Here is a 72,089-nt window from a genome sequence, read left to right as displayed (position 1 = left end):
ATGATAAGCTTTACTCTGCTCTACCATGACAGCTTATAACATTTCAAATATAACGTGTTTTTTCTAGCTCGGTCGGTATGCTTACTCGAATATCAATACACGTTTTCAACGTTTTAGAAACCCTGTATACATCAGTAGTGATAAGTGACAGATGCTATCAAGGGTATAAACTACTTTGCCCCACTCCCTAATGACAATTGCAAATTAAGCAGTTTTTTTTCAGCATACTGCTTTGTTCTGCTCTCAGTACATAATACTTTGTATGAGTATATTATGTTAAATATATGTGAATCGCAAGACCATGTAACACGATGAATTTCCATTATCAAATGGACAATAAATATGAACCTTATGAACCTTATTAACATTTTCATATTCTAAAATTAATTTTGTTTGTGTGTGGGTGTTCCTATGCTCCGTTAAATAATGTAGCTAGATAGAAACAGTATATCTTCAGGATGGCAAAAAAAAAACTTGCTTCCATTAATAGTACTAAAAGCAAGTGGTGATAACTGTTTACTCTATTGCAAGAACAAAATCTCAGACCTGACGGTTATCAAGTAATATGTATGAAAAGTGAATCCCTCTCACTGCTTGAGAAATAAATATTGTTGAGATGTATTTCCCACGCATTCAACGACCACTATTTTGTTTGTTTCTTTTTCTTTTTTATAACAGCAACTACATGTGAAAGTTCGCCGTGTCAAAATGGTGGAACATGTTTTGAGAGTGGGTTCGGCGCAAATTATATTTGTCAGTGTCCTACCAATTTTACAGGATTAGTCTGTGAGACTGAAAGTAAGTATAGCCAATGAGAACACCAACACCAAACTGGTCATGGAAAAGTTGTTGTTGTTTTTCCAACAATTAGCGACAGTTTTCAAACTGATTAATGATTTATGCTCTCCCTTGTCAAAAACAGTTTCCCCTCCCCTTCCATACTATGTACGCCCTTATTCTATTTACATTTCCTACTGCTTCTAACTGTTATCGGTTAACTGAAAATGCACGCGGATTTTCCATTATCCTTGTCGCTGCCATTGTTAGCATTTTCCCTCAACCCCCTCCCCTCCCCCTCTATTTTATTTATTCTAAATCGATTGTCGACGGTCGCAGCTTTTTAGGGTTGTCAGAAGTCGGCAACCGATCGTACTCCTAGTGTGACTTCGGCTTTAGGGAAGGGATCTTCATGTTCAAAATTCAAACTTTTTTCCAGATCAGCGACTTACCAATCACAAAAGATTACAAAAGGCACATCGGAATATAGTAATCTTCGCTGAGGGTTCCCCTAGCGTCCTCTTTTTTCCTTCTAAAATCGATAAATGAAAATATACATATTTGTACTATTCCCGTCAAAATCCGTTATTTGGGCATTCGATAAATTAAGAAAAAAACCCAATCTCTTATTGATGATTAATTTTTTGTATTGTGATATTTTTATAGAATGCACGCCATCAACTTGTCAAAACGGTGGAACATGTATTGATGACACCACTGGGTTCAATTGTCAATGCCCTGAGGGATATATTGGAGACAGATGCGAAATTCCAGGTTAGCCTGATCAAATTATTTTCTTATATCTGTATCTCAGTGGTAGTTATTGTTGTGCGCACATAATATACATCAAAGATAGTTTTATTCACTTTCTCACTGCGATTATTGAACAAGTATTTGTGTTGACTTGTGGTAATACGCACATATAGGCTACAAACATCGATTATAGGTAAATATTGTATTAAGGAGTAAACTGCATCGACCGTGACTATTACGTAACAAAGAAACTTGAGACATATTGAAGACAGGCTGAGAAAAGGCTTATTAGAAAGACCATATGAAACTGGTGGAAGTTCTTCAGATGATTCACACAACTACGCAATCCATGTAAATGTCCTGCAAGAGATATGCAAATCACATATAATCCGGGTATTTGCTACTTGTTTGCTTTTGGTCAAAGCATTAAAAGATTGTTTAAAATATTATAAAACAATTGTGCTTGAAATTAAATTGCAGTGATTTCCTGGTTGAAATAATTTTCGTATTTTTGCTTTGGCTTCTGATAGCTTATGCATCACATGGTGTATTTAAGGGATGCATGACCGTTCAAACAGAGGGAGAAACCAAATTGTTTTTTCCGATCGTAGCTTCCAGAGCTTTCAACTTTGGTCCCACAACCTGTACAAATTTATTTTGATTTGTTTTATCCCACAGTCCAAGCTTGCAGTTCTTCACCATGTCTGAATGGTGGAACTTGTTCAGGTGATGCCAATGGTTATACATGCCAATGCCCTGTAGGATATAATGGAGTGATCTGCGGAAACACAGGTATTGTATTGAGTCTTAAAAGTGAACTGCATCGACCATGACTATTAAATGACAAAGGAGACAGGCTGAAAAAAGGCTTATTAGAAAGAAGAAAAGTACTTTACTATTACTACTCAAAATCAAAACTTATTAAACATCTTATTGCTTACAAACTCGGCATAAACACTGATGCATGAACCTTCTCCTGACTCTTGTTGTAGTGTCTTTCGATTAAGATTGTAGAGATATTCGTTAATGATTCTGTGCACATCCTATTCATGCTTTGTGATTCTTTCAGACTCTGTAAGTCCCTGTGACAATTCCCCCTGCGGAAATGGATCGACTTGTCTGCAGAGCGGGACTGGGGGTGGTCAATCGTATTTCTGTATTTGTACTCCTGGTGGCATTCCGCAACTAAACTGTGAAGGTCAGATCTAATTACCCACTAACCCTTTTTTTATTCTAAACATGTATATCACTAGCTATGTGAAAACGATACACATATATCTATACATAAACATGTACATTTAAATACATACCGTATATAGGCCTGCGTGTATATATATATATATATATTGGAAATATTATTTTTTCAGTGTGCCTTAAGAAGATCGTTGAGTAATTGTTAACATGAAGTTTATTAAGTACATTGTGAACTATTGGAATTTGTCATGTGGAAGAAAATCACAGAATTTCACTTATTGTCAGTTTGGAGGATGTTTTTAAATACATTTCTATATATTTTGTAGCTTTAAAACACGATCTGTAAAATGTCTTTCTTTTAATCAATGCTCACAGTTCCCACTTGCAATTCTTCACCATATGAAACTGGTGGAGGTTATTCATATGATTCACACGACTACACATGTAAATTTTCTGCAAGATATATGCAGGAACAGACTGTTAAGTCACATATAATCTGGGTATAAGTTATTTGTTTGTATTTGGTCAAAGCATTAAAAGATTGTTCATAGGTATTATAAAACAATTGTGCTTGAAATGGTTGAAATAATTTTCGTCTTTGGCTTCTGATAGCGTGTGCAGCACATGATGTATTTAAGGGATGCATGCCAGTTTAAACAGAGGAAGAAACCATTTTTTCCTGTTGCAATTTCCAGAGCTTTCAACTTTGGTCCCACAACCTGTACAAATTTATTTAGATTTTTGTTTATCCCACAGTCCAAGCTTGCAGTTCTTTACCATGTCAGAATAGTGGAACTTGTTCAAGTGATGCCAATGGCTACACGTGCCAATGCCCTGTAGGATATAATGGAGTGAACTGCCAAATCACAGGTATTGTATTGAGTCTTAAGATATTTGAGAAATTCAAGTTTTAGTAATTTAATTCGCAAGTTTCGAACTGTTTTCTTTCACATCAGAAAATCCCGGATAGCATGTGAAATTAGTGCACAGACATGGGATTTCTTTCTCTTTCGCCATGTCTAAATGAATCCAATGAGGGGTTACTGACTTTCGTGCCATGACGGCACAGTGTTGATCCTCCCTCCCTACACTTCTTCTTATATTGAGCATCTTCCGCTTTTTAACGATCTATAAGATTTCTTTTGAATAATTTCACACACTTCCAACTTGCGATTCGTCACCATGTCAAAATTATGGAAGTTGTTCAGATGATTCAAACAGCTACACATGTAAATGTCCTATAGGATAGGCAGGGACAGACTGTCAAATCACACATGATCCAGATTATAATTATTTTGTTGTTGCTTTTGCTCAAAGCATTTAAAGACTGTTCAAAAGCATTATAAACCAATCATGCTTGAAACTAATTTGCAGTGATATCCTGGTTGAAATAATTATCGTTTTGGATTTGTCTTCTGAGAGTTGGTGCAGCAAATGGTGTATTTAAGGGATGTATGCCAGTTTAAACAGAGGGAGAAACCAAATTGTTTTTCCAATCGTAATTTCCAGAGCTTTCAACTTTGGTCCCACAACCTGTGCACATTTCTTTTGATTTGTTTATTTCACACACTTCCAGCTTGCGATTCGTCACCATGTCAGAATGATGGAACTTGTTCAGGTGATGCCAATGGCTACACATGTCAATGCCCTGCAGGATTTGATGGAGTGAACTGTGAAAACACAGGTATTGTATTGAGTCTTTAAATATTTGAGAAAATTCAAGTTTTAGTAATTCTATTCACAAGTCTCAAACTGTTTTCTTTCACAACAGAAAATTCCGGATATCATGTGAAATTAGTGCACAGTCATGGATTTGTGTATCGTCATGCCCACATGAATCTAATGAGGTGTTACTAACTTGATTGATTGTTTGATCGATTTTATTTATTCATTTTATATAACAATTCTTTGCACAATAAAGAATATAGTTGACAAAGTAAGATCAAAATTATGAAATGAAACAGGAACCTACCGGAAAGCATAGCTTGTTTTTGTAGGTTCCCAAGAATGAATATAATATGAACATTATTATCATAAATCATTTTAAAGTGTCTTAATAATCACATAAAATAGATATAATATAATAACATATTTTCGTAAACCATTTTAAAGTATCTAAATAATCAACAACAAAAAATACAAAAAGAAAAGAATGACGAAACGGGACACAAAGGACAGGAAAATTACATAAAAAGATAAGACAAGACATGACAAAACAAAACTTTTCTGCCATTACGACAGTCCCTCCCTACACTTCTCCTTATATTGAGCATCTTCCACTTGTACGCGATTTGTAAGATTTTGTTTGAATAATTTCACACACTTCTAACTTGCGATTCGTCACCACGTCAGAATGGTGGAAGTTATTCAGATGATTCAAACAGCTACACATGTAAATGTCCTACAGGATATGCAGGAAGATACTGTGAAAATCACCTATTTTCAAGATTATTTTTTAAATGATAATTGTGCTTTTGCTCAAAGCATTTAAAGACTGTTCAAAAACATTATAAATCAATTGTGCTTGAAATTAATTTGCAGTGATATCCTGGTTGAAATAATTATCGTCTTTGGCTTTGGCTTCTAATAGCGTGTGCAGCACGTGGTGTATTTAAGGGATGCATGCCAATTTAAACAGAGGGAGAAACCAAATTGTTTTTCCTGTTGTAATTTCCAGAGCTTTCAACTTTGGTCCCACAACCTGTACACATTTCTTGTGATTTGTTTAAATCCCACAGTCCTAGCTTGCGATTCGTCACCATGTCAGAATGGTGGAACTTGTTCAGGTGATGCCAATAGCTACACATGTCAATGCCCTGCAGGATTTGATGGAGTGAACTGCGAGAACACAGGTATTATATTGAGTCTTAAGATATTTGAGAACATTCAAGTTTTAGTAATTTTATTCGCAAGTCTCGAGCTGTTTTCTCTCACGCCAGAGAATCTTAAATAGCAAGTGAAATGAGTGCACATAGGTTTCTTTTCCTCGCTATGTCCCAATGAATCATCATATATCAAAGTCAGCATTTATCCTCTTACGAGGGGTTACTAACTTTCCTGCCATGACGACACTCCCTCCCTACACTTCTTCTTATATTGAGCATCTTCCGCTTGTACGCAATCTGTATGATTTCTTTTGAATAATTTCACACACTTCCAACTTGCGATTCGAGTATCGAGCTATTCTTTATCACGTCAGAAAATCCCGAATAGCAGGTGAAATGAGTGCCGCAGGCACGGGTTTCTTTTGAAATGTCCAAATGTAAAGGGTGCCTTATCTTTTAAAAATGATATTGTTCTTCTTTGAACGTAAGCACAGTTTTTAGCATGTGTACTCTTTTTATTACAAGGAATAATATTAGATAAAACAAAAGAGAAATCTTTGTCATTGTAAAGTCTAAAGTCAAATGTAAGGTGCGCAGACGTAGCTCCCCCCGCCCCATCATATCTCAAGTATAATTCCCCTCTAGTTCTAACATGCAGTTCTTTACCCTGCGAAAATGGTGGTACGTGTACGGAGGATGCCAATGGTTATACATGCCAGTGTCAATCTTGTCGTAAGTTATGCTAAGCCATTTTAAATAGAGAGTAGATTTTGCCTTAAACCGGAGTTGACTTTGTTCGTACGTGCCATGAGTGCCACGTGAGTGCCACGGTGGTCATCATGTAGATGCTGTTATTTTTCAACAAGTATAATATATTGATAGCATCAGAATGTTAATAACAAAAGTAATAGAAATAAACAGGACGAAGTTAAGTTTGGTCCTTAACTAAGAACTATGTTCATCTTGAAGTCTAACAGTAACTGAGTTATTTCGTCAGTTGATAAAATGTTTCATAAGGAAAAATGTCTCACTAAAAACAAAATCAAATCAACATCAAATATTGCTGTCATGTCTCACTTCTGACTTCTGGTCGGACATAAATCGATTTGTTAAATTTGATTTCTGTCATTGTTTGATTACGAAACCTTCGGTCAAAAAAAAATAGAATCTTATTTTCTCCCCAGACGGTCTATATGTGTAGTGAGTTTAAAAGGTCCAATAAAAGTTCAGGAAAATGATAGCATCAATATAAATGAGCTTCTGAAATTAGACATACCCGGGTATCAATTCAAAATGACTTTCCCAATTTCCCAATTTCCCAATTTTTTTCCCAACTCTGTACTGTAGTATTACCATGCGAATCTAGTCCTTGTCTTAATGGAGCGACTTGCCATAACTTCGCAGACGTGTTGATCGACCTCCCATACTCGTGTATGTGTGCTCCTGGATTCAATGGTCCTAGTTGTGAGAATGGTTAGTTGCAAGGTTTTGGGTTGAACTTCTGGAATATTAACACTCTCAGCTATTTCGCTCTTAACTAACAAAGATATACCCGTCGTGTGTAGTCTTGCATAAGAACATTGGAACGTCATTGAAATTATTCAATTTGATGTATTTAACTTATTTTGAGTCGTGTGATTGTAATAGAGAGACGTTTAAAGAGAATTACATTCTTGCAAGCGTGTCTATATGTCGATGTATGTGGTAAAGGCTACTTCGTAAAAGTCACAATTTAGTTAGTTAATTCACAATCCTCGAGATGTAATCTTTCACGTCGAATCCCAGACAACAATTGTGCAATGAATAAGTGCAAAGATATGATCTTCGGTGAAAATGTTAGCACGCTTAATCTTTGGGGTGTATAATGTAAAGCATGGTCGTTAATATCAGATCAAGGATTTGAGGAATGTGATAGAAAATATTTGCCAGTTGCAAGTCAAAAATGTTTGATGCACAAACGTAGAACCCCCATCATACATACAAGTTTTATTCCCCTCTAGTTCTAGATTGCAGTTCTTCACCCTGCCAAAATGGTGGTACGTGTATGGAGGAAGCTAATGGTTATACATGCCAGTGCCCATCCATGTATACAGGAACAAACTGTGAAGGTACACTAAATAATTTCAAAGTTTTTGTTGTAAGTTATGCTGAGCCATTTTATTGTAATATAGAGCAGATTTTGCCTTAAACCGGAGTTGATTTTGTTCGTACGTGCAATGAAGGTGGAGTGCCATGGTGGTAATCTTGTTAATGCTTTATTCTCGTCAATTATGATACATTGTAAGCATCAGAATGTTGATAACAAAAGTGAATGGAAATAGACAGGACGAAGTTAAATTTAGTCAAAAACTAAGAACTATATTCATCTTGAGTTATTCCTTCAGTTGACAGAATATTTCCTCGGAAATAAGTTCTCACTATTGTTTTCATAAGCACAGATAAAGGGAAAAACAAAATCAAATCAACATTAAATATTGCTGTCTTGTCCCACTTCTGGTTGGACGTAAATCGATTTGGTGAATTCGTTTTCTGTCATTGTTTGATTACAAAAGTTTGGTTTACAAAAATACAATCTTATTTTTCTCCCCGGATGGTTCATATGTGAAGTGAGTTTAAAGGTCCAATAAAAGTTCTGGAAAATGATATAAATGAGCTCTGAAATTAGACATACCCGGGTATTAGTTCGAAGCGTCTTTAACAATTAAGAACATTTTTCCCCACTCTGTACTTTAGTATTACCATGCGAGTCGAGTAGTCCTTGTCTGAATGGAGCGACCTGCCAAAACATCGAAGATGTAATGAACGATCCCCCATACACTTGTATGTGTGCTCCCGGATTCGATGGTCCTATTTGTGACAATGGTTAGTTGCAAGGTTTTGGCAGGAATTTCTGGAATATTAATGGACTATTAATGGCTGTATAACACTAAACCTCTCGTGTAGTCTTGCGTGAGAATATTAACATATTATGGCGGATTTTATTAACCAACTTAATTCAAAGAATGAGATGACCTTTACCAAGAGTCAACAATCATAGTTCGGGATGGTGACGGTGGCAGCTGTACTGGTGACGATGGTGGCTGTGGGGGTATTGGTATTGTTAGTTTTGATTGTAGTGTAGGTAGTGGTTGTGCCTTCGGTGGTGGTGGTGGTGGTGGTATTTGCGGTGACAGTAGAGGTTTTAATTTTCTGCTCATGTTGGCCGTTTACAAGTGGCTCAAGCAATACTCTAGTTTCCCTTGTTATTGAAGACCTACAATGAATGGTAGTTCTGTTATTGCATAAACATGGAACTTCCAGCATATTCGTCTTGAAGTTCTTGTTCTCTAAAGGTGATTCATTGCAGGGACCTCAGTATGGTTAGGCCTCTGTAGGTGTTGTGGTGTGGTGGTTGTGGTGCTGGTATTCGGGTGGTGGTAATTTTTCATCTTGTCTTTTCAATCGGAAAATATAACAGTTTGTTTTATATTGCTTTTATATTAATAACAATAATGAAAAGTAAAGGAGAAGGGACGAAAAAAAGAAGAATATGAAGACGAAGAAGGCGGAGCAGCTGATGGAAGAAAATAGTGTTTGGTGTATTGAGCTTATGTCTGTCATGCTTGACAGTCGTGACACCGCACCAGGCGCGTACGCAGGATTTTTTCAAGGGGGGGGGGGTTAACATTTTTAAATCGAGCTGAAAATTTCGCAACGACTCAGCCGGCCGCTGAATAAGCGGGGGGGGGGGGTGTAAGAGGACACTTTTTTTGGGGGGGGGTCTCGAAATTTGAAAAATTGACATTTTGCTCCGTTGGGGGGGGGGGGGTAAGGTCACATTTTTTATTTTTATTATTTTTTATTATTTTAAAAAAAAATACCAAAGGGAGGTTTAACCCCCCCCCCCCCCCCCCCTCTGCGTACGCGCCTGCACCGCACTATAATTGCATGACTACTTTTTAAGGAAATCAACTTCTGCGAGGTACCCATATACCTCAACCACCTCTAACGTCTTGTCCACTTGATCACAGACATTATGTATTTTAGAATACGTGTCCAGCGCTCCAAAGCTTCTTGCGAATGTTTTTTTTTATGATCAGGCCGAACAAACGAACCTATTTAGTTACTGTCCCTTTAAGCACCGTGTTTTCTTTGAGAATTCCTTTTTCCTAATTTACTTTTGATTTTGATATTTGAAATTTGAGAAGTATCACCGCATTAAATCATTATCTCATTAATTTCACTCTGTTATTGACCATTAAGCAGCAAATACTTGTATACATGTAGAGGGATTGGATATATCTAATGAACTTAACGGGCATGACATCAAATGCTGGCGCTTTGAAGGTGGAGGATAATATTCATTTGTTTCTGTTTCTTTGTTTGCATATAATTATGTATATTTTATTTTGATTTTGATTTTATATAAAGAGAACAATTATACAAATGTACTTTAACTCCTTTTCATGTTCATACAGTAATCTCCCTATCGTTCATGATAAAGCACGATGTGCCTCATATGATTCATTGCATTCTTGCAACCTAGTGGAGATATTGTACAGCTTCCACACCACTGCCTTCGAAGGAAAGTTTGCATGCTTTAGTCATTGTCATCCCTAACTCTTCTTCATTTTCCTGTTAGTTCATGTTTTGAATATCTTATCATCAGATCACAAGGAGGCTCATATGTTGTGTATCATCCCTGTTTATAAATGTCTTTTGCTTCCTGAATAATAATCATCATTCTGAATAATAATCATCTCCCTATCACTCATGATAAAGCACCATGTACCTCAAATGTTTAATAAATGTCTTTTGCTTTCTGAATTAATCATAAACTTTTTACTCGAGAATTTAGAACTTTGAAGACAGGATTATTTTATACAGCAAAAAAGGCTGATGTCTGTCGAATGGAAAATGAGTGTTTCAGTTTGTTGGAGGAGGGGTAGAGACTTTTTTAAAAACATTAGCACAACTCAACTAGCATATCATTGATTGCCACTTCAAAGTGTACACTGAGTAAGATTTATTTTGTCAAAGCTCAACCCAGGGGTAATCATTCCTACCACCCATCACTTGGGACTGGAATGGCCTACCAGACATTGCAGAGGAGGTTACGACTCTCGACACATATAGGAGTCAATAGTCAACAAATAGTAAACTCTTCAATCATTCTTTTTTTCATATCAAAAGAAAGAATCACATTTTATAACAGTACAAGACATGTGCGGTTTACACCTTTATTTTTCATTTTATAATCAAATAGTAAACTCTTCAACCATTCTTTTTTTTTTCATATCAAAAGAAAGAATCACATTTTATAACAATACAAGACATGTGTGGTTTACACCTTTAGTATCATATATGGGATCTCTTTCTCTTTCGCCATGTCCAAATTAATCCAATGAGGGGTTACCTACTTTCGTGCCATGACGGCACAGTGTTGACACTCAACTCCCTACACTTCTTCTTATATTGAGCATCTTCTGCTTTTTCACGATCTGTAAGATTTCTTTTGAATAATTCCACACACTACCAGCTTGCGATTCGTCACCATGTCAGAATGGTGGAAGTTGTTCAGATGATTCAAACAGCTTCACATGTAAATGTCTTATAGGATAGGCAGGGACAGAATGTGAAATCACATATGATCCAGATTATTATTATTATTATTTTGTTGTTGCTTTTGCTCAAAGCATTTAAAGACTATTCAAAAGATGTTAAATCAATCGTGCTTGAAACTATTTGCAGTGATATCCTGGTTGGAATAATTATCGTCTTTGGATTTGGCTTCTGAAAGCTTGTGCAGCACGAGGTGTATTTAAGGGATGCTCGCCAGTTTAACCAGAGGGAGAAAACAAATTGTTTTTCCAATTGTAATTTCCAGAGCTTTCAAATTTGGTCCCACAACCTGTACAAATTTATTTTGATTTGTTTTTATCCAACAGTCCAAGCATGCAGTTCTTCACCATGTCAGAATGGTGGAACTTGTTCAGGTGATGCCAATGGCTACACATGTCAATGCCCTGTAGGATTTGATGGAGTGAACTGCGGAAACAAAGGTATTGTATTGAGATTTTAATATTTGAGAAAATTCAAGTTTTAGTAATTTCATTTTACAAATCTCGAGCTGTTTTCTTTCACCCCAGAAAATCTTAAAAAGCAAGTGAAATGAGTGCTCATGGGTTTCTTTTTCTCGCCATGTCTAAATGAATCATCATCAAAATCAGCATTTTCCCTCTTACGAGGGGTTACTGACTTTGCTGCCATGACGACATTCCTTCCCTACACTTCTTCTCATATTGAGCACCTTCCGCTTTTACGCGATCTGTAAGATTTCTTTTGAATAATTCCACACACTTCCAGCTTGCGATTCGTCACCCTGTCAGAATGATGGAATTTGTTCAGATGATGCAAACGGCTACACATGCCAGTGTCCTATAGGGTATACAGGACTGAAAAGCAAAAACACATATATAGTATTGAGTCTACAAATATATATTTTGAAGGAAAAAAAAAAAATTTTAGTAATTGTATTCACAAATCTCGAACTATTCTCTATCACGCCAGTAAATCCTGATTAGAAGGTGAAGTGAGTGCGTAGAAACTTTTTTTTTCTTCGTTTGCAATGTCCAAATGTAATGGGTACCTTGTCTTGTGAGAATTATATTGTACTTCCTTGAACGTAACCACATTTTTTAGCATTGGTACTTTTTTTATTACAAGAAATAATGTTAGATAAAGCAAAAGAGAAATCTTTGTCAGTTTAAAGTCAAATATAAGGTGCACAAACGTAGCCCCCCCCCCCCCCCCCCCCCCCCGCCTCATCATATCTCAAGTTTGATTCCCCTCTAGTTCTAAGATGCAGTTCTTCGTGTACGTGTATGAAGCCGATTGTATATGGGAACAAACTGTGAAGGTATTCTTAGTAATTTCACAGGTCTTGTTGTAAGTTAAGCTGAGCCATTTAATTGTATTAGAGAGTAGATTTTGCCTTACCCCTGAGTTGTTAAATTCGATTTCTGTCATTGTTTAATTACGAAAGCTTTGGTCAAAAAAAAATATATATTTTCTCCCCAGGCGGCCCATATGTGCAGTGAGTTTAAAAGGTCCAATAAATAAATAAGTTCAGGAAAATGATAGCATCAATATAAATGAGCTTCTGAAAATAGAAATACCCGAGTATCAATTCGAAATGTATTAAAAATTGAGAACATTTTTTTCCTAACTCTGTACTGTAGTATTACCATGCGAATCTAGTCCTTGTCTTAATGGAGCGACTTGCCATAACTTCAAAGACGTGTTGAACGACCTCCCATACGCTTGTATGTGTGCTACTGGATTCAATGGTCCTATTTGTGACAATGGTTAGTTGCAAGGTTTTGGGTTGAACTGCTGGAATATTAATGGTCTCAGCTATTTCGCTCTTAACTAACAAAGATATATCCATCGTGTAAAGTCTTGCATGAGAACATTGGCACGTCATTGAAATTATTCAATTTGATGTATTTAACTTATGTTGAGTCGTGTGATTGTAATAGAGAGACGTTTAAAGAGAATTACATTCTTGCAAGCGTGTCTATGTGTCGATGTATGTGGTAAAGGCTACTTCGTAAAAGTCACATTTTAGTAAGTTAATTAACAAGCCTCGTGATGTAATCTTTCACGTCGAATCCCAGACAGCATGTGCAATGAATAAGTGCACAGACATGAACTTTGGTGAAATTGTTATCACGCTTAATCTTTGGGGTGTATAATGTAAAGCATAGTATTTAATATCAGATCAAGGATTGAAGGAATGTGATAGAAAATATTTGCCAGTTGCAAGTCAAAAATGTTTGATGCACAAACGTAGAACCCCATCATACATACAATTTTTATTCCTCTCTAGTTCTAAATTGCAGTTCTTCACCCTGCCAAAATGGTGGTACGTGTATGGAGGAAGCCAATGGTTATACATGCCAGTGCCCATCCATGTATACAGGAACAAACTGTGAAGGTACTTTGAATAATTTCACAGTTTTTGTTGTAAGTTATGCTGAGCCATTTTATTGTAATAGAGAGCAGATTTTGCCTTAAACTGAAGTTGATTTTGTTAGTACGTGCCATGAAGGTGGAGTGAAACGGTGGTCATCGTATTAATGCTTTATTTTTGTCGATTATGATACATTGTAAGCATCAGAATTTTGATAACAGAAGTAAATGAAATAGACAAGACAAAGTTAAGTTTAGTCAAAAACTAAGAACTATATTCATCTTGAAGTCTAACAGTAACTGATTTATTTCGTCAGTTGACAGAAGGTTTCCTCGTAAATAACTTCTCACTATTATTTTCTTAAGCACAGATAGAGGAAAAACAAAATCAAATCGACATTAAATATTGCTGTCTTGTCTCATTTCTGGTTGGATCTAAATCGATTTGATGAATTCGTTTTCTGTCATTGTTTGATTACAAAAGTCTGGAAAAAAAATACAAAATTTTATTTTTCTCCCAGACGGTCCAAATGTATAGAGAGTTTAAAAGGTCCAATAAAAGTTCAGAAAAATGGTAGCGTCAATATAAATGAGCTCTGAAAGTAGACCTACCCGGGTATTAATTGGAAGCGTCTTAACAATTAAGAATGTTTTTCCCCAACTCTATGCTGTAGTATTACCATGCGAGTCGAGTAGCCCTTGTTCTAATGGAGCGACCTGCCAAAACAGCGAAGACGTAATGAACGATCTGCCATACACTTGTATGTGTGTTCCCGGATTCGATGGTCCTAGTTGTGAGAATGGTTAGTTGCAAGGTTTGGGCTGGAATTTCTAGAATATTAATGGACTCAGCTGTATAACACTAAACCCCTTGTGTAGTCATGCGCGAAAATATTAGCAGATTATGGCGGATTTTATTAAAGTAGATATTCATTGATTTTAAAAACTAACTTTATTTTCATTATTGCAAAGTTGAAACTTTGATTCGACAAGGTTATCAAAATTCAATGCTTGGAAACATTCGAAGTAATGATTATTATAAATTACAAAACGCTTAAATACAGCCCCGGCATAGAACCTGAAGAGCTCTCCGAATGCTGCTGAGATGTGTGAGATCACAGTATGGACATGACTTGCACAAGCGGACGATGTCCCATGACATCTCATACATTTTCAGTGCCTGTGTTTTCATATTCTCTTGAGTTCTTTCTCTTACTTCACTACCGTCAAGCTAAATGTATAATATATTGCCTCACTCTTAACCCCGCGCATGGTTTTATTTTGATGACAAATGCAGCGATACAAATATAAAGGAATCTGTCGCTTGTAAACACAATAATACCCCATTGTATATTCAGCTGCACACACCAAAGGGAACAAATGCCGTCCGTAATATCATTCCGGGGGGTTTACAATTTGAAAGTCTGGTTTCTTTGATTGTTAATTAACCCCTATCCTGTGTATTTACAAGCAAAAGATTTTAGTTATCAGAATCGGGTCATAACCCCTTTTGAATGGTTTGACATGCCATTACATTTATATACACTAAACTCATTATAATTTGAGAAATAATAGCTTTGCAATTATGTTCATTCTCTATTGGATATCGTCTGCTTGGGCAGTGTTGGTCCATATAGTGACGTCATTAAAACATCGTTATTTTTCCGGCGAATTTATCGTATATCCCAGCTGCTATGGAGGTGGTTGTATTTGTATTTGTATAAATCACCCGATATGTAGTTGACCTAAAACTTGTCCGATGGCCATCTGTTAGCTTACCAGTTTCTAGTGATACATTAGTTGACATATTTGTGATCTTTTTTTACTATTCTCCAGACATGTAGCTCCATTTCCGCAGGGGAAACTGTCACAGGGACTTGCATTTTCTGAAAGAATCATTTATTATTATATATTATTATATATTATATTATATTATATATTATTAGAAAAGAGCAGAATACTTGTGTCGGTGTCCTACAGGATATACCGGATTTAATTGTGAGACTGAATGTAAGTATAACCATTAAGAACACCAACTCTCTAACATGCACAGGAGCCCTTAAAATTCGCTCTTTTTTAAGGAGAAATTGTAGTATTTTGCTATGATGTTACTCATATATTCTATACCAAGTGATAAACCTAAATGGCCCGAATTCACAAGGAAGTTTGTAGACAAACTGAGGCGTTATGTGACGCGTTTTAGACAATGGTTTGTCTGAACCTTGGTCTGAAACGCATCTAAGCGCATTGAAACGCATCGAAACGCGTCATAATTATGACGCACATTAACCTAGCTTTGTAGACAAACCTCCGTTGTGAATTTGGGCCATTAAGGCGAAGTCTCACTAGAGTTAGGACCGGTGGCCGACTCCCGACAACTCATGATCTTGTGATCTTTTTTGAATTTCACCTTTAACCAACTTAATTCAACGAATGAGATGACCTTTACCAAAGGTCAACACTCACAGTTCGTGATGGTGACGGTGGCAGCTGTACTGTTATTGGTGACGGCTGTAGTGGTATTGCTATTGTTAGTGTTGATTGTAGTGGAGGTAGTGTGGTGGATTCGGTGGTGGAGATGGTGATTTTTTCGGTGACAGTAGAGGATTTTTTTTCTACTCCTGACTCTTGTTGTAGTGTCTTTCGATTAAGATTGTAGATATATTCGTTAATGATTCTGTGCATATCCTATTTATGCTTTGTGATTCTTTCAGAAAATGCAAGTCCTTGTGACAGTTTCCCCTGCGGAAATGGAGCTACATGTCTGGAGAATAGTCAATCGTATTTTTGTATTTGTACTCCTGGTAGCACTCCGCAACCAAACTGTGAAGGTCAGATCTAATTACCCACTTACCCTTTGTATACTAAACATGTATAGCACTAACTATGATACATATACATATTTGCATATGTACATGTACATGTAAATACATGTATAGGTCTGCGTGTATGTATATTGGAAATATTATTTTTGTCAATGTGCCTTAAGAAGATCGTTGAGTAATTGTTAAAAAGGAAGTCTATTAATTACAATGTGAACTATTAGAATTTGTCATGTGGAAGAGTGTTTATAAGGGATGCATGCCAGTTTAAACAGAGAGAGAAACCAAATTGTTTTTCCAATTGTAATTTCCAGAGCTTTCAACTTTGGTAACACAAGCTGTACACATTTCTTTTGATTTGTTTTATCCCACAGTCCAAGCTTGCAGTTCTTCACCATGTCAGAATGGTGGAAGTTGTTCAGGCGATGCCAATGGCTACACGTGTCTATGCCCTGTAGGATTTGGTGGAGTGAACTGCGAAAACACAGGTATTTCTCCCCACACGGTCTATATGTGAAGTGAGTTTAAAAGGTCCAATAAAAGTTCAGGAAAATGATAGCGTTAATATAAATGAGCTCCGAAATTAAACATACCCGGGTATTAATTCGAAGCGTCTTAACAATTAAGAACATTTTCCCCAACTCTGTACTGAATAATTACCATGCGAGTCGAGTAGTCCTTGTCGTAATGTCTCCCATATACTTGTATGTGTGCTCCTGGATTCGATGGTCCTAGTTGTGACAATGGTTAGTTGCAAGGTTTGGGCTGTAGTTTCTGGAATATTAATGGACTCAGCTGTATAACACTAAACCCCTCGTGTAGTCGTGTGTGAAAATATTAACATGTTTTGGCGGATTTTATAGAATAGAATAGAATAGAATAGAATTTATTGACTCATTCGACCCCCTTCTGGGGTATGAGAGTACAACACATGTACATGTCATGATAATGATACATAATAAAGAATACAAACATAGCTTAATAATACAAAGAATACAGAATACAACAAAACAACAATATAAAAGTATAACGATAAATAGGAATGATCTAAACCTAGCCTATGCTAAACATAAATACAATATTATACAATATGGCAAGCATACATGAAAAGTGGAAAATACCACATGAACAATCTAAATACAAACACAAAGAAAAAAAAAGATAAAAACAAAAAATAATTTTACAATTTTTTTTTGTTTAAATACATTATTGTCTTAACTAAAAAAGAAATTATAAGTTTCATTTTTGTACATGTAAGTGAGTTGTGATTGGATTGTTAAGATATATGCAGACTAACAAAATACGCCATAATCGTCCATTGGACAAACAAAAACATAATGGAATATAATGTAATAAGACAAACAAAACAAAAAGTATACTAACAAAAAAAAAAAAAATGAACAAAAGAACAAACAAACCATCAAAACTATACTTGACCTAAAGAAAGACTGTACTACAGATCAAGAATTGTTGGTTGCTTAATTAACCTACCACTTCGGGTTGTAACATTTCTTTTTATGGGCGACATATGATTGGATTGTTCAGATTTACATGTATATAGACGAGCAAAATATGACATTATTATCCTTAAGAAGAGTACTAATTTCTTCAGCTGTCCTATACCGGAACATGAAAATAAATTCAACATGTGTGATGTGCAAGGGCGTTTAACTATTACTTTGCGACCTAAATATAACTCTCTTTCCTTTCTGAAAAAAGGGCATACAAAAACATAATGGAATTCATTACCAGACTCATGCATATCACAACATGGGCATTCAATACTAATTTCATTAACAGCTTCTTTGAATCTGTTATTATTAATTGGTAAACGGTGTGACCTACATCTAAAACGGCTCAGTGTTATTCTATCTTTTTTACTCAGCAAAACTAAATACCTTTCAAAGAGACAATCCTCTTTAAAGATCCTATAATTTAGGCACACACTGTTTGTCCAAATTGTTGCCATCACATCTTGTTTTGAAATATCGTTTAATCTCAACTTCAGAGTGCTCAGTATCCAACTATTGCTAAATCCTTCCCCTTGCTTTAGCCAAACAATACCAAGACCAGCATGGTTCAATATTTTTTCAATATAAGATAACCACTTGAAAGAAGTAGACATATCTACATTCTGACTAATTAACCTTTGCAAAAAATAAAATTTGACTGAATATTTAGAGGGAGAACCTTTTACTATTCTTAACCAGAAACTAACCATTCGATGTTTGATACTGTTAGCTAGCCATGCCCTCCCAGTTTCTCCATATATCATACAATCTGGTGTAAATTTATTTACACATAACGCTGACCTGAGAAATTTTCTATGGAATATTTCAATTTGACTCAGATCTTCATATCCCCACACTTCACATCCATAAATGAGTATTGGTAATACAAGTTGGTCAAACAATTCACATTGAATATCCAGTGGCAGTTTGAGTCTTTGAACCTTTAATGACATAGAGAAGAGGGCTTTCCTGGCCTGTGATACCTGTTTTGAAATAGCCTTTTTAAAACTTCCATTATAATTAACCTGAACCCCAAGATATACAAAATCATCCACAACATCAATTTCATCTTCTCCAAATCTGAAAACTGGAAATTTACGTACTTTGCCTCTTGAAAATATAAGTACTTTAGTTTTCATAGCATTAACACTTAACTTCCAAATTTTACAATATTGAGACAAGGCATTCAAAGCCACTTGCAATTCCTCTGCTGTGTCAGCCAATATTAGGGTGTCATCTGCGTACAACAATGTGTATAATTGTAAGAAAAGATCTTTGTTTACTTCTTTATCTAAAATGTCAGCACATACATTTTCAACTAAAAATTTGAGACCTTTAAAGTGTTTACTGAGAAAATCCTCGAAATCATTAAGATATATTGCAAAGAGCAGTGGTGATAAGTTTTCACCCTGCCTAACACCAACATCGCATTGAAAAGCCTCAGACATTTGACCATCTACTATCACGCACGATTTTGCTTGAGAATACATATTCTTAATAACTGTGAACACCTTACCATCCACCCCTGACCTCAATAATTTGTGCCAAAGTGAAACCCTATCAACCATATCAAAAGCTTTTCTATAGTCTATAAAAGCGCAGTAAATTCTCTTCCGTTTAGACAAGTAAATGTCAAGCAGGGATTTCAAAACAAAAATATGGTCTGTTGTAGAATAGCCAGCACGAAAGCCAGCCTGTTCTTCTCCAAGCTTGCATTCATTTTCGAAATAAATTGTTATCCTATAATTCAAGATGGAAGTAAACAATTTTCCCAAACAGCTTAAAAGTGTTATCCCACGATAGTTATCGGGATCTGTATCCTTTCCTCTATTTTTGAAAATAGGGACTATACTACCTAGACACCAGTCTTTTGGTACTAGACCACTCTCCAGTATTACATTAAAAAAAGCAGTAATACAACCAATTACAGCTGCTGAACAATTTTTCAAAAACTCATTTCTAACCAAATCTACACCACATGCCTTATTATTCTTTAGTTTCTGGATAATCTTTATAACTTCATCAACCGAGATAGGGGCATTCAGCTCAACATTGCCCATTGACTGGTCAAAATCCACATAATGTGTTTCAGATGCTGCACATTGCACATTATTCAAACTACTAAAATGATGCACAAAATCATCTAAAGAGACCTTGGCTGGACAAGAGCTACGCTTCGGTCCATCCAAAATTTACCAATACTCTTGAGGACTATCCTTCTTAAGTATATGAAGATTGTTAATCAACTTAATTCAACGAATGAGATGACGTTTACAAAAGATCAACACTCACGGTTCGTGATGCTGACGGTGGCAGCTGTAGGTGGCGGCTGTGGGGGTATTGGTATTGTTAGTGTTGATTGTAGTGATGTAGTGGTGGTGGATTCGGTGACAGTAGAGGTTCTAATCTTCTGCTCATCTTGGCCGCTTACAAGAGGCTCAAGCAATACCCAGTTTCCCTTGTTATGGAAGACCTACAATGAATGGTAGTTCTGTTATTGCATAAACATGTAACTTCCAGCATATTCGTCGTGAAGTTCTTTTGCTCTAAAGGTGATTCATTGCAGGGACCTCAGTGTGATTAGGCCTCTGTAGGTGATGTGGTGGTTGTGGTTGTGGTGCTGGTATTCGGGTGGTGGTAATATTGTTCTTTTTCGTCGTCTTGTCTTTCCATTTGGAATAATATAACAGTTTGTTTTATATTGCTTTTATATTACTAACAATAATGAAAAATAAAAGGGAATAGAGGAAAAAGAAGAAGAATATGAAGACGGAGAAGGCGGAGAAGGTTATGGAAGAAAAGAGCAGAATACTTGTGTCGGTGTCCTACAGGATATACCGGATTTAATTGTGAGACTGAATGTAAGTATAACCATTAAGAACACCAACTCTCTAACATGCACAGGAGCCCTTAAAATTCGCTCTTTTTTAAGGAGAAATTGTAGTATTTTGCTATGATGTTACTCATATATTCTATACCAAGTGATAAACCTAAATGGCCCGAATTCACAAGGAAGTTTGTAGACAAACTGAGGCGTTATGTGACGCGTTTTAGACAATGGTTTGTCTGAACCTTGGTCTGAAACGCATCTAAGCGCATTGAAACGCATCGAAACGCGTCATAATTATGACGCACATTAACCTAGCTTTGTCGACAAACCTCCGTTGTGAATTTGGGCCATTAAGGCGAAGTCTCACTAGAGTTAGGACCGGTGGCCGACTCCCGACAACTCATGGTCGGGAGTTAGTCATTCAGGAGTTAGCTGTCAGAGGTAGCAAGGAGATTCTTTGCAGTCTTTGAAGGTTGTCAGTGGTCGGCGATTGGTCTCCGGTGCATTTTCGCTGGCTAGAGGTTTACGCTGCTCCATCGAAAGCCTTTTGTCGACCAAACTGGTCATGGAAAAGTTTGTGTTGATTTTCCAACGGTTAGCGACAGTTCTCAAACTGATTAAAGATTTCTGCTCTCATTTGTCAAGTACTATACTCGCCTTTTTCATTCTATTTACATTTCCTACTGCTTCGAACTGTTATCTGTTAACTGGAAATGCACGCGGATTTTCCATTATCCTTGTCGCTTCCATTAATAACATTTTTCCTCATCCACGCTCCCCTCCTCCTCTATATTATCAATTCTAAACTGATTGTCGACGGTCGCAGCTGTTTAGGGTTGTCAGAAGTCGGCAACCGATCGTGCTCCTAGTGTGACTTCGGCTTTAGGGAAGGGATCATTTATGTTCAAAATTCAAACTTTGTTCCAGATCAGCAACTTACCAATCACAAAAGGTTACAAAAGGCACATAGGAACATAGTAAACTTCGCTGAGGGTTCCCCTAGTTTCGTCATTTTTTTTTTCTAAAAGTGATGAATGAAAATATATATATTTGTAGTATTCCCAACAAAATCCGTTATTTGGGCATTCGATCAATTAATAAAACACCTAATCTCTTATTGATGATTAATTTTTCGTATTGTGATATTTTTATAGTATGCACGCCATCAACTTGTCAAAACAGTGGAACATGTATTGATGAGATCACTGGGTTCAATTGTCAATGCCCTGAGGGATATATTGGAGACAGATGCAATATTCCAGGTTAGCCTAATCATTTTCCCCCTTATTTCTGTATGTCAGTGGTAGTTCTTGTTGATGTTGTACCCACATGATCTACATTAAAGATTTTATTCCCTTTCTCCCTGCGATTATTGAACAAGTATTTGTGTTGACTTGTGGTAATACGCACATATAGGTTACATACATCGGTGATAGGTAAATATCATATTAAGGAGTGAACTCCATCGACCATGACTATTACGTGACAAAAGAGAAGAAATTTAAAGAAATTTCAAATATAATTTTTTTTTCTAGCTCGGTCGGTACACTCACTCAAATATCCATACACCCAGTGTTTCTCAATGTTTCAGAAACCCTTTCTACATCAGCAGTGATAAGGGGTAGATGCTTTCATCTATCAAGGGTATAAACTAATTTGCCCTCCCCCCTCACTCCCAAGACAATTGAGCATACTAATTTGTTCTGTTCTCAGTACCCAATACTTGACATTTCCATATTGTTAAACCCTTTTTTGTGTGTGCGTTTCTACGCTTGGTTAAATAATGTAGCTAGATATAAACAGTAGCGTCTTCAGAGTGGCAAGAACCCTTCCTTCCAGTATTACTAAAAGCAAGTGATGATAACTGTTCTCTTTATTATAATAAACAAATCTAGATCTGAAGTATATTTACAGTGCGTCCCAGAAAAAAACGTAACCGATAATTATCGATGTTTTATCATAACTTAACTTGTAAAGCTTAGATCCTCCTATTTCATTTGATGCAACTCATATGATGCATATTTAACGCATGTGTGATTATAAAGAATTTGAAGAGAAGGTACCAAAAAGCCAAAATCACATTTCGAGAAAGTTTATTTCCTGTCTCTTCATATGACACCTCAATAAAGAAAAAATGCCAGGAATAACAGAGTTATGTTTGTTTAAAGTTATACTTGCATTTCCATAAGTGATTAAACGGCTGCCTGCCGTAGCAACAAACAGAGTTGACAAAAGACTTAACTCCGTTTCGTTGACGATCAGCCAAACACTTGCCGAATTCCTAGCTTCAAACCTGGACCAAACACTATACCTTACCATTATAACTTTTATTAGTGTCATTATTATCATCATCATCATCATCATCATCTTTAAAAACTGTTTTTGATATAACTGCGTCTTTTAGCATTGATCAAATATAATGATAATAATAATATTCCATTCGTGTATGGCTCATATCAATTTATAGCGTCCATATGCGTTTCTAAAGAGTTTTCGAAATGATTACCCTAGCTCTAGCTCCGGCGGCCATTATCAGCGCACAGTGCATTTTTAAAGGTATAATCCTACCAGGTTCCCATTTACCTTACCTGGGTCGAGTGTGGCAAATGCAGAGTAATGTCTCGCCAAAGGACATTCGCGCCGCGGCGGGGCTCAAACCGCAGTCCGGTGACAAATCCACTCAACCACGACACATCTCTATATATTTATGGCTCCTATGTTTGTTTGTTTTCAGTTACAACTACAACTCCGTGTAACCCTAACCCTTGCCAGAACGGAGGAACGTGTAACCAGAGATCTGATACTGCGTACACCTGCGCCTGTCCCGCCACTCATGTTGGGTACAACTGCGATATCCCTGGTAAATATGATTACAATAGTTGTACCACGACTGCTACTACCAATAATACTACTACTATTACAACTACTTATACTACTGTTGTTACTACTACTATAAATTATATTACTATTACTACTACTACTACTACTACTACTACTACTACTACTACCACAATTGCTACTACTACCACCACCACTACTACTACTACCAATACTACTACTACTATTACAACAACTACGTCTACTACTGTTGCTACTACTACTATAAATTATATTACTACTACTACTACTACTACTACCACAATTGTTACTGCTACTACTGCTGCTACTACTACTACTAATACTTCTATTATTATTACTACTACTTCTACTAATATTACTACTACTACTACTACTGAGAATAACAATAATGCTAACAAAAATCATAATGATGATAGTGATTATAATAATAACAATAGTAGAGCATAAATAATGATAACAACAAGAACAATGATAACTAGAAATTTAATTCGTCATGGGGACGAATTAGGTGGTCTGTCTTCACTTCTTATGATAGATTTGAGAATGGGAGAAATTATTTAGACATATAAACAATGATGATCATGATGATGATGATCATGATTATATTGCTCGCGAAAGACGGGAATGTAGAATCCAGTTTTGAGAAAAAGTCATGTCCCATAGAGAATACACGCAAAATGTGAAAAAATGACATGCCTCCTTTAATCGCAAAAATACGCCATGATGCCTTTGTCAAAATGAAAAATCGTGATGGTAGAGAATTGTCTTAGCTAGAACATATCCGAATTCGGAGGAAAATCGATCAATATTTACAGAGATACAATCAATGTTCTAAATAATATATGCTGACGTCATAATATGCAAATTGAAATTTTGAGTTCAGAGGCCAATATGATGACGTCATGAGTTCATTGAGGGTCAAATGAGACATGAAATCATATCTACAATTCATACTCTATCCCAATATGAAAATAAAATTAGGGTTCAATGGGCATCTTAAGGAGTACAATTGATTTGTATAGGCATGTTTTTGCCCATATATGCTATGTATTACAAAAGCTCACATGCAAGGACATGTAACTTAAACGGACGCTCATTCCGTTATTAATGTTCACAACAAGGTGAACAAGGTATCAAAATGCTTGGAAAAATGTGCCAAGTATGATGACGGAGAAAATTTGGCGATTCTATGTTGGAAAATGCCAGGACGCGCGAGTGCGCGTTTTTTGTGCAAAATGCTCAAAATGGCCTGAATCGTACTCTCGTTTGATAGTTCAGTGATTTTAAGCATTTTAAATTTTTGACGCGCTCGTACGCGCGCGTAATGACCTTGATGAAATGACCTGTTGACCCTTGACCTGAAGTAAATGTGATATGAATATGAATGACCTTTGAATACGCGTCATGAAGATATGATCCTGAGTAAAAAGTACCAAAAAAAAACACAAAATGGCGTCTGGATGACGTCATGAAGACTTGATGACCTTACAAATGTTACTGTCACGTCTTATGGCAATGACCTATGACTGTGCCAAAATTGAACAAAATTGACTCAACCAATCTTGAGTTATTCTGTGAACAAAAAAGTGGGAACAATAAATAAAAATAAAGAATAAATAAATAAAGAAAATTCTGACGAAAACAATAGGTGATCTGTCTGCGACAGACCACCTAATAATAATGACCATAATAATAATAATAATACGAACAATGAAAATAGAAACGGAGGTGCGTGCAGTATAGTAGGTTCTTCTTACTACGGGAACTAACTGTCAAACTTTAGGTAAGTATGATTTAGATTACCAGGAGCATCATAACCTCAATGGTCCAAAATCATACTGATAAAGCTTCTATATTATTGGTATCATTTTGAAAATACTATTGATACAAATATTGCCGTTCTGCTCAATACAATTACATCTCCGTGTAAACCTAACTCTGTCAAACTGTTGAACTCGTGTTTAGTATTATTTCGGACACAGGAAATATCAACCCAGTCTATATAATCATTCAATATCATAAAGACATAGCCTTTGTGTTATCAAAGCAATCTTTATCATAATTTGGATGCAATTCTGATTTTTTTTTTTCTGTTTTTTTTTGTATTCAGCTCCATGTAATCCTCGTCCGTGTCAGAACGGAGGTGTTTGCACGGTGACTGGTTTCGAGTCTTATTCCTGCGCCTGTCCAACACTTTATACTGGAATCAACTGCCAGACATTGGGTAAGCATTTTTCATGAATGTTTACAGCGTAATGTGTATTTAGAACGAGGCTGAATTCCCCCAAAAGGAAGCGGCTTGTTATCGGGCTGCCATAACAACACACCAAGTTCTTCACTTTCTTTTTCTTCAGCTACAACTCCATGTATTCCTAACCCTTGTCGGAACGGCGATGTTCACACGATGACCGGTGTCACTTCTTATTCCTGCGCCTGTCCACATCCATATACTGGAAACAACTACCATACCGTTATTAAGCACGTATCAAGATTTGAAAAACAGTTTTTAATTATTGTACCCGGTGGATATGACATCAATGTTTACAGCTATATTCGAGATGAACGAGGCTGAATTCCCAGAAGGCAAGCGGCTTTTTACAGGACTGCCATAACAACCCGCCTAGCTGTTCACTTGATTCACCTGTGGATGTACATCCGGGTTCGCTGGGGAAGACTGCCCTTTATCGCCGTATTTCTTTCTTTTAATGACAGCATTCTTTGATCATTTTTCTCTTCAGGCAGATCGCTGTGTCTCTTCCTTCTGCATGAATTGATTTCATCCAAATATCCTTTCTTCCCTTTCCATTATTGTATTTTCCTTTACAGGGTAATGACATTTAAGAATAGATTTGGGATACAAAGTTGTTATACAACAACACATCTACAAGAGCTCTTCGAGACGTCTAGTTTCTACAATGTTTCTCGAGCTATGATTAATACTTGAAATTTATTACATCTCTTCACAGAATTATTCGTATAGTTATTTCAGAATACTATGACTGGACGATATACATCTCATCTTGTATTGACATTATAACCTATTATGTTACTTATTTCCCTCATTTTTCTATCGTTCCTCTAAAAATAAATGCTCATCTGGACACTCTTTTTTTTTTAGGTCTGGGTCCTGGTTTTTCCGGATTGATCCGGATGTCAAACTTAAAACTCTAATACCTTAAGTAACGGAGTTGTGATTGATATCAGGTTGTAATCAGTTTTAATCAGTAGCAACTGATCATTAGACGGGGCTCAGATCTTCCTTCCCAATTCCTTTGAACATTCATACATTATTTTATTCATGTTATTCACACGTTACACGGTTTTATGAGTAAAATAGCCGTTGCAAACAGTATCATAAGATGATTCATGTAGTAGCACACCTTTTCGAAATGGAGCAACCTGCACGCAAGTCTTCCCTGGTTCTTCAACATTCACCTGTGCCTGTACTTCTGGATTCACTGGAGATGACTGCTCTTTTATCGTGGTAAGCGAGTAATAAAATTCGATTCAATTAAAAAAAAACATTACTTATAGTAATTCTGTATTTGGTATAACAAAAATAACAAAAATCAAAGATATATTTGCAATAAGTATAGTTCACATAAACAGCTGAGTACACATGTCAAGTTACAGTTAACATACATGTATAAATAACCAAAAAATAAATACTATCTCAGCCCTTTTAAGGAATATATGAATATTCACAGAGTGATAAAGACGTGAAGTTTGATATCACGTGTTGGGGATACCATGCAGTGCCATTAGCAGGGGTGGTTCTAGAGCGGACTTAAGGGGCTCAAGCTTTCCAATTTCTGCTTGTTTGTAAATAAATCAAGGCTTGGCATATTTGTTGAAACTAAATAATAGTAATAATACATAATATTTCTATAGCGCAGTATACAAGGTATGCCTCTATGTGCTTTACATTGTATTACAAGCTTAATTAATTACATGCATCTACTATTGAACTATCCTCAAACAAAAATTTTGACAAGATCTTAACTAAAATAGTACAACAGTAACTAGATAGATAAACATTATAATTCATTCTTAAATAATGATACAACAATTATGGTTCAAGATTTTATTCATATATTACAAGTTGTAGACATATACAATTTCAATTGAAATTGTAGATAACAAAGCATGAAAATAATTCATTCTTAAAAAAGTAGGTCTTAAGTGCAGTCTTGAAGGTCTGGATGGAAGGTGAAGTTCTAATGGCGAGCGGGAGAGAGTTCCAGAGGGTGGGAGCATTGAAGGTGGAGGAGCTACGGCCGTAGTACTGGGTCTTAAAACGAGGAACCTAGAGAAGATGTTTGTTCTGGGATCTGAGAGCACGGGAGGGTGTGTAGGTATGAATAAACCCCAAGCCCCAAGTATATAGTGTGTGCATGGATAATAAATATGATGTGAGGTTGTGTGTCAATATGTAACAGTGTTTAGGTATGTGTACCATCTGCTTTCGTAACATTCATATCGCAAGTAGCACTGATATACTAATCATGCATAAAAAACACATATGGCCTACGTTAGCAATATATACTCCAGTACTGCACTGTTTATTATCTGAAAGACTCTTTTATTGATAAATAACTTCGAACATTGTGTTCCTGCTGCTAAAAGTTTGAGATATTTCGAAGACAAAATCAGATATTCAAGTTCATGTTTCAACATACCATGTATCTTTAATAGCACCTAACAAAGGGTTGACATAACTATAGTTCTTTGCATTTTTATTCAAAAGCCGAGTACAGCACCTCAAGATTCTCAGTCTTAATCTAATATAAGAGAAATTGGAATGTTAGTTAATGATTCTGGTTTTTATTGAGCTTAATAAGCAAAAATCAATGTGGCTCTGATTTGAATAGCTTCCGACCCAAAATTAATAAACTCATTATTTCTTTTATTCTGTTGTTCAAAGAAATGTTATGATCTTCACGATATACTCAGAAGAAATGAATGTGAAAGTTTTTTAAAGCCACAATGCATTTAACAAATATTTGTTTTTAAGTAGGAGGCTTCTAATTTTAAGTAGAAATCCAAGTCAAAAAGGAAAATGTGATATGAATCGATGTAGTCAAAGTTGCCCTTATGAGAATCAATCATTAATGATATACCAATAAGAAATCCATGAGCGAAACTATTTTCACAATGCTTTTTTACAAAAATGACATTTCGAGTTCTTTCCATCCAGATTATATCTTAATATTCGATTGTTTTGCACGGACCCAACGATTACAAATTTCCAGGTAGCATCATACAAACTTCTGCTCCAGGACAGACTACATTCTCTGTTAAGCCCTCATCACACCAATCTAGTTCTCACTACGTTCTGGAACTGTCCTTAAAAAAATCGTAAAACGGGTTATAATAATAATAATAATAATAATAATAACTTTTATTTACCCAGGGTAGCCACTTCAGTTATGAAACTGTTCTTCCAGCGGGCCCTGCATAACATAATATGTTATTACTACCCTTCTCCAATCTAATATGCTGAGCGCCTAGCTAGAAGGCAGAAGGTCCCATTGTTATAAGTCTTTGGTATGACTCGGCCGGGGTTCGAACCCACGACCTCCCGTTCATGAGGCGGGCGCTCTAACGACTGAGCCACCATGCCCGGTTAGGGTCGACTTAGTCCAGAATCTGCCCGGTCCTTTATAATTCCCTACACACTTGATTCAAGTCGTCGAAGATGGAGTTATCAATTAACTCATAATTATGCTCACCAGCCCATGCCTTGAGCCATAATGCATGGCCGTAGAGAGGATTTTTTTTTTCTGTTGGGGACCGGGGGGAATTCAATGAATTATTGAAGACTTATTGCATTTTCTTTGTTTTTTTAATTTGTGGAAACTGCCCCCTACCCTAGCCCCCGCTGCGTACAGTCATGGTTCAGTGGCAAAGCAATGTAACTGTGAGGCCCCAGGATCAAAACCGTGTCGATGTGCAACATTAATGCCCTTCTGTGGGGCATTAATCCTCATTACTGTCATTTAAGGGTGTAGGTCCCCTAGTTGATAAGCATAGTAGCATACACATGCTTTAGCAGTCACGCAAAACAAACACTGGCAAATTATTATTCAATCAAATCTGAGAATGTATACTATTATCTAGATCTATTAGGAATAAATCATTGTCAAAATAATTCCATAAATTGGGGTAAACAAAAAATATTCCAACTTTATGAGCGACAGTGTAGTTTGGTGTGATTGGGGCTTTACGACTGAGGTTCAAGCAACAGATGATTCTGAGATAATTTTCCATCGGGATTCGGCTTTCCAATTCCTAATGAGGAAACGATAACGGTGGTCTACACAGGACGGGGCAACGCCGGTAACAGAAAAACACGTGCCTTTTCAGTTATTATCAACGCCGCTTCCGGTGAGTTAAAAAAAGATATGTCCATTGCACTAGGTGCGTCATACATAGCCTGACGCGAGACTACATGAGCTAGGTTGGTCTTGACGGGCCATGTGAGAGGGAAATTGTGTAAAAAGTGATGGAAAAAGAATATACAGCGCGATCAATACTTAGCGTTTGGGCCAATAATTCTAAGGCTTGATTTTAATGTACAGGTAATAAAGCAAACAAAATGACGTCTCCTGTGCTAGGCGCATTAGAAACAAATAATTTACACTATATTTTGCATGGTGGTCATTAAGGTGATGCTCATGATTTAAAAAACTGGAGACCAATCACTTTGCTTAATTATATTATAAAATAATGGCAGCGGTTTTAGCTGCAAGGGTACAGAAAGTCATTGGGGAGATCGTACATGAAAATCAGACAGGTTATATAAAAGGTCGGCTGGCAGCCAATAATGTAAGGTTGACAAAAGACATCATTGAATATTTTACTAAAAATGGTCAAACTGGAGCAATTATGCTAGTAGATTTTTCTAAAGCATTCGATGTCCTAGATATACAATTTCTTAACTCATGTCTAGAAAAGTTTAACTTTGGTGAGTCATTTCGCAAATGGATCTCTGCCCTATATAAAAATATTTCAAGTTCGGTATTGGTTAATGGTTGGATTTCCAAAAGTTTTGATGTTGAAAGAGGCATACGACAAGGATGTCCATTGTCAGCACTGCTGTTTATCTTAGCTGCCGAGCTCATGGCAAACAAAGTGAGAAAAAATAATATTATTAAACCAATAGAAATGGTCGGGTATGACCTTAAACTAAAGTTGTTGCAATATGCCGACGACACATTATTTTTTGTTCCAGATGAAACGTCATTAAATGGAATTTTACATGAACTGAATCAGTTTGGCGAAGTAGCAGGTCCAAGAATAAATAAAGAAAAGACAGCCATGATATGGCTAGGAGACACTGATAGAAGTTGGAATTTAGAGAATCATGATCTGAAATGGTCCCACAAACCTATAAGATATTTAGGTCACTACATAATTATATTTTAATAATAATGAAGCTCTAAAGATGGACTGGGAGCAGAAGTTGATAAAATTGAGGAAAATTCTTGATAGCTGGACAAAAAGAAGCTTAACCATTTTTGGAAGAGTCACGGTACTGAAAAGTTTAGCACTTAGCCAAGTTACTCACTTGATCATGGTTGATTCCATCCCTCCAAACTGTTTGAAGTTGATAGAAGGCATTATATTCAAATTTATTTGGAGTGGAAAAACAGAAAAAATCAAAATGGTTTCTCTTATTGTAGACTACAGTAAAGGTGGTATAAAAATACTTGACATACAAAGGCAATTGTTCAGCTTCCGACTGAAATGGTTAGGTAGATTTTTCAATGAGAGTAATGGAGCGTGGAAAACTTTTTTTTCTTACTGGTTCAACTTATTGGGAAGCATCAAGCTACTGCTGAACTGCTCTTATAATATAACCACACTTAATGATATTCTAGTTCAAAAGAAAATTCCGTCATTTTACGTAGAAATCTTAAAAGCATGGCAAATGATTAGATACTGCACTACAATGAAAGATGTTTGTATATCTATACATGAACCAGTTAAAGTTTCAGATCAGATTATTTGGCACAACAAACATGTGGTGTATGATAATCAGTCGCTCTTTTATAAAAGCTGGTATGACAGTGGTCTAGTATTTTTAGGAGACCTTTTTACGAGAGATGGCTTTCGATCAACAGAATATATTAAATCGCAGGTGCATTCCAAACGAAAATGCAATGCAATGTTTGACTATGCAAGACTTAAACGAGCGATACCTCCTGTATGGATCAATAGTTTAAAAGAAGAATTTATGCATGATTATACTAGACAAGAAAATGAAAACAATGTTCCATATCTGTTGGTGGCAAATAAGGTAAAACATGTTACTGATATAAGTAGCAATCATTTCTATAAACTCATTCCTTCGAGAACTGTATTAACTAACACATGTTGCATTTATTGGGAAAAAAAACTTAATGTAGATATTGATTGGTCTAAGGTATTCAAGCGTAATCTTGCTCAAATTAGAGAAAGCAAATTACGAGAGTTTAATTTGAAATTACTGTATAACATATTGCCAGTAAGAAGTAATCTTTTCAAATGGGGAATATCCAATGACGATGTATGCCCAGCATGTAATATAAAAGAGGATATGAATCACGCATTTATAGAATGCAAACTAATTGAGCCCTTCATTAAACATATCAAAGAAATATTAAGAGGTATATACAAAGTAAGGATACTGACGCTCAATATCCAACACCTACTCAAAATAGATTGTGAAAGTCATTGTATATTGTTCTTTACAATAGCATTTTGGACCATTTATAAATTGATTGTTAAACGAAATATAACTGGGATAGACAAGAGAAAAGTTGCTTCTAAACAAAATCTCCATAGAGAAATTATAAAAAGAATGGAAAGTAAATCAAACTTAAAGATGAACAGAAAGCTTTTACCAAAAGAGCTGTTGGGTGTTATTTAAGAAAAAAAGAAAGAAAAAAAAAGAAAGGGAATCAAAACTATCAATATAATTTGCATGTTAATTAAGATTCAATTGCTTTGCAAAGCAAAACTTAATTTCAATTCTTTGTTATGACAATAATAATGTTTTTGCGATTATGTAAACTTGATTTGTAGTATTGTATCTTTGAATAACCATGCATATATAATCAATAAATCCTCTGATGAGGCAAAGAGAGAAAAAAAAAAGGGCGTAGCCAGGATTTTTTAAGAGGAGCTGATTTTTTGCCCAATTCGTGAGAAAATATTTAGCGGCGAATCTGCCAGCCGGTGAATAAGCGAGAGGGTAGCACTAATTGTGTTGTTTGGACTCAATGGGGGGGGGGGTGGGAGTGAACCGTCCTTTTTTTTCTTGTCAACATCCCCCTCCCTCCCCCCCCCCCCAAAAAAAAAAACAAAACAAAACAAAACAAAAAAAAACAAAAAAAAAAACAAAAGCGTTAAACCTGTTTTTGCCAGGGGGCCCTGAAGCGAACGAAGCAGGAATGTCTACCGATGTCAGGGACGCGGGCGGTAAATATGTAGGCTGAACATCACACATATTCTTGCCATAAATAAGCAACAAGTGCAGGTGTCATTAGTGTTAGACCAAGGCGATCTCAAAACCGAGTTTAAACTAATCACAAATATTTTCCCTCATTTATAAACACGAGAAACACAGATAAAGGGTGTCTTTGATATTCTAAAACACCCCCTGTTTGCCAAGGTGGGGGAGGGGTGTTTGAAAACCCCAACCCCCTACGACCCTTGTCTCAACACCATACCTGACCTTAACCCTAATCCCAAACCTAAACTTAACCTCAAACCCAATCGCAACCCTAACTATATATTTTCTCTTTGTCTTTGCTTCTCTGTTAATCGGTAAAAGGACTACCAATTTAGTGATCCGAATTGTGCCCCCATGTTGATTATTCCTTGATACGCCATTGCATAATGTTCATCCTTTCAATCTTCTTTACAGCCCGTGCAAGCACTCCTGCTTCTGTGCCAGGAATGTCTGGAGATGGACAGAAACTATTAACCCACAACATAATTGTGGCAACCGCATTTTGGGTTTTCCTCGTGCATTTTATGACTATGTAATTAGGCAGTAACGTATGCCAAAGTGACAGTAATTTGAAGCTTTAAAGGATAGTTTGGGCAGCTAAATAGGATTCATTTGTGGTGTCTTGTGGAAAAACTCGTTTATCAGAAGAAGAGCGTTATATCCGTATAAAACTATATAAGTTATAACTTTTTGGCTCTCAACAGACGATATAATGTTCATGTGCTTTTAACTGTTTATAAAAAAAGAGATATTAAATCGTATTGTACAAAAACAAATGAACACATTTATTAGCTAAGTACATAAGAAGTTTGTCAGAGTTGTCAAAATAAAGTCCTAGCATGTCGAGGATTGTGTTATCTTTAGTTTCTGTCAACATGCAAATATACACAGACAAACGCAAGCTCGTTCTGTATGAAAAGGATTGTGTTAATTGCATGCTTTTGGCTACTGTAAATATTACTAATACCCTATACTCTCAATGTGTTTAGATAATTCAAATTTATTTCAATTGAATTTGTACATGCATATTGAAATTTCAATGAAATCAAATTAATTTGAGGACCTATGCTTATAACCTAAGACGCGCCGGTCGCTGTGGTTGTTAATTCCTTTGAGTCACTAGTGTGATATAACATAACTTGTTCAAATAATCATTATATTACGGTATATGTTATTTTCAGATGGAGCCAAATTTGAATGGTGATGCTTACTCGATTCTATAACCTGTACATTATAAGTGTGTGTTTAAAGCGTAGATTATAATAGCCTTTCCTCTTTGGAACATCAGCTGAGCACGTACGAGGCCTTATTTTGATTTGAAAGAAACAATCATCTTTGAAATAAATGCATTTCCCAATGTTATTTGGATAGTTTAGGGGATCAGAAAATCCCACATGAATTTTAAATAAGTGTAAATTAGTTAATCAACGTTGGACCATATTTTTCATCCCACGTGATCATTCAGTTCCATATTCCTATAACTATGTGATAGTGATTTGTATTGTTTGTAAATTGCGAGCCACATAATAGTTAAATTGTTATTGCTTGGGTGGTTAAAAAAAACTTACAATAAAAAATGATTTATATTCACAATCAAATGAACAATTCTGATATCATCCAGACAGTTCCAATCACAATGTCATCATGTTAATTACAAGGTTAGTAAGTTATCCTTCAAGCTGTAAGCCTTCTCATTGTGGATCTTCTAATTCTAATATCTTAGTTTTGCAGTAGTATAATGAACTACGTTTTCTTTCGTAAATGAAGGCCTACACTTTTATTAACAACTAGGTCATTGTATTACCATTACATTTATGATATTTCAAATTAAACGTTTACAATTATTAATCAAAAACATTTGCTCTTTCATTTTATCGAGTATATATTATCTGAATGTATGGTATTATTAAAGTTAGTTTATATCATTGCGTATATGTTAAAATCTTCACCGTTAATGTTAACCTCATGCTTGTAACATCTGTGAGTTTTCCTCTCTAATAATAAAGTTATTCAAGAGCAAAAGTGATCGGTATTATATTTTTATATCTGTGAAACAATAACAAATATATAAGGATAAGTCCATTGTATATATATATATATATATATATATATATATATATAATATAAACAATGTTTTATAAACATGAGATATAAGAATAGTTATATTGATTAGACAGACAGTACGACAACAAAACTTCTTTCCTCCTCTCTTTTCATTTTGATAAACATATAATTGTTAGTAATTTCTTTTTAAAGCAAGTTGGCGGTTTGTTTGTATTCTCGAGACTGTAAGTACATTATATTTTCAACACATTGTCGTATCTGTATATTTTATCAAAACGATCATAAGTACATTAACAATATTACAAGTACAACAGGAGGTGAACATGGTATACTGGCATTGGTTCTGGAACATTGGAGACTTCTTTTTTATCATGGTCAGGCGCCAGTGCGTTTACATAACTGTCCTGTTCACAGGTTTGGTTGTGCTATCAGGCCGAAAAAATGGAGAAATATGACCCCTTAATAAGATTTGATTTTTTTTTTTTAATAATACTCCCGGCAACACGAACATTCAAATTAGCAGCCATCAACACTAAACCACAATGCCCCTTTAGACATGTTTTGAACGGTTTGCGGAGTCCCTTGGCTATGAATTGTTTGTGTGAATCGTTCATGAAACACACACCCATATTTCATAAACAATTCACATTACAAACAAAAAACAGTTCGCCCCCCCCCCCTCTTCATATCAGTAGATTGTTATGAATATAGTGTAGGGTTGCGTTTAAGCTACTGTCTCCTCTTACGAGCATTCAGGGGCGTAGCCACGGGACAGGGATTGGGGGCACGTCCCCCAATCAAGTGTCATAACGAAGAGTGAGATAGAAGGAGAGAGAGGGAGAAAAAGATAGAGAAAGATAGATAGAGAGAGAAGGGGAGAAAGAGAAAGGGAGAGAGAGAGAGAGTAAGAGAGAGTAAGAGAGAGATTGAGTAAGAGAGAGTAAGAGAGAGAGAGAGAGAGAGAGAGAGAAGGGGCATGAGGGGAGAAAAGTGAACTGAAAGAAAAGGCTACGACCCCTTCCAAACCTCCGCATACATGCCCTGTTATGTTGTAATTCTTTTTTTTTTAAGTAAGTCGAGCCGCCAATCAATGTCTAGACACACCCTACGCCATTGCCCTCATCTATAAAGCCCATCCTGTCTATGCAATAAAATGAATGTGTGCATGTGTGTTTTTTTTTTTTTAATATTTATTCTCCACTCATGGGAAGGATTGCCCTTGTCAGCTATAAGCTGTTTTTCAAAGGGGTCCAAGCCAAGATAAAACATACAATCAGAATAATCAATACATGTATATAGGCTACTCATAAGAATAGACAAATGAACACACACAAAATATAATTTACATATTATAAAAATAAGAATATACTAAAAGTATACTATCTATAACAACAACAATAACATCACTATGGGGGAAAGCAACTACAAAAGGAGGAACGTGTTCTTACATGGTAAACACGGATAAGGGAGTAACAAAACAAACACATTACGAATAAGAAGAAAGGAAAGAAAACCGGGGTTCTTGTATTTTTAGCTTAATTTGTTAAATATAGGTCTGCTTAGAATGGTCAGGATGATGTGGTTACTATTTATGTGACGCTTAAAGGCTTCAATTGATACAGTGGTGGAAATAGGGTAATTCAGCTCATTCCAAATCTTGGCCCCCCGATAAGAGAGTGATCTTTTTCTGTAACTGGTCTTCGGTTGAGTGAGTCTTAATTTATGTGGACCGGACCTTGTACAATATACTGATTCACGAATTACAAAGATACTGCTAAAATAAGGTGGACAAATGTTATGAACAGAGCGATACATAGTACATGCTAATTGTTTGGACCATCGTATATATAAGCGATCTAATTTCAAGGTATCATATAAATTCTTTGAAGGATACATATAATCAACATTCATAACAATACGAAGTAATCTATTTTGTAATACTTGCAATTGACTTAGGTGAGTCTTTAAAGCATTTGCCCAGAGTGCGCTACAATAATTAAAATGGCATTGAATAGTTGATTTATAAAAAGTCAAAGCAGTGGTCTGATTAATGTATGGACGCAATCTTTTCAAGAGATATATACATTTAATTACTTTTTTCTTTACATGATCAACTTGATTTTTTTCCATAACATATTTTGATCAATGACAACACCTAGTGTACCAATTTTCACCCTCATCCGGCCATCATTGTTCATTTTTATGAATGGTTGGTTTTGTATTAATGGACGATATTCTTGATCATAGGTGATACCCCTTTTGTAAGGTTTATTTATTCAAGTTTTATTTAAATTAGAGGGTAGGTAGTAGGTACATTCAGTAAAAAAAAAATACTTTCCAAGTACGCCCAAAAGGTTCTAGTTCAATTTAAGAATGGTAGCGTCGAAATTAAAAAAATGTTGTGATCATACACTAAGAAATAAGAGTGCAATTTGGGGGGGGGGAGATTTTCACCCACATAGGCCCTATGCGTATTTGGCAGCGGATGCTGATCTGCTATTTTTAGGCTGCAGTATCTGACAAGCGCCGTAAATGTGCACCCTTAGGCCAACAACAAAAGATATTTTGGTTGTCCTCGATTGATTTTCTTGAGTAGGGGCGGCCGGGCGGATTTTTTTTTTGTCCATAAAGAATTAAAAAATAATTGAGATGTCAAGCATTTCAACATATGAAGTCAATAAAATACTGTTATATGGTAGAAGACTAGTTTAATATCATCTTTTTTTAACATGTGTACAATGAATATCATCTCCATTGCCAAGCAAAACAGCACTACGGGTGCGTGCATGCGTTCTAGTGCGAGTTTGCAAGGTTAAAAATATATGCGTAAAAATATTATTAGTAAACCCAATTTTCTCGTGCTGAATGCAGCAAACATTGCTTTAAATAATATTTAAATCAATATTAATGATGTTTTTGTGAAATAAATTCGGAAAATATCAAACATAAGTTATATTTTAATACTTTCTCACGCTACTTTTTTAGTGTAAACATAACATTTATTGCGTGTGCGGTGCATTTCTTCAGTCATTTTAGTTTTAGTAGTATCATCGGGTTCGAAGTCTATACAATGAACAGTTTGTAAGACAGAATTTCGTACAAAAAAAACCAAACTGGCAACGGGACGCATTTTGATCCTTGCAAATTGCATAAAATAAAATGTTTGGCGTCTAAAATTGCTCCCAAAAAAAAAAAATTAAAAAGAAAATGACGAGCGGGCGGTCGAGGACAACCGAATGATTTTTTTTTTGTTGGCCTTATGGAGGGTGCGCATTATGCACCCGGCGTAGTCTGTTTCAAGGCCTAATGATAAAATATCTTCAAGTTTGTGTCGATATTCGAAGAAGATTAATCATGTTCAAAGATTTAAAATTTCTTTCTCTTTTTTTTCATACAAAAAGCAATGGGCTCAATATCATTTGAAACAGATTGAAGTCAGGACATCTTCTATACAGACTATCAATCTCTGTCGGGGTTAGGGTTAGGGTTATACTAATCATGCAATCCCATCTTTCATCAACCCATCGTTGGCTCAATCGGTAAAGTCAGCATACGAGTAGTGGGCTCGAAACCCAGTAAATATTTTTTCCTACTTTTGCCTTTATAAATAGTGAGGCAAAGCAAAAAATAATATAAGTCTTATTGGTTGTAACCTCTTTCCAAGCCGCTTTGATTAATTAACATGATGACGTTCCTAGGTTAAACCATAGGGACTTTTAGATTTGCGTGGACTGATACGTGTGATGTCCCTTCAAGGCAGTGCATTTAAAGGACGTCGATCGTAGCAATCCCCATTGTCTTCGTGCGAATCTAAAAGTCCCTAATGACGCAGGCGGACTCGACTTTTACACTAATAAGGGTGCACATCTGCTCCCTCTAGGGAGCAAGTTTGCACCCCGAATTAAGGTGCTGCTTTTTTAGCAAATGTCTGCACCCAACTTTCGGGTACTGCTATTGTAGCAGTGGTCTGGTGCAAATTGGTACCTTTATTTGTTAGTGTGTAGGGTGGCTTTGACGGCGTAGCAATTCAAGAGTGTGGTTGGCAGCTCAAGCCCCCTTCCCACCCCTTCTACACCAAAAGATAATTTTCTGAATGAATGAGCGAGACCACCATAGAAAAGGGTTCAAGAAAACAAATCTTCTCGGACCGCTTCTGCTTTGCCCTATTTTATTTTATTTACTTCACGTACTTGAAATACATCAACGAAACGGGGAACTCCGAATATCCGGTCTTTAAACTGAACTAGGACCCTGCAACGACTGTTGTCAGAAGGCCCATGAGATTAATATGTCAGTCCGTGCATGGCCTGTCTGTCTTGTGGCCCATCGGTCGATTAGTACTAGGGCTTAGCGGTCTCGTGGGTTGCAACCCAAATCTGACCTTTACGGCTCAATACATGATCGTGCTTTTCTGAAGAACCCAATTCAGAGAGAAATAACGGATCCCCGTATCTTCTACACTGGAGAGTATACTGGCATCTAACAATATAAATGCTAGTACTTTAGAAACCATCTTGGTAATCATCGAGAGACACATAAATGGTGCACTGCTAACAAACTTACAATTAATTCAATGAAAACTAATTTCATGTTAATATGTAGTAGGAGGAAAAAATAGGTATAAATGGTAAACTAAAAATCGCTGGCGAGGAAATTAAAGAGGTTGATGTTGCCACTTTTGTTGGGGTTCACATTGATAGACATTTGTCTTGGAAGAGTCATATTCTTTTTGTAAATCAGTGTATTAGAAAGAAAGTTGGAGTGCTATTTAGATTGCGACATTTTGTTCCTAGCCGTACTATGATATTATTATATAAAGCATTTATACAACCACACATTTCTGAGGGAATAGAGGTGTGGGGAAGCACTTATGAGACTAATCTAAGAAGTATATTATATTCACAGAAAATGGCAGTTCGTGCCATAACATTTAGTCTTCTACGACGATACTCAGCAGGATCCATAAGTCAGGATGTAAAGTGCTGAGGAATAAACTATCTAATTCTTGGTCTAGATGCTGGGTTGAAGCGCTCCCTTGAAGCCCTCCAGTGAAGTAGCGTCAAGGGTGATCTTTGAAAGTGCATTCCACGCAGTTACTGTCCGAGGGAAAAATGAGTTCTGGTTGAGCTGGGTGCGGGATGGGATAGCCAGCAACTTCTTTGAGTGATACTGTCGTGTGTTGCAGGCAATCATGGGTGCTGTGTAATGGTGTGCATTGATGGCTACTGTGTTGTTTTGGATCTTGTACATGAGGTGGAGGCTTGCAGCATTTCTTCTCCTCTCCAGGCTCTCCCATTTCAGATGTTGAATCATGGCCGAGACACTGGCCATACGACGATATCTCTGGAGGGTGAATCTTGCTGCTCGCCTTTGTACTGCCTCGATTTCGGATATATGCTTGTTTGTGTGAGGATTCCAGACCGAGCAACAGTATTCCAGATGAGGTCTAACAAGAGAGAAGTAGGCTTGTTGGCGGATCTTTTGTGAGGTTTTGCGGAGATTTCTGCTGACTAGTCCCAGCATCCGATTGGCTCGGGATGTGATGTTGTTCATGTGGCCTTGCCAGGACAAGTTGGATGAGAAAGTCAGTCCTAGATACCGGAGATCTGTTACCAACGCAAGAGGAGTGTCTCCTAGCGTGTATGTCGTGGTGATGGCTTTCCGACGTAGGGAGAATCTGATGTGGTAGCATTTCTCGGTGTTGAATTTCATCTGCCATGTGTTAGCCCATGAATGCAGCCTGTTGAGATCTTGTTGTAGGGCTTGGCTATCAGTGACATCAGTGATCGGACGGTATAGAAGACAATCATCAGCAAAGAGTCGGATTTTGGAAGAGATCCCTTCTACTATGTCATTGATGAAGGATATAAACAGAAGTGGGCCGAGAACTGTGCCTGCGGTACCCCAGAGGTGACTGGAACCCATTCAGATGACTCTCCATCTACAACAACACGTTGTAATCTTTCATTTAGGAACACCCTGATCCATCTGATAAGGTTGTCATGGATCCCATAGTGATGGAGCCTATGGAGGAGGCGGTTATGGGGTACACGGTCAAAGGCTTTGGAGAAGTCTAATGCAACTGCATCAACTTGCTCTTTCTGGTCTAGAGAGTGTACAACATCTTGAGATGTAATGATCAGCTGGGTCTCACATGAATGGCCAGGACGAAAGCCATGCTGAACATCATTGAGAATATTATTTTCGTCATAGTGATCCATGATATTGCTGAAAATGAATGGAGAACTCCTTCAGATCCATTATTTAAAAGATTGCGAATCCTAAATGTGTATAATTTACATGATTTGTCCATTTCTACTTTCATGTTTGATCTAGTCAATGGCAATTTGCCTCATATTTTGATAGAGTACTGTGACATTATAGAACATAGCTATTCCACAAGACAAAAAGAAGATGGACAATTACGTCTTCCAAAATTAAGAACGACACAAGGTCAATTTTCATTGTCTTTTGTGGGCAGTGAATTTTGGAATAGATTACCTGTTGATGTCAGATTGACAAGGTCTAGAAATAGGTTTCGGAATTCTGTTACAAGTCATTTGTTGAACAAGTCATGTATGAAATATCAAGTGTACACAATTCATAATTCATATTTTACATTATTAGTTTGTATATTGTAAGACATTTTTGAGTACTGATTCTTGTTTTTTTTTAAAGCATCGATTGTAAAAGTAAATTAATTATTTTTTGTTTTCTTACATTCTCTAAACTGATTTGTACCAAAATATTTTGTTTAGCTGTTTAAGGGGTTAGGCTCGACTAGCACATGTGCTATTATCTGGCCCCTTTTTACCAACCAATAGTTTCTCTTCCTGTAAATGTAATTATTGTATAAAATGTATGAAAATGTATTGCTGTTGGTAAATAAATCATATTAAAAAAATCAAAATCAAAACAATTTGGGTAAGAGGCCTTGTCCAGGGATGCAAGCACTGAGAAAGGATCGACTCTACGACCTCCCATACAGGAATCAAAAGCCTCCCTCTGATTAGCATTACAAATGTGGTTACTATCAAACTGCTTGGTTTTTGTAGAACTCCCATTGTCTATTATCTCTTTCCATTTCTTATTATACTGCATAATGCTGCCAGGAGTTTTCATTGGCTATAAAAACTGTAGACAATTGTACAACACGAGCACTGTCTTCTCCCTCTATCGGGCATACCCGCATAGTATGTACAGTTATTCATATCTGAATAAATATGATCAATGCCCAAAATATGAAGCAGACAATACATAAGGGTTGAGAAAGAAAAAAAAAGAGTTCCGTGCCAGGTCATCCCATAGCGTAGTTCAGTTCGGTATGAACGCTCAAGCATAAAAGAGTGTACATCCATGTATTTGCGGAAGTAACGGAACGCACAAACACTATTTTGGTGTAGGACCAGTCAATTCTAGGCTTAACTTAAACTACTCCTGGTAGACTCTTTCAAACCAATTTTGGATTAATTTGTGGAACACTCAAGAAAGATTCATAAAGCGACTGGGATAGATTTATTAAACTGGTCTTGGTAACAGTTTAAGCCTTACACAGGAGTAGCTCCACGAAAATTCTTCGAGATTCATACAAGAAAAATCATTACAAACTTATACTGGAGCCTACGAGGAAGTAATATTCAGATAACTGGTGTAACCATATTGGAGGGTAGAGCAAGACAATAAAGATGGCGGGAAACGTGATGACAGTTCTATCCTTTATGATTGGGACATTGTACTTTCTCGTCTTATGTCAGGTTCAAAGCAGCAACGCGTACCCATCGGGAGCTGTTACATCGGCCTGCGGTGATATGACACCGAATCATGGATTCGATTCTCAGACGTCGGTCAGTCCCTACACCATCTCCGTGAGTCCTGCATTCTACCAACCAGGACAGCAGATGAATGGTAAGTTCACTCTGCCTCACGTCACGTTAAAGCTCCGCTGCACTACTTAAAGCTACTTTCGCCCTCTATATAGCAAGCAATGCCTAATCGGTGACCATTGGTCTCCCATGATCTCCTTTTTCTTAGGTTAATTGTGAGCTGATTTGATGAGATAATCACCTATTGGTGACCATGGTGGGAGGTCTAAACTAGTACAGACGGGCTTTAAAGGAAAAATTCATGCCTCTTTGTCCCAAACGTATTACCGACCACTTCTAAGACCTTAGTACAGTCAAACTTGTCTATTGAGGCCACTGTAGCCAATTAGTTAAGTGGTCACTGTAGACATGTGGTCTTTCTAAACAGGTTTTGTAACCCAAATTCTTTCTTAAGGTATACAAAATACATGGCCACTACATACAGGTGGTCTTTATAGAGAGGTGGCCAGTGAGATAGATTTGTATATCTGATCATTATATTGATTTAAATGCTATTCTAGAGCTCAAATCAGACCAAATGACGACGCCGTTGATAACGATGATGATGACGACAACGATTATACTGATTTTTGTTAACTGACTGCAAAGAAAGCAAGTACATATCTTGTAGGTAAGCAACCAGTAGATCATCAATTTGACGCAATATATGTTCAGAACACCTACGCATGGGTGAATAAAGGGACACTTATTGACGAAATACCTTGGATATTCCCAAAATTACAGGAGGAGAGAGATGACGATCAGAGAAATAAACTGTTGTGTAATAAGAACCGAAATTAACTGTTGTGTAATTAGAAACATTTTGTTCAGCATCAATCGTGGAAATTGAACTAATGTGTCCTAAGTACTTGGGTTGCTTCCTCTGTAGGATAGGATGATTATGGACATTGACATTCATATTCATATTCCTATTCTTAGGATGAAATAACCAATTTGAAGTGATCATGAATACGGTAAACATTGCAAAATTCACGGAAATGAAAACCCCTTGAAGTATTCGTACCACATGGTCACCGTGAGAGTATATGGCAAATACTAACACAAAGGCTTTCGTAATCTACCAGGTCAACATTTCTTTCCTTGGTACGGAGTGGCAAATGTAAATGAATTCCTTGCCAAAGGACATTAGAGCCGTCTCGGCGATCGAACGCACGACCTTTGCATTTGACGGCAAGCGCTTGACCCACTCAACTACGATTTTTTTATAAGCTGTTCATTGATTTTATTAAAACTGTTATCAAATTTAGTAAGATCTTGTAGAATTGTAGACATTTTGCTTTTGTGGCATTAGAACAAAAAAATCAAAATGAGTAAACACGCACTTTTGATAATTAGTCTGCTCAATGATATCCTATGAAATATATGAGGAGATATTATTTGTTACCTGATCTGTTCAGATTCGATTTCTGATTCGCTTCTAATGTAAAGTCTACATCATATATTAGTATTACTATTAATGCATATCTGTCACATTCGTGTCTTTCAAACTCACCACGTTGTCTGAAAACATGTTCTTAAATATAAATGCAAATAAAGAAACCACATATAACATGTAAGCATTCAATAATAATAATAATAAAGTAATTTTTATATAGCGCATAATAATAAATTCTCTGTGCGCTTTACAACAATCAAATATACAATAAATTACATGATTGATCTAAAGATTTAATTATACATGAATTAACAGAAATACATATCGTATACAATGATGACAAAATAAGATATAATATAAATGATATAAACTTATGAACACAATTATAATAGTTAGATAAATACGATCTTTTATTGTAAGGAAATAACATTATTTGACATAAACTAGCATATATATAATTACAGATTATTGGGTGAACATAAATGTTTTCAGAAGTGATTTGAATGAGTCGACTGTCGGGGCGTTACGAATATTGAGGGGGCGGTTGTTCCATAGTAGCTGAGGGATCTTTCGCCGTAGAATTGAGTATGGGTGCGTGGGACTTGTAGGAGACTTTGATGCTGAGATCAGAGAGTGTGGGCAGGAATATAAGGATGGATTATCTCACATAGATATGAAGGGGCTTTGCCGTGGAGTATTTCGTATGTGAGAAGTAGAACTTTGAAGTCTATTCGTTTTTTTACAGGTAACCAGTGGAGACGAAGGAGGATGGGTGATATGTGGTCTGACCGTCGGGATTGCTCTATCATTCTGGCTACGGTATTCTGGATGCGTTGTAGTTTGTTGATTTCTGAGTCTGGGAGGCGACTGAGTAGAGAGTTGCATGAGTCTAGTCGTGAAATGACGAATGCATGGACGAGTTTCTTCGTTGTTTTAGTGTCGAGGTACATCCGGATCTGTCCGATTTTGCGGATGGCAGCCATGGAAGATCTGCAAATGTTCTTAACTTGGGTTTTCATCGTAAGTTGGTGGTCAATGCTAACTCCCAAATTTCTTGCCTCTGCTGATGCCGCTATATTGGTGTCGCCTACCATCAGGGTAACGCTGGGATTGGGCCGATTAAGGAATCTTGATGAGAAATGAGTAACCTCTGTTTTCTTATCGTTTATGGCAAGTTGATTTCGAACAGCCCAACTTCTAATGTCCTTAATGCACGCGTTCAGTTTGTCGGTGAATGCATTACGTTCTGAAGGATGAAATATGGCATAAATCTGGGTGTCGTCTGCGTAGATCATGCTACTGAGCTTGTGAGCTGAAATGATGTCGTTGATCGGTGCGGTGTATAGGGTGAACGTAAGTGGCCCCATGATAGAACCCTGAGCAACCCCGCAAGTATCCTCGACAGTTCGTGAGGTACTGGTCCCAACTTTGACGACGTGACTCCGTTGTGAGAAGTACGATCTGAACCAGCTGAGGACAGTACCTGCGAGTCCATAACGACGGAACAATCGATCTAGGAGGAGAGGGTGATCGATCGTGTCAAAAGCGGCTATGAAGTCTAATTGGACGAGTATGGCTTCCAAGTGCTTGTCCAACGCAATCAAGATGTCGTTGTTGATGCGCAGTAAGGCCGTTTCTACACTGTGGTGAGATCTATATGCCGATTGTGTCTGAGGAAGCAGGTCATGTGATGTCAGGTATTCCTGTATCTGGGTAACTGCAACCTTTTCGATGACCTTGCTAATGTGGCTGATGTTAGAAATAGGCCGGTAGTTTGCAAGTTCTTCAGGTGAGAGGCCAGGCTTCTTCAGCTTAGGAATCATGACAGCTTCAGTGAAACAGGAACAACCCCAGATTGTAGACTTTCGTTGACAATCCTAGTCATCACAGGTAAAAGTTCAGATAAGCACTTCTTCAGAAGTGGTACAGGCATAGGGTCAAGGTCACAGGAGGATGTCGATGTGGACTTAAGAATGGTGAGAATCTCATCTTCTGTGGTGATATCGAATTATAGCATTGATGATTGATATGTCTCTAAGATATCGACGGATAGGTCATTATGAACCACATGATTCAGGTCATCTCGGAGATGGTTGATTTTCTCTTGGAAGCAGAAACAGGAAGCATTGTTGATACATTTAACTTAATGATGGTAAATGTGACATACAACAATGATAATATGTTTTGACCCCTTCACATATTATTACGAAATCTCACCAGACCAGGCCTGTCAACCGTTCACATTAAATATAAAATAGAGACGTAAAATTCATGAGACGAAACTAAATTGGCATGTTGGCATGCACCTACACAAACAACTAATTACTGAACTACTTAGTATATCAACGTTGTGATTATTTAAGAACTTCAAGGTGGAAGAACTATCTTAAACCACTTTAAAGGTACTATGTCCCTTTTGCAGCCAACCTCAAATGCTGTAGAACTTTGCAGGAATTATAAATATGTCATGTATGTCCTATCTGTGAAATTTAAACGTTAGCAGTGTCCTCATATTCAAATTATGCAAGGAAACCCGTTTACTTGCTAGACTTCACTGTCAGACACTATTGAGTGACTGACTGGCTTTTTTTCTTCTTTGGTAATAACATACATTAAAAGAGTTGTAAAGGGTACATGAGCATTTGTCTACATCAATAACCCACTTCTTGTGATGGCCAAGAGTAAACTGATTGAATCTTTGGGCAGCATAAAATGTATGACCATTCGGTACAATTGTCTGAAAATCAAGACTATTACTTTTGGGCTCTATAGCCCTAAAGTCGATTTGACAACTAATAGTCATTATTTTCCCACTTGAAGACATTTTCAAGCCTCACCTTTTTTAGGTGAGTTCTAAATTAGTATTATCTTTCAAATGCAGTTGGAATTTAACTTTTTAATTTTTTGGGCCTGCAAATGGGACATAGTACCTTTAAACAAAAAATCCGCATCACATGAATTCATTAAAACAATATAAATGTATTCGTGTAGCATTAGTTAATGGTCGATCGCACTGAGAAAGAGGTTCAAACGCATGGGCCCGAATTCACAAAGCAAGGTTTGAGCTCAAACCTGCTTTTGTTCTTTACAAACCAGGTTTGTAAAAAAAAAAAAAACGCGTAAAACGCGTCATATAACGTACGAAAACCAGGGTTTGTTGACAAACCTCCTTTGAGAATTAGGGCCATTTTGTAGACATGTATCGGACATATTTTCCGCCGAGTCTTCTCTTGAGGGGGCAAAAACATTTGTAAAGCTTTTCAATGTCTAGTTTATACGCTTCGTCGATCTTGTTCAGTACCTATCACGCACACACCACTCCAACGTTTGCCATATGAATTGCGTCTCATGTGTCTATGTGAATGGGATGTTCTTTTTACCTACCTCGTGGCGTATCCTACATGTAGAAATACAACAACCTAGATTTCGATAGATCGTATTATGGAAAGGAAATAATCCTTTTTTGTGATGACGATTGGCGAAGTCATTGAGCCGTGCTCTCTGGCCTATTCAAGACTGTTTGATTGCGTTGTAGAGGAGATTAATTATGTGTTGTGAGGTTTCAAATTCATCGAATATCATAGAAATTTTCCTGACTAAATCGAACAGGATACCGAACAGCAAATATCGAACAGCAAATATGGGTACATGGGACTAAAAAATAGCCTGTGATGTCAAACTTCAGTCTAGGATTGTAAAATCTTTCTGGTTTTATCGGGGGAAATGGGAGCACCTCGAGAATAATCATTTAATCGAGATATGCTAGAAAGCTTAAAGGTAAATATTCCATATTGAGGCAAGATCGGTGGGAAAGTTCACAAATTATCTTATAATAATAATAATAATAGAAATAATGACAATAATACATGTACTAATGATATGTCTTGTTTACCCAGTAGTCCTGTAGAAGTTTTTCCGATCTGGAAAAGTTGTTAAGTACAAGTTTTTGTTATTTTATTTGTGTTCTAGATGGGTACTGAAGTAAATTCAGCTTGGTTGCCAGCTTGGCAACCTCGGGCAACTTTTTTAATAGCCATATTAGCATAATCATCTAATTAGCATATGTGCAATTTGTAATAACGTTGCTAATCTCAATCTAGGAAGCCTGAAAACATGGATAATACGACTTTTCAAGAGTTTTCCTTGACAAGGAATTTATTTATGACACCAATTTTTATTTTTAAGTAATACACTTGTCTTAAATAGCATAATTAACACATATACAATACATGGACTTCATTTTCATTGTTTATCTATAAAGCCTAAAAATGGTGCAATGCAACATTGTTAATCACTTTTGAAAGATTAATCATTAATTCATGAGAAGATATTCCATATATGTGTAGTATAATTAGCCTAATTAGCATAATAATCTAATTAGCTTATTATGCAATATGTAATAATGGGCGCGTTCATGCTTGATTTTGAAGGTAGAATGAGCGATTTGTAACGCTCATCGGAAACGCTCATCGTAATCGCAGTTCCACGGTGCACTGTTCATGCTCACTTCTCCAGGCAATTCTCCTTGGGTGGCCTTCAGCTGGATTCGCAAACCTGTGTGCGCATGCTACGTAGACCCACTAGAGGTCAGTGCGTTGACCCCATTTAAACGATCGGCGATCGTGATCGCCGTTTTTCGGTGATTCTACAAAAGTGAGCATGAACGCAATCGTGTTTTAAACTAAACGCGTAACAGATGCCTGATTCTGGCCGTCAAAATCAAGCATGAACGCGCCCATTCCAGGCAGCCTGAAAACATGGATAATACGACTTTTCAAGTGTTTTCTATGACGAGGAATTCATTTATGACACCAGTTGTTGATTCCAAGTAATGCAATTGTCTTAAATAGCACAATGAGCATAATGAGCTAATAATCATGTGTACAATATATTGACTTTATTGTCATTGTGTATCTATAAAGCCTAAATATGGTGCAATGCAACATTGTAAATCACTTTTGAAAGACTAAATAATTCATGAGTATTAGTTGCAGTGTATATACGAATTATACGACATCTACATGGAAGATCTTCTAAACAATTAATGTGTTGTCTTTCAAAAGGTCATTTACAATGTTGCATTGCACCATTATTAGGCTTTGTAGATAACAATGACAATAAAGTCCATATATCAAACATATGCTAATTACCTCATCATGTTATTTAAGACAATTGCATTACTCAAAAATAAATACTTGTGTCATAAATGAATTCCTCGTCATGGAAAACCCTTGGAAAGTCACGTTTTCAGGCTTCCTGGATTAAGATTAGCAACATTATTACATACTGCACATTTATGCTAATTAGATGATTTTGCTAATCAGGCTAATTATACTACTTATACATGGAATATCTTCTCATAAATTGATAATTAATCTTTCAAAAAGTGATTTACAATGTTGCATTGCACAATTGTTAGGCTTTATAGATAAACAATGACAATGAAGTCCAGATATTGTACATATTATGCTAATTATGCTATTTAAGACAATTGCATTACTTAAAAATAAAAATTGCTGTCATAAATAAATTCCTTGTCATATAAAACCCTTGAACAGTCGTATTATCCATGTTTTCAGGCTTCCTGTATTGGAATTAGCAACGTTATTACAAATTGCACATATGCTAATTAGATGATTATGCTAATATGGCTATTTAATAAGTTGTCCAAGGTTGTAAAGCTGGCGACCAAGCTGAATTTACTTCAATACCCATCTAGAACACAAATAAAATAAAGAAAACTTGTACTTAACAACTTTTCCAGATCTGAAAAACTTCTACAGGACTACTGGGTAAACAAGCTAAGTGTTTTGAGATGAACTGTATTGTCTGCTTCTTATTCACTAAACTGAAGAAGAAAAGAAATCAGCTTTAAAAAAATAACTGCATCGGGATGTTTTTTCTTTTCAGTCACGATTTCGACGAACACCGGCTCCCCAGCTTTGAAGGGTATTCTGTTGCAAGCTCGTCGCACTGGCACCGATCAAATCATCGGTACATGGTCGTTAGCAGACACGACGGGTTTTCAAACGCTGGCGTGTAACGGTGCTAATTCGGCTGTAACGCATACTACTAACGATTACAAACCGGCTGCTATTCAATTGAACTGGACAGCTCCCGATGTCGACGGAGACGATATCTATGTGACGTAAGTAGGCATACAATGCAATGCTAGCTCAAAGACTTTCGAAAAATCAACTCATGGGAAATTTCATTACCCTTTGTCATATCCCGTAGAACTTATTTTGTGATTACGTAACAAATACATCATTGTTATGTTCGCACATTTCAAGATGTGACGTACAAGGCCATTGGAATTTCTTTATGTTGTGTTTTCTAAAGTATTTGTGCCCTTGTTCAATGCGATATCTGGTCCACTTTTGAAGTTAAGAGGTCGGTTATACGCCAAACATGAAATTACTCCGTATCCAAGATTCCATCGGTTTGTAGTAGAGGTGGAGGAGTCGATTTAGAGATGAAGGTTAGGTATTAGTGCAAGAGATGGACCATGGGGCAATTATTGCCAGAGAATTTTTCAAATCAAATAATCTGCATTTGACGCCCTCTTTCGACAAGGCGCGGTACGGTCAAGTCCCTAAAAAAACAATATCAAAATATCACTCGCTTCATTAATAAACGGTAGTACATTGGAATTACTATTTCCTTGTGTTGTAGCGTATTTCTACTATTTGAATTAATAATGTGTTTATAATCATCTTTAAATGCTTAATTTACCCAATGAAGATTAAAAGTTTTACTTAAAGCAATAAGTAAGATAATATGGAAAATCATTGACGCCCTTCATCTGCTTCTTAAAGGAGGGGAAGGTTGCGATGTCATATTTTTACAAGAGATGGTTTGTTTCCTTTTATTCATCTGCACTATTAGGGCGACATTTGTACAGGCACAGCCAGTGTTTTGGGTTGCAGAGAGGACAAGCAATATACAACGTAAGTAATGTTTCATGTCCTGAATTTAAACACACGAATCGCAGAAAGGTTAGAAGATCCCGTATTTATCAAATTAGAAAATGCTCACTTAGGAAGCGATAACTCAACGAGCATTTAATTTGTATGGTTTGAAATCAATCATGAGTATTTTTTGTCTTTGTATTTCCTTCGAACTGTAAGGAAATAGTATTTTGTTTAAGGAAAAGAAGAAAACTAATTCACTGGTTCTTTGAGGTCAAAGAAATGTACGTCCCTCGCATGTTTCACAAAATATTTTGTGACAAGACAAATCGCTAGCACAAGTTAACTAAGTTTGGTGCCTAAAAAGATATTACACGAATTATCACCAATCACTCACTATATATCCTAGAAAGGAAATGTAGAAATAATATTTAGTTCATATAATGTTTTAACATTGTTGTAGCACTTGCATTACTGCCACCAACCAGTAATTTTGTTAGAGATTGGTACATTATTGGCATACAGGGGGGTCATTAGCCGAGGGAAGGGGGGTGTATCAACGTTCCAAATTTTCCAAGAAACAAAAATATCCGACAACTGGTCGTCAGATTTTATAATTTCATCGACAGATGTTCAAATTTTCCTAATGAAGCAATAAAGAAATGTAAAATGCCACGTTTCTGGGGGGGGGGGGGTGATCAATCGAAAGGACATAAAAAATCAAAAAAATTGCCAAAGTAAAATCTTTAAAGGGGTATCACCATTCCACTTCTATTAACGTTCCTGGTAGCATATAACATAAACCTAGTACAGCCGCCAACAAATAGGCGAATGTTAAAGAAAATTCTATAATTATTAACGTTGATATCTAATTTGTTTTTCATATTTTTTGTTCGAATAACAAAATTAATTAATCACAATAGTATACAAATATACAATGACACTCCAGAAGCGGATCTAGAGGGGGGGTTGGGGGAGGGGGTTGCAACCCCTCCCCCCCCCAAAAAAAAAAAAAAAAATCCGGGGACCATTTTTTTAAATCTTATCTTTTTTTTTAAACTTGTAATTTTATTTTATTCTATTTCTATGTATTTATTTCATTTATTATTATTATTATTATTATTATTATTATTATTATTATTATTATTATTATTATTATTTCTTTTTGGGGGGAGGGGGGGGGGGTGGGTGAACAAATGTCACAGAGTCCCTTGCCCCCCCCCCCCCTCCCATCAGCTTTTTGAGGACACGGGCCACCGCCGAAGTGAAAAAAAAAAAAAAAAAAAAAGAACGCACGCTGGAGAGAAACCCTTTCAAGTGCAAATATTGTGAGAAGATTTTCAACTCATCTGGTAACTTAACCAAACACATGATAACTCTGGATATAACTGTGTATTTAACTGTTACTTGATTTAAAAAGACGTTATCATGCACTGCTTTTTATGGTCTCCATTGTGTTAATAGATGCCAGGAAAACATCACTTACGAATAAACACCCCAAAAAAAAATCGGCTCGCCGCTTCGCGGCTCGTGGACGATGCTCCGCATCGTCATTATTTTGGTCAACCCCCCCCCCTTAGCAAAAAGCTAGATCCGCCCCTGCACTCGAGGATCTAGCGGAAACTATTCGCATCGAAGGAACATCAACTAGTACTATTCTCCCGAGGGCCATCGGCCCAAGGGAGATAAGTAATAATGATGCTCCTGAGTGCGAATAGTTTTAGCTTGTTCCAAGAATGAGTCATCTTATATTTGTTTTATATCCCGTCCATCTGCATTATTCCTACATCTTACATTCAGATCTAAAAGAAATTAAAGAAAATCGCACGGCTGAAATGAAACATTGAAGGGCGGCGCGTCCGGATGTACAAGCGCAATTATCACGCGCATAGCGCGAATTGCATGTGCGCATGCTTAAGCGCTGTGCGCGGAGGCATTGAAATCCTGTACGCTCGCTGACGTCACGCATAGTATCTTTTTTCCTATGCGTGACGTCATCAATAAAATATTAACTATTTCGATGTAGTCGGCAGGAAACGTCTTTTACAGTAAAACTATTCCTTTTCTTGTTGTGTACACACCTAATGCTACAATCTTACGATAAGGGATATAATAACAAATATATGCTATTAATATTTGTTTTGTGCATACAATATGTATTGTTTTATCGTGTACATGTACATTGATTCGTTATCCTGGGAACTGACAAATAGACCTTCCTGTACTTCCAAGAATAATGTTTGTACTCAATTAGTGCCGGCATATTGCGCAACTATTTTGCTTCTCCGTTTAATTTGTTTAGTAATTCTGTTTGGTTATGTCTCCTTTTGTCATCCATAGGATCAAAATGAGAAATCACGATTTGCCTTCATCTTGTCTTGGCGAACAAAGCCTTAGATCCATGTGATACCAATAGCTGTTTTTATATAAGGCTTTCGATCATTACCTTCTTATATTTCTAACCTTGTAAAAAAATAAACCCCCTTTTATAATAGTAGCTGTCAAAATGGCGCTACCTGTAACGCTGTAGTCGGCTCTTTCACTAACTACACTTGTGAATGTCCAACTGGATTCATCGGAGAATTTTGTGACATGGGTCCGTATAAAATATTTTAATTCTGTATAAACTTATTTTACATTGAGTTGAGCTTCACTCATTGTTTTGTGTCGGTATATTTTTCCTCAAAATGATATTAAGTAATCGTCAGGTTAATCTCTAGTTATATATTATTGTATTGATTTCATTCCCCGATATATGTCATACATGTTACATGCTTGATGACAACCCATTCTTGTGCATTTAAGAAAGGACCATTGTATTCATATTTCATGAAACTGTATTGGATAATAGCCTTGTTCAGAGGAGGCAAGTTACCATGGGCTAAAGGTCGTGTGAAGAGCTAGTCGGGGTAAATATGGTGAGGTAGGTGTAAAGGTCGGAGTAGTGACCGTCTTAACAATAACCGTGTTAGCTACGCCTATCTTTACTCCGACCTATTTACTTCTTGATTTGTCCAGGAGTAAGTCGCTAACACGACATGAGCCATCTACTCACAGAGTTTGGCCAACTTGGTTTCACTGGGTCACAACATGGCGTATATTCTTTTGTTTTTTGTGCTTTTCCAACAAAGTAGTAGTCGCCATATTGTGTCCAACTCGAACCGGGTTGGGCAAACTCGGTGGAAGGTCGTGTTAACTTAATCGTGGCAAGTTGGTCCGAGTACAAGGTGTGGACAACTAGATGTTAACTGTTGCAGGATTCATTTACGCCGACTAGCAAGACCACGTCTGAAAAAGGCTATAGCTTCATGCTTTTTCGCGACCAATCTCATCAATAATTAATTATTATACATTACATATACTCGACTTTTTAACATTGTTTTGGCCTGCATAGCTGGTTTCGTTTCTGTCAATACAGACACAAAAATACTTGAATAAGCATTATGGCGATGTAAATGCCCTATTTGGTATGTATTCTTAAATTGTGCTTTTGGACTTTGTTACTTTCGTGCCTCCGACCTAGTGCCCAGTTGAGTTGATTATGTAATGTGGGGTATTTTTTGGTGTAGCATTGAAAACTATGCAAATGAGACTGCCCAAAACAAATTGGTAGTGACTGTTTCATTGTAGTTTAATTATTATACATTACATACACTCGTAACACTGGACGTTTTAACATTTTTGACCTGCATGGCTGGTTTAGTATTTGTCAATACAGACACAAAAATGCTTGAATAAGCGTTATGGCGATGTAAATGCCCTATTTGGTATGTATTCTTAAATTGTGCTTTTTATAATTACAATTGTTGTAATTATTACTATTATTATTATTATTATGATCATTATTATCATTATTATTATCATCATCATTTTTCTTATCATTATCATATTCATTATTATTATCATTCAAACGTGTTCCTTCTTTCTATTTTGTATTCTCTATCATTTAGAGTTAACAGGATGTTTGCGCGATCCTTGCCAGAACGGAGGAACATGTGCGTTCAACCAAAACGGGGATTTTGTGTGTGTATGCCCTGTGGGATACGCAAGCCCACAATGCGAGAGTGGTACGTGTTGGGTTTTCGAAAACATTGCTGGAAGGGAGGAGGGGCATCATATCCCCTCCCCCTCCATATTACATATGTTATACTATAGGTTAAATGGTGTATGATAAGCTTTCCTGTGCTCTATAATGACAGCTTATAACATTTCAAATATTACGTGTCTGTTTTTTTCTAGATTGGTCGGTACGCTCACTCGAATATCAATACATGCAGTGTTTCTCAACGTTTTAGAAACCCTATTTACACCAGCAGTGATAAGGGGTAGATGCTTTCAGTAGTACTAAAAGCAAGACTGGTGATAACTGTTCACTCGATTATAAGACAAACATCTAGATCTGCCGTTTATCAAGAATTATATATGAAAAGGGAATCCCTCTCACTGCTTAAGAAATGAAGACTTTTGAGATGTATTTCCCACGTATTCAACAACCACAATTGTCTTTGTTTGTTAGTTTGTGTGTTGTTCTTTATCTATGATCTAAAGGTTTGTTTCTTTTTCTTTTTTATACCAGCACTTACATGTGATAGTTCACCGTGTCAAAATGGTGCAACATGTTGGGAGAGCTTTTTCACAAATGAATTTCTTTGTTGGTGTCCTACAGGATATACCGGATTAAGCTGTGAGACTGAAAGTAAGTGTAGCCATTAAGAACACCAACTCTCTAAATGCACAGGAATCCTTTGATGGAAATCAACTTTTATTTAAGGAGAAATTGTAGTATTTTGCTATGATATTACTCATATATTCTATACCAAGTGATAGACCCGAATGGCCCGAATTCACAAAGGAGGTTTGTCGACAAACCTAGGTTTATGTGCGTCATATGACGCGTTTTGACGCGTTTCAGACCAAAGTTTGTCTGAGCCTTGGTCTAAAACGCATCGAAAACGCGTCATATGATGCACATAAACCTAGGTTTGTCGACAAACCTCTTTTGTGAATTCGGGCCATTAAGGCGAAGTCTCACTAGAGTTACGACCGGTGGCCGACTCCCGACAACTACTGATCGGGAGTTAGTCGGGAGTTAGCTGTCAGAGGTAGCAAGGAAATTCGTTGCAGTCTTTAAAACGTTGTCAGTGGTCGGCGATTGGTCTCCGGAGCGTTTTGGCTGGTCAGAGGTTTACGCTGCTGCATCGAAAGCATTTTGCCGACCAAACTGGTCATGGAAAAGTTTGTGTTGATTTTACAACGCCAGTGTTCTGTTTGTTGTCTACTAATGATAATAATACTACTATTACTTCTTCTTCTTCTGCTTCTAATATTACTACTAATACTAAGAATAACAATAATGATAACAATAATCATAATGATGATAATAATAACAATAGTAGAGCATAAATAATGATAACAACAAGATCAATGATAATAATAATGATCATAATAACAAATAATACAAACAATGACAATATAAAACAGAGGTGCATGTAGTATATTAGGGTCTTCTTACTCCTGCAACTGCCATGCGACTCATAAGGAAACAAACTGTCAAACTTTAGGTAAATATGATTTAGATTACCACGAGCCTCATAACCACAATGGTCCAATATCAAACTGATACAGCTTCTATATTATTGGTATCATTTTAAAAATGCTATTCCTACAAATATTACCGTTCTGCATAATGCAATTACAACTCAGTGTAATCCTAACGCTGTCAAACTTTTGAAGTCGCGTTTAGTATTATTTTGGACACATGAGATATCATCCTAGTCTTTACAATCGTTCAATGGCATACAGACATAGCCTTTGTGTTATTAAAAACAAATGTTATCATAATTTGGATGCAATTCTGATTTTATTTATTTTTAATTCAGCTCCTTGTAATTCTAGTCCTTGCCAGAACGGGGGTGATTGCACGGTAACTGGTGTCGCTTCATATTCATGCGCCTGTCCGCCACTTTATACTGGAAACAACTGCCAGACTTTGGGTAAGCATAATTCATGATTCGAAAAAACACGTTTCCTTCTTGTACCAAAATGAATATCACATAAATGTTTACAGCTGAATGTGTATTTAGACCAAGGCTGAATTACCAAAAGGCAAGCGGCTTTTCATGTATGACAACACACTAAGTTGTACATAAAAAAAAGGAAAGTAATAAAATAATTCTAAGTGATGTAACCCCCCCCCCCCCCCCCGCATGCTTTTCAGAGAAGTTCGTGTAATACATCTCAATTTACGTAATAAACAGTGCGTCCCAGAAAAAATGAAGCCGGGAATTATCGATGTTTTATCATAACTTAGTCTTATTTATAAGTGCATAAGTGATTAAAATGAGTTTGAAGAGAGAGAACCAAAAAGTCATTTGGCGGACGGTATCTGAATTTCAAAGAGAAAATCCCATTTCTAGAAAGTTGAGTTTCTACCCTTTCATATAACACCTCAATCAGGAAAAATGAGCAAGGAATGACAAAGTTCTGCTTTTTTAAGTAGTGCTTGCATTTTCATAATTGTATTAAACGAATTCGCTTTCACTGGCTGCCTGCCGTAGCAACTAGCAGAATTGACAAAAGACTTAACTCCGTTTCGTTGACAATCAGCCATGCATGAAGTCTTTTCTTTGTTTTTTTAATTTGTGGGAATTGCCCCCTACCCTAGCCCCCGCTGCGTACAGTCATGGTTCAGTGGTAAAGCAATGGCCTAGTAACTGTGAGGCCCCAGGATCGAAACCGTGTTGATGTGCAATATTAGTGCCCTTTTGTGGGGTGTTAATCCTCATTACTGTCATTAATGACTTAAGGGCGTAGGTCCCCTAGTTGATAAGCATAGTAGCATACACATGTTTTAGCAGTAACGCCAAACAAAAAATGGCAAATTATTATTCAATACAATCTGAGAATGTATACTATTATCTAGATCTATTAGGAATAAATCATTGTCAAAATAATTCCATAAATTGGGGTAAACAAAAAATCCAACTTAATGAGCAACAGTGTAGAATGCTGTCTACGTTTTATAAAGATTTTGCCTCTGTTGCAAACAACTTCATACTTAATTCTATTTGTGTTATCATAAATATATAAATCTCATTTTGTTACTGTTTAAGTTAGCTAGTAGTTAGCCAATAACATAATAGTTTCTTTTCCTGTCATTAAATGTTTACCAGTCTAGTGTAATACTTTCTGTAATATGAAAAATGAAAGCATTTTGATATTTGGCACCATGATTGAGGAAGAGTAGTGTCATTTCGATAGATTTTTTCATTTCATCCCTCGTTTAAACATCTAATCTTAACCGCTCTTAGTTTAACATAACACCATAACTTATTATAGTGCCGTTTACACCTTCTCATTGGCAGCGTGACAATCGTCGAATTTGGTAGAGTTTAATCTATTTGTTTATAATGACTTACTTGTAGGGGTGTAAAAGATTGACATGCATATTTTTATCTAATACTAAAGCACATATTTTAATTTTCTTATCTAAATCTATAAATGAATTTCCCCCATATTTCATTAACAAATTTGATACGAATTGCTGTTTGAAATGCTATTAAATGTGTAGTATTTACATTAAAGTATTCTCATAGTGCATATGAAAAAAAATCAAGACTCTTTCGTTATATAGCAAAACGTTTATAAATGATAAAAAGTATGTACAAGAAAGTGATTTTAGACTTAATTTGAAATTAATGTGATATTTTAGGTCTTTCCCATGTTATCACTAGGTATGTGTTTTCAGTCCATATGCCATGTACATCGAGTCCTTGTGGGAATGGTAGGGCATACGTATCACTCACGTTCGGTTACTCGTATATGTGTCCCGCTTGGACCACTGGATTACGATGTGAAGATACATGTTTGATTTTGATAGGATTAGTAGGTGTAAAAGCATGTTTGTGAACAACGATGCTGTTTCATTTGATGTACCTAAACACAACTAAATGAGCTTAATCCCTCTTTAAAGAACATAGTGGCTTCACACAATGTATCCACGATAATTATTTAGGAGTACGTGAGAACACATTTTGTGGCAGAGTATGATACACTGTGGCCCCCATAAACTATGTGAATACAGAGTAGATTTGACAGTTAATCATAGTGTGAACCAGGTAAAAATACTTCACTCACAATGTGTTTACACTCTGCCCACAGTGTCCATGGAAAATACACTTAAACAGATACAACCATTAATACTCTTTTGTAAAAACACTATGCGTACTGTAACAATTATATACTATAGAGGCTTTTCACTATATTGGAGTTTGGACACAATGTTGAAGTGCTAGCTGTGGTGACTGTGGACAGAAACTGTGTTTGCGTAGTTTTCGTACTGTGTGACAAATATACTTCTAGTATGAATATTACAGTGTTGCATAGGACGGTGTGGATATCTCATCAACGATCCGACTATTTCAGACTGATGAATAAATATTGACCAATTTGTCTCCTTCCTACCGCTTTTATTTTCATCGTGATTTCTGTGTGTGTGCTGCTGTGTGATTAATAAATTAATAAAGTATGTATTGCGTGCATGAATAATACAAATGATGTGAGTATGTGTGTCAATTTGTATAAGTATTTAGGTAAGTATAACATCTACTTTCGTAACATTCCTATCGGAGGTAGCACTGATATACTAATCTTCCATTAAAAGCACATAACTATGGCATGCATTAGTTATACTCCGGTACTGTACTGTTTATTATCTAAAAGACTCGTTTCATGTTTAATAACTTCGAATATTGTATTCTTGCTGCTATAAATTGTGTATATTTCGAAGAAAAAAAGCAGATATTAAAGTACATGTTTCAACATATTATTATGTATCCTTCACAGTAACTCACAAATGGTTTTCATGATTATAATTCTCTGCGGGTTTTTTTCAAGAACCGAGTACAGCACTTCGAAATGTTTAGTCTTAATCCAAATAATGTATGAAAACTTTGCGTCATAGCTAATGCTTATGTTTCTAAGAAAAAAAGAAAGAAATGTGCATCTCCCTGGAAAAGCTTCCGACCCAAATGGATGACTCCTTGTTTCTTTTATTTTAAGAAGTTTTATGATCTTCATGATATATTGAAAAGAAATGAAGATGTATGTTTTTCCGAGCCACGATGCATAAAACAAATATATTTTTAAGTGGGAGGCTTCTTATTTTAGGTAGAAATCCAAGTCAAAAATCTGTGATAGGAATAGATGTGGTCAAAGTTGCAATTATGTGAATAAATCATTAACGATATGCTTATAAAAAATCCATAAGCGAATTTATTTTCACAATGCTTTGTTACAAAAATGACATTTTGAGTTCTTTCCATACAGATTATATCTTAATATCCGATTATTTTGCAGCCGACACAACACTCCCGACGATTACAGGATGTCCAGGTGACATCACAGACACTGCCTTACCAGGAGATAATACACTCTCTGTTACGTGGGATGAGCCTCAAGCAAGTGATGCTTCCGGGATACAGAGCTTTACTCCTAATATTCAATCGGGATTCAACTTTCCTACTGGCCAATCGATATTGGTGGTCTACACAGCAGTGGACAACGCCGGTAACATACAGAGATGTGGCTTTACGGTCACTGTCAACGCCGCTTCCGGTGAGTGAAAAAATGGAAAACAATGCTATGCCCATTGCGCGATGAGGTGCTTCATTGCCTGACGTATATGTTAGTGACTGGTGTCGTCTTTGACGGGCAATGTGAGAGAGAAAAAGTACAAAAAGTGATGGAAAAAACATTGCGAACAATTCTGAGCGTATAGGCCAAAATTCGTAGGCTTGACATTAATACACAGGTGATAACGCAACGAAATGACGCCTCGTGTGCTAGGCGCATTAGAAACAAATGATTTACATTATATTTTTCATGGTGGTCATCACTATAGCATTTCAATGGTGATACGTAACAGTTGGACGTTTCCTTTCGGTAGTCTCGATGGTTCAAAGTATCTCCAGTTATTGCGGTGAGTGTGGAATTATGGTTGAGGTTACTACACTGTATTACGATCTGCATGAGCTTTAAAGCCACACTGTCCTACTTGCAGATACTTGCTCCCTATATACAGAAAACTTCCCCAATCGGTGCCTGTTGGTCCCCCATAATCCTCTATTTCTTATGTTAATTGAGGACTGAGATGATGAGATAGCCACCTGTCAGTGACCTTGCAGGGTAGTCTAATCCTTACTTTAAACTAGTGCAGATAAGCTTTAATCGGGGGCGTAGGTCCAAAGGGACATAGGACAAATGGGACATGAGCCCAAATCAGACATTGGAACATAATATAGGACCATTGCGCGTGCGTAGGAAATGGGAGAACTAAATGGATTACTGAATTTTGGCAAAGGCTCATACACTTAGGATACTGCTGATTTTCTCGCAAAAGTCCATTTTTGAGATATAGATAAATTATAAACAAAATTCAACTTCCCTTCAGTAAAAGTATTCCTTTATTTCCCCTCCCCTCTCTCTCTCTCTCTCTCTCTCTCTATCTACGTACTTAACTCTATCCCACTACCTTTATACATCTTTTCCTCTCTCTTCCATTCTTTTTTGAACATTTGTGTTCGATTATGTGTTTCGGAAACAGGTGTAAAAAGCACAAATCAAACCGTTACGCCTAATTCCCTGTCTTTTAGCACTAAACATTGCGCTTCACAATCTTAAATTTAGTTTGAATTCTAGCCGATTCTAGTCATTACAGATTAAAGATTAAAAAGAGCAGGATTATTTCATTCCATAAATAAATGTCGTTTTCCAGATCCCTGCAGCTCTTCACCATGTCAGAATGGTGGTACATGTTTGCCATCAGGAACTGGGTTTGTTTGCATGTATTATATTATATCCCATATTGGTGGGTTGTGTGACGCCTTAATCGGTATGTTTGTCTGTTGAACATCTTTCTGCATTGGCTCAATAATAACTGATACTCTTCCAGTATACTAGCCAGACTTTGGGGAACTTGCATCGATCCTCTTTCCTTTCTTAGCGTTTGTAACCTCATTTCAAACCTTTGCATATTCTCCACTCTATTTATCTTTTGCAGTGACACACCGCCAATTTCTATCCTCCGTTCCCGGTCGTTCCTATATAACCGAAAACGAAAAATATAAACTAAACATGTAATTTGATATGCTACCGATGTTACCAGTTCCGAACTAATAGCATGATTCGGACGGATGTAGGACTTGCTACATCAATACACATTACCTTCGTTCACATTAAAACTCAGGAAGCATATTTGGGGATTATTGAGACCTATCGTTTTCGTAGACGGGCTAATGAGACGTGCCCTTTGATTTGGGGCGCAGTCCTGATGACCGAAAATCTAAGAGAACGCGGGATAAAGGTCTATTCAACTTAACATTCGCTCTTGTAAAATTTCGATCTCATAAACATTCCGTCTATTTGGACGACCCGTCTAATATGGACCCCATTCTATCTTTGTTATCTCTCTCTCTCTCTCTCAGCGTATTTGTTTAAAAACCTTTTATTTTTCTGTACTATGATTTTGTCGTGTTTTTCTGTTTTAATTCATTGAGGTGGTGGACCTGACTCATTTTTCTTGTATCGAGATCGCCTTTTTCGTTGTTTTCAAATTACTAGTTAACCAAGTGCCTAACGGGAGTCGGATAGTTCCTGCCTAAATGTTCATGGGGAAATGGAAACTTTAGAAGTCAAGGGGTTAAGGTGATGGATATGGCTGCTTGCTCTGGTATCACAGGTGCTTCGTCTTACACTCTCGGTGCTTTGGTAACTTTCTTTATGGAAGCATTATTTTTTAATTTTTACTCGTTGCTTGTTTGTTTGTTTATAAAATGTTCTTTGTTATGTTTGAGATTCAATTAAAATATTCTGGGTGGAATATTCCTGAACTTTGGTATCGAGGAAAAGGTTTAAAGTTGCTTGTCAAATGTGTCAAGAAGTATTTTGATTCTTGTTATGATATGAGGCTGCCGGTTGTATTTTTAAAACGCATTTTAAAATACAAAAGGCTGTGCAATGATGAAAATTATCATTTACTTATTCTCGAGATGTCTCGATATTTTTCATTTATATTATTGATTTTATATACAACATTCTTATTGTATGGCGTTAAAAGAGGGAAACCGCATTTGTCTGTCTATTTCTTTTATTTTAAGTATTTGTTGTTAAATGTTGACGATTGCTTTTTCACTTAATACAGTGAACCCATGTCTCTCAACCCCGTGTCAATCCGGCGGGCAGTGTAATGCAGCAGATGACTTCTCTTCCTTCACTTGCCAGTGTGTGTCACCTTACACTGGAACAACATGCAACCTAAGTTCGTATATTGTTCAAAATATGTAGCAATCAATGTTAGCACTACAAAGTAAAATAATGGCTTTGAAATAAATATACTTAAGCTGTTTTCGCCATCCGTATTTCACCACCTCTTTCGTTGATGCTGCTGATATCAGCCTTTTGTTAATTCTTGCGTTTTATTTACTCGCAGGGTGAGATAAAAAGCTTAAGTATGTCTCATCTAAAACTAGTCTTCGTATCCTGTTGAAAAGTACCCATTTTTGTCATTTGTAGCTCATTATTAAATCTCGGAACATGGTCCTTTTGGCTACATAGAAAAAAAATGTATCAAGATAATCGGATGAATTATTACATCAACCAAAAGTGCTTTGGTGCTTCCTTAAAAAACAGCAGATTTTCCCCCGGGATTTAGGGACACGGAAATTGACACTCTTAATCCAAAAGGCAATGCAGTAAAAAATATCTGATCGAAATTACTATCTTATATACAGTGTGAGTCAAATAAAAGTTTACACCTAGAAAATTTTAAGAATCATCTATGAACAGTTTTGTATGTAGTTTATGTTAAGGGCAGTGATTTGTGCATTGAGCTTCTGTGTCATGAAATGGTACAAATATACAATCCAAAAAAAGTTGACGATACTGTTTCATGTTGTGGTGTTCATTCGTTATCGATTAGTCAAAATGAAGAAACTTTAACTATCTACATTTCTATCTTTAACATAAATTTTTTTAAAATACGCATATCCATAGTTTGCAGGAAATGTTGTTGAGGGATTGTCTTAGAATTCATTAAAAAAATACAAAATGTGACAAAATTCATTTCCATGAAAAATAATTTTTGATGAGAGATTAAGATTTCTTCTTTTATTTTTCATCTCCTTCTCCCTCAGTTATTTATCGCGGCTATATGCCAAAGTCATTGTTCCGGTTATTATGACATTATTTTTCATATAAAAGCAAAATTGTTTCTTATTTCAACAAACGGATATCTGATTTTTTTTATTAACTTTTCCCCCCATACGATTGTATTTGTTAATTCCCTTTTTTCTTGTTATTAATTATTTTCTATACATATAACTCCAGTACTTACTACGCCCGCATCAACCCCTACTGTAGTAACAACACCAGATACTGCTAGAGAGTCAGCAACACCAACCACACCAACCACTTCTCCAACAACGCCGTCAACAGAACTCACAACGCCAACGACAGATTCCACAACACCATCAACAATGCTGACAACATCTGCAACCACTGAGTCATCAACCCCCGATGACACAAGTATATAGCGCTATTTTGTTAATTTATTTAAACATATTTTAAGGCTGTTCTTCAGTAATTTCGTAATCATGTACATATTGCACAAATTATGAAATACATAAACATTATAATTTTTAAAAAAAGGAAAAAAGCAGAGAGCCAAGTTAATACGTGTGTGTACGTTTTATAATGTTAATTGGTCAGGTGAAGAAAAAAATTATTAGTAAATGCTATCATCGTCAACTAGCTTAAGATCTTATGACGCAATGATGTGGAGTAACCACACCTTGGCCTCAGGAAGGGGGAAATTTCTAAGCAAACTGTGACCCATACAGGGGCGGATTCAGCCGGCGACGAGGGAGGTGGCCTAATTAGGGGGGGGGGGGGGTTAATGAGCACTAATTATTTTTCTTTGCCAGGGGGGGGGGGCGTCTCCTTTTTTGGTAAAGATAAAATTGTTGTTTTCCTCTTTTTTTGCCAGTGGTGGGGGCCAGCCCCCAGTTGGTTAAATGTGATTAGATGAGTGGATTGCACTTTGATAGATTTCACTCCAAAAGAGGCGCTCCGCAATTACAACCCCCTAAAAGTGATTTTCCACTCCTGTACATTCAGACAGCTGCTGCTAGTTTCTCCAAACCGTCTTAAGTCTAAGTTACCCATGTTTCAATAGGATATTCAGGAGGCTTACTACATCTGAAAGATATATTAAGATAACCGTGTTGTTAGTTGATATAGTTTTCTCTCTTCTCTTTTCAAGAATCTTTGACGCGAGATATTCTCAAATATTTGTGTTTTTGTATAAAAATACAAAAGATAAAGATTTTATTCCCTTTCTCACTGCGCTTATTGAACAAGTATTTGTGTTGACTTGTGGTAATATGCACATATAGGTTATGTACATCGATTATAGGTAAATATTATATTAAGGAGTGATTTGCATCGACCATGACTATTACGTGACAAAAGAAATTCAGAAACACATTGAAGAAATTTCAAATATAATTTTGTTTTCTAGTTCGATCGGTACACTCACTCAAATATCCATACACGCAGTGTTTCTCAATGTTTCAGAAACCCTATCTACATCAGCAGTGATAAGGGGTAGATGCTTTAATCTATCAAGGGTATAAACTAATTTGCCCTCCCCTTCACCCCCAAGACAATTGAGCATACTACTTTGTTCTGTTCTCAGTTCCCAATACTTGACATTTCCATATTTTAAAACCATTTCTTGTGTGTGCGTTCCTACGCTCTGTTTACTAATGTAGCTAGATATAAACAGTAGCGTCTTCAGACTGGCAAGAACCCTTTCTTCCAGTAGTACTAAAAGCAAGTGATGATAACTGTTCACTCTATCATAAGAAAAAAATCTAGACCTGAAGTTTATTTACAGTGCGTCCCAGAAAAAACGAAACCGAGAATTATCGATGTTTTATCATAACTTAATCACAATATTAATTAATAAATGTCACATATTTTGTAAAGCTTAGATCCTCCTATTTCATTTGATGCAACTCATTTGATGCATATTTCACGCATGTGTGATTATAAACAATTTGAAGAGTAGGTACCAAAAAGGCCATTTGGAGGGCGGTATCTGAATTTCAATATCAGAAAATCACATTTCTAGAAGGTTTATTTCCTGCCCTTTTATATGACACCTCAATCAAGAAAAATGAGCCAGAAATAACAAAGTTCTGTTTGTTTAAAGTAATAATTGCATTTCCATAAGTGATTAAACGAATTCATTTTCACTGGCTGCCTGCCGTAGCAACAAACAGATTTGACAAAAGGGTTAACTCCGTTTCGTGGACGATCAGCCGGGGCTCAAACCGCAATCCGGTGACATATTCACACAACCACGACACCTCTCTCTCTATATATATGGCTCCTACGTTTGTTTGTTTTCAGTTACAACTACAACTCCGTGTAACCCTAACCCTTGCCAGAACGGAGGAACGTGTAACCAGAGATCTGATACTTCGTACACCTGCACCTGTCCCGCCACTCATGTTGGGTACAACTGCGATATCCCTGGTAAATATGATTACAATAGTTGTACCACTACTGCTACTACCAATACTACTACTACTACTACTACTACTACTACTACTACTACTACTACTATTACAACTACTTCTACTACTGTTGCTACTACTACAATAAATTATATTACTACTACTACTACTACTACTACTACTACTACTACTACCACAACTGCTACTACTACCACCACCACCACCACTACTACTACTACCAATACTACTACTACTACTACTACTACTACTACTACTACTACTACAACTACGTCTACTACTGTTGCTACTAAACTCGAAAATACTATTGATATAAATATTGCCGTTCTGCTTAATACAATTACATCTCCGTATAAACCTAACTCTGTCAAACTGTTGAACTCGTGTTTACTATTATTTCGGACACAGGAAAAATCAACCAAGTTTATATAATCATTAAATATCATACAGACATAGCCTTTGTGTTATCAAAGCAAACGTTATCATATTTTGGATGCAATTCTGATTTTTTTTTTTTTTGATTTTTTTTTGTATTCAGCTCCATGTAATCCTCGTCCGTGTCAGAACGGAGGTGTTTGCACGGTGACTGGTCTCGAGTCTTATTCCTGCGCCTGTCCACCACTTTATACTGGAATCAAATGCCAGACCTCGGGTAAGCATGTTTCATGATTCGAAAAAACACGTTTCCTTCTTGTACCAAAATGAATATCACAAAAATGTCTGCAGCGTAATGTGTATTTAGAACGAGGCTGAATTCCCCCAAAAGGAAGCGGTTTTTATGGGGCTGCCAGAACAACACACCAAGTTGTTCACTTTCTTTTCCTTCAGCTACAACTCTATGTATTCCTAACCCTTGTAGGAACGGGGATGTTTGCACGGTGACTGGTGTCACTTCTTATTCCTGCGCCTGTCCACATCCATGTACTGGAAACAACTGCCAGACCGTTATCAAGCACGTATCAAGATTTGAAAAACAGTTTTTAATTATTGTACCCGGTGGATATGACATCAATGTTTACAGCTATATTCGAGATGAACGAGGCTGAATTCCCAGAAGGCAAGCGGCTTTCTTCAGGACTGCCATAACAACCCACCTAGTTCTTCTATTAAGTCACCTGTACATGTACATCCGGGTTCGCTGTGGACGACTCCTCATTTATTGCTGTATCGCTTTCTTTTAATGACAGCATTCTTTGATCATTTTTCTCTTCAGGCAGATCGCTGTGTCTCTTACTTCTACATGAATTGATTTCATCCAAATATCCTTCCTTCCCTTTCCATTATTATATCTTTTTTTACAGGGTAATGACATTTAAGGTTAGATTTGGGATACAAAGTTGTTATACAACTGCACATCTACAAAGTCTTCTTCGAGACGTCTAGTTTCTACAATGTTTCTCGAGCTATGATTAATACTTGAAATGTATTACATCTCTTCACAGGATTATTCATTATTTCAGAATACTATGACCGGACGATATACATCTCATCTTGTATTGACATTATAACCTATTATGTTACTTATTTCCCTCATTTTTCTATCGTTCCTCTAAAAGCAAATGCTCATCTGGAAACTCTTTGATTAAATCCTCTTTTTTTTTTAGGTCTGGGTCCTAGTTTTTCCGGATTGATCCGGATGTCAAACTTCAATCTCTAATACCTTAAGTAACGGAGTTGTAATTGATATCAGGTTGTAATCATTTTTAATCAGTAGCAACTGATCATTAGACGGGGCTCAGATCTTCCTTCCCAATTCCTTTGAACATTCATACATTATTTTATTCATGTTATTCACACGTTACACGGTTTTATGGGTAAAATAGCCGTTGCAAACAGTATCATAAGATGATTCATGTAGTAGCACACCTTTTCGATATGGAGCAACCTGCACGCAAGTCTTCCCTGGTTCTTCAACATTCACCTGTGCCTGTACTTCGGGATTCACTGGAGATGACTGCTCTTTTATCGTGGTAAGCGAGTAATAAAATTCGATTCAATTAAACAAAATCATTACTTATAGTAATTCTGTATTTGGTATAACAGAAATAACAAAAATCAAAGATATAATTGCAATAAGTACAGTTCACATAAACAGCTGAGTACAAATGTCAAAGTTAAGGTTAACATACATGTATAAATAACCAAAACAATAAATACTACCTCAGCCCTTTTAAGGAATACATGAATATTCACAGAGTGGTAAAGACGTGAAGTTTGATATCACGTGTTGGGGATACCATGCAGTGCCATTAGCAGGGGTGGTTCTAGAGCGGGCTTAAGGGACTCAAGCTTTCTAGTTTCGGCTTGTTTATAAATAAATGAATGAATGAATAGATAAATAAATGAACCCCAAGCCCCAAGTATATAGTGTGTACATGGATAGTACATATGATGTGAGTATGTGTGTCAATATGTAACAGTGTTTAGGTATGTATACCATCTACTTTCGTAACCACCTACTATATCGCAGGTATCACTGATATACTAATCGTCAATAAAAAGCACATATGGCCTACGTTAGCAATATATACTCCAGTACTGCACTGTTTACTATTTAAAAGACTCTTTTCATCATAAATAACTTCGAATATTGTGTTCTAGCTGCTAAAAATTTGGTATATGTCGAGGACAAGATCAGATATTAAATACATTGTTCAAGAGCCGAGTATAGCACAGATGTTCAGTCTTAATCAAATGTATGACATATTTGAATCATAATAACGGTACTGGTTCTTAATGAGCTTAATAAGCATACATCAATGTGGCTCTAATTTGAATAGCTTCCTACCCAAAATGGATAACTCATTGTTTCTTTTATGATGTTATTCGAAGAAATGTTATGACCTTCACGATATACAGAGAAGAAATTAATGTGAAAGTTTTTCAAAGCCACAATGCATTAAACAAATATTTGTTTAAGTGAGAGGGTTCTAAATTTAAGTAGAAATCCAAGTCAAAAAGAAAACTGTGAAAGGAATAGAAGTGGTCAAAGTTGCACTTATGTAAATCAATCCTTAATCATATGCCAGTCAGAAATCCATAAGCGAAACTATTTGCACTATGCTTTGTTAAAAAATTGACATTTCGAGTTCTTTCCATACAGATTATATCTTAATATTCGATTGTTTTGCACAGACCGAACGATTACAGATTTCCAGGTAGCATCATACAAACTTCTGCTCCAGGACAGACTACATTCTCTGTTAAGACCCCATCACACCAACCTAGTTCTCACTACGTTCTGGAACCGTCCTAGAAAATCGTAAAACGGGTTGGGGTCGACGTAGTCCAGAATCTGCCCGGTCCTTTTTAATTCCCTACACACTTGATTCAAGTCGTCGAAGATGGCGTTATCAACAAACTCAAAATTATGCTCACCAGCCCATGCCTTGAGCCATAATGCATGGCCGTAGAGAGGATTTTTTTTTTCTGTTAGGGACCGGGGAGAAATTCAATGAATTATTGAAAATGTATTGCATTTTCTTTGTTTTGTTGTTTATTTGTGGGAACTGCCCCCTACTCTAGCCCTCGCTGCGTACAGTTATGGTTCAGTGGCATAGCAATGTAACTGTGAGGCCCCAGGATCAAAACCGTGTCGATGTGCAACATTAGTGCCCTTTGTGGGGCATTAATCCTCATTACTGTAATTTAAGACTTAAGGGCGTAGATTCCCTAGTAAAAAATTATTAGCACAGTAGCATACACATGCTTTAGCAGTCACGCAAAACAAACACTGGCAAATTAATATTCAATATAATTTGAGAATTTATACTAGTATCTAGATCTATTAGCAATAAATCATCGTCAAAATAATTCTATAATTGGGGTAAAACAAAAATATTCCAACTATATGAGCGACAGTGTAGTTTGGTGTGATTGGGGCTTTACGACTGAGGTTCAAGCAACTGATGATTCCGGGATATTTTTCCATCGGGATTCGGCTTTGCAATTCCTAATGAGCAAACGATAACGGTGGTCTACACAGCACGGGACAACGCCGGTAACAGAAAGACATGTGCCTTTACAGTTAGTGTCAACGCCGCTTCTGGTGAGTTAAAAAAAAATAATATCATGCCCATTGCGTTAGGTACGCCATTGCCTGACGCGAGACTGCGTGAGCGATTAGGTTGGTCTTTGACGGGCTATGTGAGGGGGAAAATTATGTAAAAAGTTATTGAAAAGAATATACAATGCGATCAATACTTAGCGTATAGGCCAAAATTCCTAGGCTTGATTATAATGTACAGGTAATAACGCAAACGAAATGACGCCTCCTGTGCTAGGCGCGTTAGAAAGAAGAAAAAAAACACTATATTTTGCATGGTGGTCATCAAGGGGGTATCCAAGATTTTTGAATGGGAAGTGATATTTTGCCCAATTCGTGAGAAAATATTTAGCGGCGAATCAGCCAGTCGATGAATAAGCGGGTTGGGAAATGGGGGAGGGGAGGCGAAAGACGTCATGCATGGCTGATTGTCAACGAAACGGAGTTAAGTCTTTTGTCAATTCTGCTTGTTGGTACGGCAGGCAGCCAGTGAAAACGAGTTCGTTCGATAAAATTATGGAAATACAAGCACTGCTTTAAACAAACAGAACTTCGTTATTCCTAGCTCATTTTTCCTGATTGAGGTGTCATATGAAAGAGTGGAAACTCAACTTTTTAGAAATGTGACTTCCTATTTGAAATTAAGATACCGTCCGCCAAATGAATTTTTGGTTTCCTCTCTTCAATTTGATTTTCATCACTCATGCATGAAATATGCATCATATGAGTTGCATCAAGAGATAGAAGAGGATCTAAGCTTTCGATTAATATGTGTCATTTATTAATCATAAATGTAACTAAGTTATGATAAAACATCAATAATTATCGGTTTCGTTTTTTCTGGGACGCACTGTATAATGATCAATTTGGTTATTGCTTGGATGATTAAAAAAAAACTTACAAAACAAAATGATTTATATTCGCAATCAAATCAACAATTCTTATATATATATATATATATATATCATCCAGATAGTTACAATCACAATGTAATCTTGTTGATAACAAGGTTAATAAGTTATCCTTCAAGCTGTAAGCCTTCTCATTGTGTATCTTCTAATTCTAATATCTTAGTTTTGCAGTAGTCTAATGAACTACGTTTTCTTTCGTGAATAAAGGCCTACACTTTTATTAACAACTAGGTCATTGTATTACCATTACACATAAAGATTCCAAATTTAAAAAATAAAAG

The 72,089-nt window shown here is 36.5% G+C and overlaps 2 protein-coding genes across 2 annotated transcripts; both read left to right on the top strand.

Moving 5' to 3' along the window:
• Nucleotides 1-708: 708 nt before the first annotated feature.
• Nucleotides 709-16,841, top strand: LOC105440887 (fibropellin-1-like). The gene is made up of 12 exons (XM_030991276.1): nucleotides 709-733; nucleotides 2,209-2,322; nucleotides 2,600-2,728; nucleotides 3,481-3,594; nucleotides 4,301-4,408; nucleotides 5,469-5,576; nucleotides 6,897-7,022; nucleotides 7,550-7,657; nucleotides 8,283-8,411; nucleotides 11,477-11,556; nucleotides 15,449-15,512; nucleotides 16,699-16,841. Exons 1-12 carry the CDS (start codon nucleotides 709-711, stop codon nucleotides 16,839-16,841), a joined length of 1,248 nt encoding a protein of 415 aa, XP_030847136.1.
• A 25,831-nt stretch (nucleotides 16,842-42,672) lies between these two features.
• On the top strand, nucleotides 42,673-67,856 carry LOC105439988 (hyalin-like). The gene is made up of 7 exons (XM_030991275.1): nucleotides 42,673-42,992; nucleotides 50,256-50,493; nucleotides 51,234-51,295; nucleotides 60,614-60,871; nucleotides 64,640-64,837; nucleotides 66,728-66,853; nucleotides 67,391-67,856. Exons 1-7 carry the CDS (start codon nucleotides 42,773-42,775, stop codon nucleotides 67,519-67,521), a joined length of 1,233 nt encoding a protein of 410 aa, XP_030847135.1. The 5' UTR covers nucleotides 42,673-42,772; the 3' UTR covers nucleotides 67,522-67,856.
• Nucleotides 67,857-72,089: the final 4,233 nt, after the last annotated feature.

This window comes from Strongylocentrotus purpuratus, unplaced genomic scaffold (assembly GCF_000002235.5).
Source record: "Strongylocentrotus purpuratus isolate Spur 01 unplaced genomic scaffold, Spur_5.0 spur5_scaffold_2, whole genome shotgun sequence".
NCBI classification, from domain to species: Eukaryota; Metazoa; Echinodermata; class Echinoidea; order Camarodonta; family Strongylocentrotidae; genus Strongylocentrotus; species Strongylocentrotus purpuratus.
Note: the sequence above shows the minus strand (reverse complement) of the source record. Positions and strands in the feature narration are given on the sequence as shown.

Excerpts from the sequence above, each read along its gene's own strand:
- LOC105440887 (XM_030991276.1), top strand. The coding sequence starts at position 709 with ATGGTGGAACATGTTTTGAGAGTGG. Across the intron at positions 734-2,208 it reads GGAACATGTTTTGAGAGTGG|TCCAAGCTTGCAGTTCTTCA; the intron begins GTTCGGCGCAAA and ends TTTATCCCACAG. Across the intron at positions 7,023-7,549 it reads TGGTCCTAGTTGTGAGAATG|TTCTAGATTGCAGTTCTTCA; the intron begins GTTAGTTGCAAG and ends ATTCCCCTCTAG.
- LOC105439988 (XM_030991275.1), top strand. The coding sequence starts at position 42,773 with ATGGCGGGAAACGTGATGACAGTTCTATCCTTTATGATTGGGACATTG. Across the intron at positions 50,494-51,233 it reads GGAGACGATATCTATGTGAC|GGCGACATTTGTACAGGCAC; the intron begins GTAAGTAGGCAT and ends CTGCACTATTAG. Across the intron at positions 66,854-67,390 it reads GTACAACTGCGATATCCCTG|CTCCATGTAATCCTCGTCCG; the intron begins GTAAATATGATT and ends TTTTGTATTCAG.